The sequence below is a fragment of the Notamacropus eugenii genome, chromosome 3, assembly GCF_028372415.1.
Source record: "Notamacropus eugenii isolate mMacEug1 chromosome 3, mMacEug1.pri_v2, whole genome shotgun sequence".
Classification (NCBI taxonomy): domain Eukaryota; kingdom Metazoa; phylum Chordata; class Mammalia; order Diprotodontia; family Macropodidae; genus Notamacropus; species Notamacropus eugenii.
Window position 1 is genome coordinate 89,834,244 of NC_092874.1, and position 72,089 is coordinate 89,906,332.

Here is a 72,089-nt window from a genome sequence, read left to right on the forward strand (position 1 = left end):
GACCGACCCCTGGGGCACACAGCAGGATTAGTTAAACTGTGGAAATGGCCCAGAGAAACACCCGCTGCTCTGAGCGCATTGAACTCCGCCCCAGTATCGAATCTCTCACCCGGGATCTCAGAACTAGCGGTTTGTGGCTGCTTTGTTATCATTTTTTCTGTTCAAGGTTGAGTGTAGAAAGAAAGAAAGTAGGAAGTCATCCTCCTAGGCTTTGGGAGAGTCAACATTCACTCTGATCCTGGAAAGTCCTACAAAGCACTTCCTCCCCAAACCCCCCACCCCAGTTCACCCATATGTCCACCCCGCAGTAAGAGAGGCTGGAAAAAATAAACCCAACTCTGATTAAACGCTTGCAAACCAGTGCTGGTCTGGGAAATGGTTGGGTTCCATGGCCGCTAGAGAGCTGCCTAGGAGAGAGAGAAATTGGGAGAAACAGGGAGGGAGGAGGAAACAGAGAAGAAAAAGAGGAGAAAGTGGGAATGGCGGAGATGAGAAGAGAAAGAGCAGGGGGAGGTCGCCATTTTGCCAAGGCCTTAATTAGGCCAATTACACGAAGAGAATTGACCAGGTGGAACACCCTGGCACTAATGAAACAGCCTGCTCACAAGGCGCCTTGGAGAGGAAGGAGTGGGTCCATCAGGTACCGCATGCAGGTTAAGGGGGACATAACTTGCAGCTCCCGCAACCTCGCCTTTCCTCCGTTTATCTCCTCCTCTCCCTTACACACATACGCACTCCCACACGCGCGGGGTGTGCACGTACACACACACACACACACACACACACACACACACACACACACAAGTTCTAGAGCCAAAGGAAGTGTCAGGGCCCTGCGTCGGTGGGGGAGGATCAAGCAGGGACGCTCACCACTACACCCCTCACTCCTCTTCTCCCCCCTTTTCTTCCTCAGCTGCAGTACTGTACATCCCCTCGCTCTGCCCCAATTCCCCTCTGTGGCGGAAGATGGAAGTTGGCTTTTGTTCGGTCGGGGTCAGACAGAGCCGTTTTGTTGGATAAAGCTTTAACGCTTTGTGAACACGCAGAAAAAGCTCAGTGCTGGGCCCTCTGACAATCCCTATTGTCTCCAGGCTCAGTCGGGCTGGTTGGGTCTGAAAGCGCCAAGTTCATGACATTTCAAAGAGAAATGATACTAGGGTATGGATCTCCGAGCCCTCCCCACTCCCACATTGAAGGAATGGGTGTGAAATAAAAATAAAATGCCAAGCTATCAGTATTTGACTCCACCATCTAACCGCATCACCCACCAATCTCGCCCCTCCTTTTTTAAAAGCTAGGCATTGGTATTAGGGCCTATGGTTTGGGGATACCAGGTTTTTATGAAATCAAAGACAATCTGAGACAAAATCACTAAAGACTGGATGTTGGAAGGTTAAAATGTGAAAGGACGACTTGTATAAGCATTGCTAACCTTCCTGGGAAATGGTATCTCAGTTAGAGATATCATCAGCACCCCCTTCCCTGCCTCACCCTATTCTGAAAAGAAAAGTTGTCCCCAAAAGGTCTTTAAATAGCAGCTGAGTTTATTTTTCAAAGAGCTGGAGTTATTTTTCCTTTTATTGTTTTCATTATTCTAGTATACATATATACACATAAAATATTTTAGATATTATTTTCACAGTCGCAGGAAGCAAAGGAGATTTCATTTTGAGCATTGAATTTGTTGAATGTGCCTTTGCAAAAACAAATAACCCAGGAGAAGGAATGGAATCAGGAAATTGAATGTGTTTTTGTCTCCAGTGAAGTTTCCCTTGAGTGATTTCATTTGGTTCCTGTCTAGCCTTGCGGGCTGTATAACTCAGAAGACCTCCAGCATGGACCATCAGTGGCCCCGGAACGGTTCTCCAGCTCTGTCCTCTCTCTCTACCTAGTCGACAAGGAAAGAAAGGGGTGAGGAAGGAGAAACTCCTCATAATGCATTTGTCATGTAAAACGTCTGCCAGAAGAACAAAATATGTCATTTCACAGTCATTATAATGCATGGAGAAAATAGGATTAGGCCAAAATATCAGCAAGGTAAGTCAGATTAACGGGGAGGTTAAATACATTTTGGCATTTTTTTTCAGTTTAAAAAAAAATTCTTTCCACTTTCTTGTGCTATTTATTCATCTATCTATCTGTTTATTTATTTTAAAGAAGTTGTTTATTGTGCCCCAGAGGTGAATGATGAGCGATAGGAGTCTGGGTGGAATTCGAAACGTATAACCTTGCAAAACGACTTTTAGCCTTGTAACATGTGATACACCAGAAAAGATGAAGGGGGGAGTGGGGGAGAGGGAGGGAAGATGCCTTTTTAGCAGGCCTTTGTAAACTCCTCTTGCCCCCTGGTGTTCCCTTGATGTAAGGACAGCTCAGATGCTCTGGCAAAGTCCACACTTTTTTGTCTCATTTTTAGTATTTCCTAAACCAAGACCATTTCGCCTCACATTGAGCTAAAGGAGACCCTTCTCATTCAAGTCAATTTGTTATTGTTGTTTAATGAACAATGCCAGATTGGTTTTTCAGACTTTAAAATTAGAGCCGCCAAATCCTTATACTAAACTGAAGGCAAGGAGGTGTAGGCTCAAATGGAACAAGGATGTTTATTAAGGGCTCTGTGTTTTTTCTATTGTCCTTGCTTACCTCTTTACCCATCCAGACTAATTCAATTGAGCAAATCTAATTACTCATCATGAAGTCATGTAGATTTTTCTGGGACTTTTAAGTTATTTATTTGTTAGGCAAAAACAGTTTGTGTGTAACTAGTTAATTAAAGATTAATGTGTGTGTGTGTGTGTGTGTGTGTGTGTGTGTGTGTGTGTGGACAGCAGCTCTGATTCAGGCACCCAGACCAGAATGTAAGTGGTCTGGGATAAAGGGAGGAAAACTGTATTTGCAGACTATGATACAGAGCCAAAACCAGCACCAAAACCTTGGGCTGAAGGCGATACCCAGGATCCAGAATGAAATGATGGATTCTGTGGGGTTCTCCACTAAATGAAAAGAAAGCCTTCTTTGACAAGAGCCCCTACTGAGAGTCACAGGAAGACTAATAATGACAAGTATAAATATTATGATTTTGGTGGTGGTTGGAGGTATTGAGTGAGAGAAGGAAAGACTTTGCTTGGGCTGTCTGTTTCATTCTCTTCACACAGAGAAATGGCAGGCTCCCAGGTTGGATTATCACGTGCGACAGGTGTCCCCAAAAGACCCTGGGTCAAAACTTCCTAAAAAGAGCAGCCCGAAGCATTTCTGGAAGGGCTTCAGTAAAGAGTTGTTTTTTTACACAAGAAGTGAAAGCACAGATTGTTTGGTCTGGCCTCTTTTCGACCCTACCTTATTTAATTGTCCTGTAGGAACACATGTGTGTGTGTGCGTGTGTGTGTATGTGTGTGTGTGTGTGTGTGTGTGTGTGTGTGTGTACTTAAGTGAACTCAAACGCATGGGGCTTTTCCTCTTGGGGGTGGACTTTTTGAAGAGTAAACTCTTTTGACTACAATCAACATCCAAGAAAGAAAAGTTCTATTGTTTTCTTTTTCTTTTTTTTTAAATTTTTTTGCCTAACAAGGCCAGTAGTTATTTCTTTTGCTTTCTCCTTCTTATGGTTTCCTTTCATGCCCAAATGTAGGTATATATGTATACATGCTTCTACATGTTTTTGTATAACCTGGAAGTAGTCTAGCTATAGATACACATTTGGAGGCACCGTATCTTTTGATTTCATTTTGAAAACTTGACTTTTCTCAAACTCTTGACTCATGTCCTTGAAAAAAATCAATAGAACATTGCTAAGGAGCCTAATAACATGTACTTACTACTTTCATTTTAAAGAAGTGTGAGCCATCCAACACTTGGTTTGAACAAGGTTGGAAAATATGTGCGTGTGTGTGTATGGTCATATATATATACACATATGTATGTGTTCATACATATATACACATATCTCCTTTATATATACATATTCCACATATATACATACTTGTATATGGATGCAGATATTTTAAATGACAATGGGAATTCCTGAAATCTTCAGGAGAACCCAAGTCTTTCTGGTCCACTTCCACTCACTATTTGGATATCTGTTTCTTGTAGTTAAAATAACAAAAACTTGAGGAGTTTCATTTCATATTAAACATTTGCTCTCTGTCTGCAAGTTCAATACTGTTTGTGATCTGTTAGATTTTCTCAGCTTTCTTGTTGTCGGTTTTGGGGACGCTTCCTGGGAGCACTAGCTGAATACAGTGTCTAACAGATCCTAGTCTGACACGCTGAATATCTTCTACCTGGCACATCATTCTGTTTACCTGGGTCCAGGGCCTTTAGTTCGGCCTGTGGGGGAAGGGTGACAGCCAAAAGCTTCGAAGCCAGTGGATTTTTGAAAAATAATAGAGGAGGCGAGAGCAGTCCAGACATGCACTCAACATGTGTATTTTACTGTACCTACACATGAACGTATCTAGGTTTATGCGTACTTATGTCATGCCTGTATGTTGTTGTATATAGCCGATCATATGAACTGATATTATTCCCTTTATTAATATGCGAAATATTGATTTTTAGACTATTAGCCAGAAGTAAGCAGTGTGTACGGAGAGAAGCAGCCCACAGATTGTCTCAGGGAACAGAGAGACATTGAGTGCACACATCCTTCTCCCCAGTTTATACTGGGAAAACCTAGTGTTTCTGTTTATACTCCTCACTTAATCCCACCTCTTGCAATGCTTGGAGACCCAACCCTAGGCTCTGCATTTTGGGGTTCCTTTGCTCTGCTTTTTTACCCCATCCTCCCAAAACCTAAATTTCCTAAAGAAAGCTCAGACAGGGATCTGTTCCACCTGAGGCCTGTTGGTTCCTTTTTTGTTGCTCTAGAGCTGAATTGGTGGCCAAGGAAGCAGCACCATTGACTCTGCCAGGGAGAGAGAAATAGACACCCCAAGACTCTGAGGTTGAATTGTCCTGGGTCTAAGCCAGGGCTGGGGGGAGGGGGCAGGGAAGGAAACATCTCGAGAATGATTTTAGCAGATGCTCGGTATGCCCAGACCTGCCCTTTTTCCCAGTCAGTTGGAACACAAAACACCGTGGAATACAAGGTTTGAGACTCTCAGGACTACGGAGATCATACATTGGGGGAGAGGCATGGAATCCCTGCTTTCTGGTTTTAAAATGATTTCAGGCAAAGGCCTAGTTAGGCAGGCTTTAGGAGAAAAGTAAGGGGACATCTGGTCCAGTGCCATTCCCTCATACCAAGACCTCATTTAACATTGATCTCAGGGAAAAGCCAGTCTGGCACTTTCCTGATCCTGTCTCTCCATCCCACCCTAGTATCCATCCTCACTGGAAGCGTTTTGGAAAAAAACTCAGCTCCTATGCTAACAATAAGTGGCAAACACTCAGACCATAGGTAGCAGTTGCCGAAATGCCAGAAATGTTCGCTTTTTGTAGTTCTGTGGTGACTTGGTGAAGGGTTAGTTCTAGTGTATGATAGAATTACTAGAAGTTATTAATTTAATGAGAAAGCGTAGAGGGTGTGTTTGTGTGTGTTGTATGTACATTTATGTTTAACCCACCTATACATGCAAATATATCTGTCAAGTTCAGGGCCACCAACTACAGAGGAGAAATTGGATAATTCTTAAAAATGAACCAGACTTGGAAGAATGGGGACAAAAAAGTCTTGTTTTCCAATAAGGTGGTAAAAAAAAAAGGCATTTCTGTTCCCCCTGCAACTTCGTTAAAAACAGAGTATAACAAAAGAAAACAAAATTTAGACTACCACCATAACTCTTCATCAACAGTCTTTTGTTTGGCATTTTAAAGTCAGCTTTGAAATAATTTAGACCCCATTCTAGACAGTTATACAGTATATACCCCAATGTCTGTCCTCTGTGGATACGCCCACGCAGTTTACTTATACATGAATATATTCAAACTTATTTTTGAACTACATTAAACCCATTTTATTTGGCTAGTAAAGATTGTGTTTAATTCATTGAATATGCATTGTAAAAGTTTAGCAGCCATCGAAAGCCTGGTGTCCAAATTGGGAAGTTAAATATTTGTTTTTAATTTTCTGGCTCAAAAATTTTAACTAACAGAAATTATTCTTCCCGTCCTAATGTGCTTGCATAAATGGGTTTGTTATTAGGACCTTCCAGCTAAAACAACATTTGCCTCCTGTCCTGACACATTATGTTTGGAAACCCAAACCCGAGGAGAAATTTTAAATAGATTGTGTTTTTAAAAATGAAAAGCATTTCAGCTTACAGAAGGTGGCAAGGAAAAATGCCCCAAATGTGGCACATTTAATTAAGAATCTAGGTGATAGACACATTTAAGCACAAGATTACATATTTGTAAGAAGGGATGTTCCCGAGAGCTTGTTTAATGGAAGGTATTCACATTTAATGTGAGACATTTGTGTGTGTGTGTGTGTGTGTGTGTGTGTGTGTGTGTGTGATGAGGAAAGACTAAGGAAATAATGTGGAGATTCTCAAGGGATACCTGAGAAATGTGAGGACTTTGTACCATGCTTTACCTGTTTCTTACATTACGCAACCTCTCCTTTTCTTCCTTAAAATATAACTGTCATAGGCAACAATTTATTTTCAATAGCATATGAATAATTGAAGGTACACAAAAAATGTACTCTTCCCATCACACAAAACAAAAGCCACTCAAACAATAATTAGTGAAGGAACTGTGGAAAGGTGCTTCTTTAAGGAGCAGCCTAGTCAGGTAAATGGAAACATCATAAAGAATGTAGAACAATATAGCAGCTTCCAGTGTGAACCTTAGGCTTGTATGAACTGGCCGTAGAATAAAGAACCTAATTTGTGTAACTTTAGACCATTAGACACTGTTTTGATTCGTTATGATGAAGGGACAAAGATCTAATCACTTGGGGGAAAAGACCATGATGGTAGTAATAATTATTAACCGTGCTTATGGTGATGTGCCCCTGATTTCCGTCCTTTTCAACTGCCTTTATATTTTAATGAGTTAAAAGATGACTTTCTTTTGTATTCGTAATGAGTGTCACTCTTTAACTTCAACTGGCATCCTCCAATTGAAATTGACTTAGCAGGTGTCGGATGAACCTGAAGATGAGGGGATACAAGGACTCTACAATGGTAGACTTCAAAAACAGGAACACAAAATTTCCTTTCTGCACTCTTTTGGACTCACCTAAGTCAACCTCCTCTCCCCAAATTGAAAACACCTATAATAGACTCATCCTTCCATGTCTCTTTCAGTTCAAAGGTTTAAATTGGCCTCTCTATCGACAACACATTCTTTGTGTCCTACGTGCCACATGCAAAGAGAAGGATAAGTTTTTATTGGTCAGAGATAACCACGAACTATAGTTCCTACATCCTGATTCTCTATATGTTTTGATTATGTTCTCCCTACCCATGTAAAAATAAATTATAAGAGTGAAGGGAGAGAGAGGAAGGATTCATAGCACTGCAAGTTCTGACTGATTACACAAAAGAAATGGTGGTGAGGAGAAGGAGGTGGTTTCTAATGAGTAGGACATTCCCATCACCAAACCGAGGTGCTTAGGAGGTCATGCAAGTTATTAGTTCAGGCAACTTTGTTTTCAATGTCATTTCAAAACTATCATCAGAAGCTCCACTGGCTACATTTTTTCACCCTATTCTTCCCTCTGTCTTCAGGAATTTAGAAAGGGAAAAACCAGACTCTATTTTATTACCGTCTGATTTTTTTCTAGGTTTTAGTTGCCTTAATCTCCCTCCCTCCCCAATTTTAGGGCTATATTGTGTCAACATTTCTACATCCTGGGGATTTTGATGTTTATTTTTCACTCTTTTCCTGCCTTGGCCTAGGATGCATGATGAGAGAGGGAAATAAAGGGAGTATACCCCCCCCCCACATTTATCTAATATTTTATCTTTTAAAGATTGCAGAGAGCCAGTTTGAAATATTAGCCTTCCATTTCGTTCACCATCCCTGATTTTAAAGTGACCTTTTATTTTTTTTTTTTTAATACTGTTTGGGAAATTGATGTGGGATTTGGCTGAACCGAGATGAATTTGCTGCCAACACGTGGACGATCCAGTGTAGGTGTCTGGTGTGTGACAATCCCGTGTGCGAGTACGTTTCTGGTGTAACTGATTTCTCCATCCACATACAATCAATCCTCAACTGCTCTGTGCAAAATGGAGTGGAATGGGTGGGTTTTAAAGGAAGGATGGGAAGGCAGAAGTGTGAGTCAAAAGCATAGGGTCGGGAAGGAAGAAAGACAAATTAGGATCTTTACCAGCATCCAACTTTCCCACCTTGCCTAAGTGACCTTTAAAAATCTCACCGTCTTCTTTCCTCCCTGTAGCTTGAAAGGAGGGAAACAATATCGATTAGGGACCTCTTTCCGGTTTTACAATACCGTATTCCACTGAGCAAAATGAACCATTAGTGGAGGCTATTGATCGAACACCGTGCTGAATTGCCTCTCCCCATTCACATGTCCCCACGTAATGAATTCGTCGATTTAAAAACATTACGAGGAATATTGAAGATTGACTGGCAGAGGAAGTGACACTTGACCTCCGAATTCTGCACCCCAGAGGGTCCAGCCGGCGGATTTCAAAATAACAGTCCCTGCCCATTCTGCAGCGAGGAGATAGCCTGGCCCGGGGAGTGGGCAGTGGGTCCCGTTCCTCGTGTCCTCGGCTCTGTAGCTTTCTCTGCCCTCCTGCTTTTTCTTTCTATTTCCTTCTCGATCTCCATCGCCCTTGCCTTTCTCCCCCTTGCCGCATCCTTTCCTTGGTTTCCCCTTGCCTTTTCCTTCTATCTCTTATCTCTTTTTTCTCTCTCCCTTCCCTGTCCCCCTCCCCCTTCTCTCCTAGTCTCTCCCTCTTTCTTCGACACCTTCTTTCCAGTCGCGTTTCAATCAAACTCACTGGAACGGTAAAAGGCAGTAGCCAATGACAAGAAACAGTATCAGCGACAAGCGGGAGAACAAGACATAACACATCTCCCCCCACCCCCAGTCAGACGCTTTTGACTCGTGGAAGCCCAGCGCCGACACACCGGCTGTTCTGAAAGAAAGCTAGTTAGTTTTCAGTCCCAGCGACTGTCTGTCTCCCCGACATCCCCATCCCCGCCACCACTAAGGGTTCTAGCCCAGAGGTTGTTTATCTTCGCTCTCGGGTTCAGTGCTGGCAAACGTAAATAAACTGGTTGAATTCCCCTTGAGAGTGGGCTGTTTGTTGGTTTGGGGGTCTTGTTTTTTAGACCAAAAAAAGAAGGTACAAGCTCCAGCTGTCTGGGTCCTTTCGGGGTTACAGACCCAGGCACACTAGAGAGAGGAGGTTAAGTCTAGGAAATTTCTAGATTGAAGGGGGTGGGGTTGGGAAGAGATGGTAGTGAAAAAGAGAGGGGAAAGGGCGTATTGTTGTCTTTTTATGCCGCGATTATCCAGCCAGTAGATTTACAGAGCGACTTTAGAAGGAGGAAGAAAAGGGAAAAAAGAAAGGGAGGGAGGAAAAGACAGAGAGAGAGAGAGAGAGAGAGAGAGAGAGAGAGAGAGAGAAGGAGAGAGAGAGAGTCTGCCCATTTCCTCATTCTGCTGTCTCCCAGTCAGTCCACTTAAAACTCCATCAATGCCCCTGGTGGCCTTGGCTAGGCCCGATGACTGCCTCAGACACCTCCAGACATTGAGCCCGGAGTTCAGGCTCCCTGCAGCTTTCCTTCGTTCCTCAGTGAGTTGGGGGCTCAGTAGTTGGGAGGCCCCAGGGTAAGACGGAGACGGGAGCGAATTTAGGGCACAAGGATGCATTAACATAAAATAATAGGGCTTCCAAATTTGGCTGTTTAATTTCAAAGCCAGGGAGGCTGTATGACAGGCTGAGAGGTGAGTGAAAACTCTCCCAATCCCTTCCCCCCTCGATTAATTTTCGTGATCACCTCACGACGGCGAGGCTGACCCTGGAAGAGGGCTCAGTTCGAAAATCCGCATTTCCCTTTTGTTCAGTCTATTAGCTGTAATTTAACATAAAATGCCTATTAGAATCGCGGGTGCCTCGACAACAGTTTCGCCTTGTTTTGCCACCAACTAACAGGATTATCCAACAAGGGCGAGATTTCAAATTAACCATAAAAATTACAATTTGAAATTCATTTAGCTGCCCATTTACTACATTAAAAAAACTTACATAGATGGCTGTATATTCAGAAGATTGAAAACAACCAGGAAAAACATAATCAAGTTTGCATAATACTAGAACCTTTTCTTACACTTTCAGGTAGATTTGCCAAGGGAGGGGCTCCCGAATTTTGTTTCATAAGCGTAAACTTTAGAGACTCACGTACGAAGGATTGTTATTTTTACTAATATTATAATGGTTCCCTACAGCTGGTAGCAGAATTTGCAACGTCTCTTCCTGGACTGTCTTGAAGGAGTTGCCTTTGGCCAGGGGGCCACTTATAGAAAACTTAAAATAGAGAAAAAGGTATCCAACACCTCAGGTGTGCGCAGCTCTATGAACCCGAATTCTTTGCTCAGGAGAAATTCTTTACTCGCTGGGAGAATTCTTTACTCTTGGAGAGGAGGGAGCTAGCAAGGAGGAGGAAAGACAAGGGACCCCTTTCTTTTGCGAAAAGGATTTAGAAACTGACAAAGGTAACTTGTCCCAAATCCAAGTAAGTAAACCTCTCGGTTGTTCGGAACCTATACTTGAAAGGAATAGCAAGGAGACTCATTTCGTAATTAATTCGCATGTGGAAACATTCAGACTGAAGATGTGTTTTGTTTGGCTAATGACTGAGAATAATTTACAGGTTATGTGTTAGGTGAAGATTTTCTTGTCCCTTAAAAAGTTGACCCTAGCTTGGTTACTCCTCAAGTTTCTCAGTGGTTGAAGTCATCAAGAAAATGGAAGATTTGTCCAGAGAAGTAGGTCTGGCTTTTATCAGGCGAGAAGAAATGTTTCCAAACCGTCAGGAGGAACCTAAAACGGTCGGCCAGCAAAGTGGTTATAGCATGAGGGTGTGGAGAAACCCATAATTCCACTAGCAAAAGTGCCCTCATGGTGAAAGTGGCCATTTACACACCCAGCTGCAACCGCGCCCATTTTCTTTCGGTGCCTTTAGATTTTGTTTCTTAATCGTATTATATTTGGGGATGAACGCTAATTTCATGACCCTTCTCTGGCCCATGCACCTGGTTGTCCGTGTTCGTTCACAGAGCTGGTGTAAGCGAGAGGGTTGATTTGCCTCAACTTAGCCTGCCACTGAAGGAGGAGAGTTGTAGCTGCCCTCGGCTACTTAAAGTCAAGCCTCAAAGCTAAGGCCCTAACGCAAATTGGTTACTTACACAGAAGTGAGATGGAAGGTAGATTCTTCTCTGTTTCACTTGGGGGAAATTGCGTGGCTACAGTAATAATATACATTTTACTCAACATTAAGCAGTTGTTTGTTAAACGCCTTCTGTGCGCAGATCACTGTACTAGACTCGGGGAGGGTGCGTAAGCAGGCGATTGTAGGTGTTACAAAGTTTGACAAGATCCTTGCCCTCATGGAGTTTATAATCTAGCAGGGGAGAATACTCCAACATAATACCGACTACATATTACGTAATAACTGCCTCTGACATTTGCAAAGCAACATTTTTATACCACTTTCGGACTTCAGAAAGGCTTCTCTTAGTAACATTCCTTCGACATAGGTAACAAGTAAGAACCTCCTCTCCATTTTACAGACAAAGACACTTAGACTGAGAAGTGGACTGATTTTCCCATTGTCAAACACCTAGGAAATGTAGACAAATAGCACGGTCCATTGGCAGTCAATGGCTGAGCCAACCCTAGGGAAGTCTGCTCCCCCAATCCAAGTCCTCTAGATCCTGTCTCGGTTCAGCAATCTATTTAACAACACCCACAAACCAGGACCAAGAAGTGGTGTAGGAACCAGGAAAAAGGGGGAATTTCGTTGCTACTTAGAACTAATGGGGGCTAACATAAAGATCAAAAGCCCGGGATCGTAGGTGAGAAGAAATTGAATTTGAACCTAAACTTAGCCTGGGAGAGTACCTTAAGAAGGACATGACTGAAGGCAATTGGCCCAGAGTCGGGGACTGAGACAAGGATTGAGACAGTGCCATTAGACCCGCTTTTGTGAGATCAAATAGGGCATTCAATTGGTTCCCTTGTTTCCTTAGGTGAAAGGAACTGAGAATCTCTTCAGAACTCCTTGCAAAATTGTGGGTCTATTTTTCCAGACTCACTAAGTGCCAAAAATCAGATTTTCACTGGTCTACGAACATAGATATAGTGACAGATTATATAATTGTGATTTTAAATGATTGTTACTTGTGTAGAGCAATCCATATTTATAAATCAGGTACTAACACATGTGATCACATATAAATACGTATCGTCCCAAGCAAATCACAGTCTCACACACTTAGAACCCTCAAAGGTTAACACAGTCCAACCTCTATTTTGGAATATGAGAAAACAGAAGCCCAGAGAGGTGAGATGATTTTATAAGTATTTCGGGATTAAAGCCCACATCTTTCTCCTTCCAGGTCCAAGTTGAGAAGATCAAATGAGCCTAAGAACTATTCTCCGGACACACGTTACACAGCCACAGAAAATGGGGTTTAAGAAGGAAACGGGTGGGGCAGGAAGGAAAAAGAGCATTAGAAAGGAGTTTTGCTAAATGAAAACTCTAGCCTTGGGCTTTCTAGCGCATTTGCAGTTTCCTCCCTCCAGTCACGTTCCTGCTTCGCTACACGGACTGTATCCCTCCAGGGTAGGCGCACCTCTTCTTATGGGGCCGCTTTTCTCGGTGATGCTCCACACCGGAGAAAAGTCCCGAGCCTCCAGCCTTGCAGAGGCGGTAGGGGAGCTGAGGGACCTGGGAGAGGTGTAGAATGAACCCGGCAGACTTTTGAGAACCGAGTTGAGCTCTCTCAGGTGATTAGCATAAGGCCGCAAGCTCAACCTCCTTTCAGCTCTTCTTGTCGTACTAGGAATATTGATGCTAGAAAGAGGTGGAGTTGGATTTTGGGGAGGTGAGCGGATTAATTACGGCCCAGATCTCCAGCCTTTGGTCTTCCCAAATTCCCGACGAGGTGCCCCAAGTGCCGTCCTGAAGCAGCCTGAGTGCTGCCACCCGCCCCCCCCTTCTTCTGGGCACACAGTGTTTGCTCTTTCTTCCCGAATGGCATAAGGCCCACCTCCGGCTCATCCACCACTTCTTCCTGGGTTTATTGTCCCAAGAGCCCGGCGTACTGGGAAGACCCGGCATCTCGACCCTTCTGAAGCATCAGCTAGGACATCCCAACCGGAATGCCATGTACAACTGGGCTGATTCTCACTGGGAAAAGCGGGTAGGGCGGTATCCTGGGGGTGCGGGTGAGGGGGAAAGGGAGAACTAATATGAAATTGTATTTTCTTTTCCCTCTGCTTCCCTTTATCAACGTGTGACACACTCAGAAAGGAAACACAAAAGAGAGTTCTTTAAACTATCCGCCAATAAGAGGGCGATCAGATTAGGGGCATTATATTTCCCTTGCCTTCTCTTCAGCTCGACTTGTTATGATACAGTTCCCAGGTGCAGGGAGCAGTTGAAGTGCCTTTGTGAGGTTTCACAAAGAATGGAGAACAGAAAACTCAAAAACAGGAGGATCATCAGTCTTATTCAGCCATACTATCTCCACAATCTTCCTCTACTATCTCTGTAACTTATTAGCTTGGTTGATTGGAGCATGGAACCTAAGAACCCAAGAGGTCAGGCTTAGAGGTTTGATGGGAGGGTGGCTGCCAAGGCTGGTTAGCTATGTTCAGTGGGATGCCCACTGACCCCGGCCTCCATCCCCAATCTGAAAACAATTGGTTATGAGAAAGAGTATAATGTGTGGTGGAGAGTACTAGCTTTGGAACATTTACTCCAGATGCTCCCACACTTGATAGCTGTGTGCCCATGAAAGAGTAATTTCCCTCTCTGAACCTATTCCTCAACAGCAAGATTCGAATAATCTATGCACAGCATACATCACAGAACTGTTGTGTGAAAAGTGTTCTGTAAAACCTAAATACAAATGTGAATTGTTATTGTCCTGGTTTGGGGACCTTAGAGATCTAGTCAAACCCACTCCTTTAACCCTCAAGGAAACTGAGGCTGAAGGAGATTAAGTGACTCACCCAATCACTCAGGTAATTAGTATCAGAACTGGGATCTGAACCCAATTTCAGTGACTCCAAATCCAGTTCCTTCCCCCCCACCCCCTTTTAAACTATCTGGTGCTTCCTTCCTGGAAAGGTCACCAGGACATTGTAAATCTGTAAAATGATTGGGTTGGACTAGATTATCTCCAAAGTCCCTTTCAGCTCTAAATCCTATTAGTCTATGAGCTGGGGTCCCATAGTGACCACGTTGGAGTAGGGGGAGAGGAGTATATGGGATCAATAACATGTCTTCTTAATGTAGAAGGACTAGACTAGAAAGATGAACAAGACAGAAACAGGGGAATAGTTATAGTACAGAGACTAGTTCAAGTGACTGGAGTTGTGGTTTGTTTGTTTTTTCAGTATTCCTTAGGTTTTTATATTCAAGACAGAAAAAGGAGTTGGCTTGAATAGATCTTTAAGGGCCCCTCCAGTTACAAATCCTAAGACAATTAACAACTCATATTTATATTTAGGGTTTGACAACATTTTCTCATTAGTTAGGGGAGCTAGACTAGGAATATGGAAAATTGATCTCTAGTCCAATTTCAGACTAGAAATGTTTGGTGACCTTGGACAAGTCATTTATTTTTAAAAATGAGGAAATTGAGGCCCAGAGAGGCTAGTGACCTGCCCTATGCACCTTTTTGCATTCTTTTGTGCATCTAATGAAAGAAAGAATGCAGAAGAACTTGCACTCTAAACATTTATTTTTGCAGCCAAAGTTATTACAATATATATTCTGTTTTCTCTGTTTCTTATTGTTCCAACAGAACAACTTTTTAAGGATTAAATACAAATGTGTCTTCTCACAAGTGCTTATTACTTTTTTTCTTTCCCTCCACCCCAGTTTAGTACTGTTGGCCACATACTGTTGGGTAGAGATGTTGAAATAATCAAAGGTCAGATGCTTCTTGGGGAAAATCCACACAGTCCTGCACTGAGATTATTTCTGTGGGCAAATGATATCGTTCTGATGAGAAGATTTGGAAACCTCATCCAGTGATTCAGTCCCTCAATAAATCTTTAGAATCATAGAATTTTAGAGCTGGAGCAGACCTCAGAGATCACACACACTGTTATTTTACTGGGGACTAAATTGAGGCCAAAGAGGTTAAATGATTTGCTTCAGACCCCTCCCAGCTTGTTAACAGTAGAACTGAGACTTTCTGCAGAACTGTATAGCAGAAAGAGTGCTGGATTTGGTGTTCAAAGACCCTGGGTTCAAATCCCAGCTCTGCTCTTTCTGACCTTGGGCATATCATTCTCTGTGTCTGTTTCCTTGGGCTAGGGGAAACTCTGAAGGGCCTTCCAACTAGATGTCTATGATTCTAAAACTCAAGTTTATCAACTCTTGCTTCTGGGCTCTTTTTACCACACCACTGTGTCTCCAAGTAACCACTGTGTTCTCAGCACCATGAGGAATACAGAGCATAATATCTGGATCGATCTTTAAGAAGTTCACAATCATAAAAAGAATTATAAATAGACATCCCTAGGTTATTGCTAGGATAGGAGTAAGTTTTTGCCTATGATCAATCTGGGTTTTTCTCAGGAAAATTTGCAATGCTGGTACAGCCTCACTGCTCAGGAACTCAGCTATCCAGAAATTTCATCCATGTGGAACATAGCCAAGAATCAGGAAGTTAGAAGAAAAATACCCTCTGATTAGCAAAAATGATACAATAATGTTAATATAGTTCACTCATAGGAAACCCCATCAGATCTTAATTCAAAGCCTAGTTACTTTTAATTTAACATAATTCTAATTCATTTAGTAATCTTGTTTCTTAGGAGCTTATAGAGGCAGTCACACTGAGAGCAATGAGAAATGACAGTAAAGGACACATCAGAAGAAAAAAATAGAAAATTTGAAAAATGTGTCTGTGGTCATTTAGTGCAACGGCAAATAGTGTATATGTATACATATGTGTTGTGTACATGTACTTGCATGTGTGTACATATATATATATTCAAAAGTCCCTAAGGGTGTCACTCTACTATGGTATACTCAGTACAAAAATGATAATCATTATGAAGAGGTTATCATTATCACAATCAAGTTTAAAATTTTTCAATTTAAAATGATTTAAATGAGCAAAGTTTTTATGCCTAAAGGACTAATAGGTCACTTAATGGTTTGTGGGTCTCAGTTTCCTAATTTGTAAAAAGGATTCTATCTCTAAAGATCAGCTCTAAATCCTATATCAAATCCTGAGTAAAGTAATGAGTGCAAAAAGAATGTGTGTGTGTGTGTGTGTGTGTGTGTGTGTGTGTATCAGACATGTTGTTTACAAGATCTCTAAGTGAGATCCATGGAGTCTAACCTGTATCTCTGGTAGTTGTAAGACCTTGGTAGCAAAGAAGGAAAAGAAGAAGAGAAAGAAAATTGTGTATATGGCAGGGAAAAGAGGGAATAGAAATGGTAGAGGAGTGAGGGAAGAAGAGGGAAAGGATTTAAGAATGAGAGAAGAGAAAGAGGGAGGAAATGTGCTTAAGAGACAAAGGATAACACCAATAATTGTCTCATATCCGTGCCATTGACTATACCTGTGACATATTCTAGGTGCTTTGTAGTTGCTTCATTGTTAATATGCATTGCTGGTGGGTTCAGAAAAACATATGGTATACATTTCTAATACCTCCCATACCTTTCTAATAAGGCTCTGTTGTAATCAGATCAATGAATCAGGTTATTTCCTTTTTACAGTTTGTGCAAAGTTTCCCAAAATGGTATGTAAAAGATTTGTAATTGCTTGACTAAATTTTGCTCAGGGAACCTAATTACAGATTTGAAAGGGTCATATGATCTCCTCCTCCTCTTCTTCTTCCTCCTCCTTCTCCTTTTCCTCCTCCTCCTCCTCCTCCTCCTCCTCCTCCTCCTCCTCCTCCTTCTTCTTCTTCTTCTTCTTCTTCTTCTTCTCCTTCTTCTTCTCCTCCTCCTCCTCCTCTCCCTCATTCCCCCCTTCTAAGACAGGTATTAGTCTCTCATTATACTAATCTATCCATTTCTCAAATAATTCAATTCATTCCTTCTCCACTTCCTAGACCTGTGTAGTAGAAGGGGTCCTGGGTTTAAATTCAAACTCAAACACTTCTTAAATGTTTGACCATGCATGGTCATCACTAAACTTCTCTGTGCCTTAGTTTCTTCATCAGAAAAATGGGAGATAATGATACACTACTATTGTGTGTGCAAGGGTATGAAGAGTCAAGAGATGGAGATTGTTATAACTTTATAAATCTGATACAAAAATGAGTTATTCCTCTCTCTTCTTACTACCTGTACTAGTTATTTTGCAATTCAACTTAATTCAACAAATAGATATTTGGTTTCAAAAGAGGAGTTCAGTGGCACAGTAGATAGAATGCTGGACATGGAGTCAGGAAGACTTGAGTTCAAATCCAGCCTCTAACACTTAGTAGCTGTGTGATCATAGACAAATCACTTAACCTATCTGCCTCAGTTTCTTCATTTGTAGGATTATAGTGAAGCTCAAGTGAGAGAATATTTGTAAAGTGCTTTGCAGACCTTAAAGAGCTATATAAATGCTAGCTATTATTGTCGTCATCATCTTCATAACTATCATTATTATTTTTATCACAGCATTGGGATATGGAGATAAGATCCAAAATAGTCCTTGATCTTAAGGAACTTATTCTATTCTATTTATATTATTGGGTAAGAATACATATTTATTTTTTAAAATTTAATTAATTTATTTGTTTTCAGTTTTCAACAATCACTCCCATAAGTTTTAAATTTTCTTCCTTTCTTCCCCCCTCCCTCCTTGAGATTGCATGCAATCTTGTAGGGGTTCTACAAAGAATATATATGTATATCTCTTATTCCTTCCCTCCTTGTCCCCTGGCTGGATTGTAAACTCCTAGAAGATAATGATCTTGCTTTATATAGTGTCTTTTAGAATTTCCCCTATTACAAGTGCTTTGTACATGAAAGGAAATCAAGAACATGTTGAATGAATGTGAGAAAAATGCTACTGCTTTTCTTGAGTGAAGAAGCTTTGCTTTAACATCTCTGGCTTTTTAAGTGCATCCTCATTACCTTTTTCCCATCCTACTGTGGAGGATCATGGGCCTACAAAGAAGATAGCCAGCTCTCTTTTCTCTACTGCAGCCTGAATAGTGGTAAAAGATCTAGATTTGGAGTCAGAGAACCTGAGTTCAAATTCTGACCCTGCCCCTTACTCCATATCCTTGAGAAGTCATCTCACTTCTGTGGGCTTCAGTTTCCTCACCTGTTAAATGATGGAACTGGAGTAGATGACCTCTAAGGGCTCTTCCCTTCCAGTGTTAGGTCTAGGAACCTATAAAGAGAGGAATGAAGTCACCAACCTTTCTCACACTGTGGGGTGTATCTTAATGTCCTAGAAACTTTAATGACCTGTGTTAGCAGTGGAAGGAATCTTAGATGAAGAAGGTGGAATAACACTCAAATGCAATGAATTGTCTATTACTTGGAACTATAAGGATAGGAATTACATGAATTTTCCCTATGTATTTATTGGAATTGCTGATAAATTCTAAAATGGACCCTCTGGTGAAGGTGGTGATTAACCGTGCCATGACACCAAAGGGGTAGGGCAGGAAAAAATCAAGATCCAGGCTAATCCACTAACTGGTGTGAGGATGGAGCTGAGCCCCCTAACAGTCCAGCATTGACTTAATTAGTCCCTGGTTATGAACACTGTGTAAGCTAATTACAAAGCAGACTAAAACCCATAGCACATTTCTCCCTTGCCTGTAAAGCTCCGCTATTCTCTTCTCCTGATCCCCCATGAGCCTGTTGAGAAGAAAACCAGTTTGACCATTTCCTGTGGAGCACACTAATCAGCATTATAAATGCAAAACAAACCCCCTGCTAGGGAAAGAGGGTTCTATAGGATGACCTTTTGGGTTTCTTTTTGCTCCATAACCTATGATGCTCTTAAGCATCCTACCCTCCTATAATCCTTAGGGCAGGGAAGAGATCTTTTGCAACTCAGTAGATCAACTCTCTGTCTGTCTGCAAGAGACAAATGAATTTCTCTTTACAGAAAAATCCATTTGTTGGCCAGTCAGTGCAAATGACTAAATCGTTCTGGAACACTGTTTTCTCAACTGTAAAAATGAATATGCTTTAAAGGATGATCTTTAAGGTTCATTTCAGCTCCAACAATGAGCTAACAGAAAATTAAAATGGGCCTGGCCTCTTAGAATCACATATTAAGCATTTTCTTGTAGTATTGTCTAGCTGACAATGTACAATCTAATTTAAAATGCTGAAACCTGCAAATGAAACTATCCAGTGGCCTCACAGATGAATCAGTCAAATATCAGATCCGCCAAATGCTTGTCAGGACACTCCTTCCCTCTGTAACTTTTTGTTATATTTATGTCAGTGACCAGAGATCACCTATGCTTAAGGGGAAGAGGCAACTATTCCACAATAGAGCCCTATTAAATCCAATCTGGTCCATTTCTGTGGTGTGAAGACCTAAGATGGAATGTTCATGCTGAAGCTTCAGGGGTGATTGTTAAAATTCTTCTTTCTAGAGATCAGGGCTAAATAACACTGAACTAAAAGAAGATCAGGTCTGTGAAAGCATTTTGAAAAAATATAAAATACTATACAGAATACAAAGTATAATGCAGAAGGAAAAGTATATAAGGAAGAATCAGTTGCCAAAGCTATAACTGATGTGTGACAACTAGGGTTTTCTGCCAGATGCCAAAATTAGGAGGGAACAAAATATTTACAGTCCTTTAGAGGCTAGAAATAATTAAACAAAGCAAGAAAAATTACATAAATAGGAAAGGGATGGCTTACTTCTCCCCTCAGCAGCTGCACTCTAAGTGAGTTCCTATCTGGCCAAGTTCCACCTTAATTCTTCCTCTCCCTCCCAAACCCCTCTCCTTAGTGGTCCCCCCAAAAGTAGCATTGATCCATCCCAGGGACACCACTTTACATCAACTGATGTTGTCTTAGGAAGTTGATTTCAAGATATTTTGTGCCACATTCTCCTGGTTGAAAAATTGGGGAACCATTTGACTCATGTAGGTTTTTTTAAATTGTTTGAAAAATTGACATTAATTATCTGGATAATTTAGGCACCTCTGTCTCTTGTCTGTCTGTCCATCTCTCACTGTCTCTTTTCTTCTCTCTCTCCCTCCCTCCCACTCCCTTACTTTCTCCTTAATGGAAAAAAAGAAAAGAAAAAAATAACATATTTGTTACAAATATTTATAACCAAGAGTTCCCACCCTAGGCAAGTCCAGAAAATATATGACTCATTCTGCCTGAACCCATCACTTCTTTTGGAAGAGATGAGTAGGATGCTTCATCATCAGCCCTCTGGAACTGAAATCTTGGAGACCTTTCAGATCAAAAGAGAATGTAATCAGATAATAAGGAGGGAACCACTTTTAAGGTTTAAAATAGGCAGCAAGGAGGTCTTTTCCATTTCATGTTTGGCCACTTGTCAACTTTTCTGGGGCTGATTTCCTGAAAGTATATTCCTATGTATTCATGCAAGACATTCTCTGCCCATTTTTGAGTTTTATTGGATTCTAGTTCAAGGGTGGGGAACCTACAACCTTGAGGCCACATGTGGCCTTCTAAGTCCTTAAGTATGCTCCTTTAACTGAATCCAAACTTCACAGATCAAATCCCCTTAATAAAAGAATTTGTTCTGTAAAACTTGGATTCAGTCAAAAGTTCACAGCCAAGGACCCAGAAAGCCACATGTGGCCTTGAGGCCAGATTCCCCATCCCTGTTCTAGTCCATGCCCCCAGTTCAGACCTCTCTTCTCAGTATTTTCCCATCCCATGTTTTTTTTTGCTTTAGGCATAGGAGAGGAGCTTCCTAAGCAGAGATTCAATTGTATTTCATCATTCCAGTGACAGGAGTCTGGTGATAGGAACTGTAAATGAGAAAGGATGGAACAGACTTTACAAGCCCCTTGAAACTCTAAACCCTGTGATTCCATGACACCAGCAGCTGGGCAGATGGTAAACTAGTAAGCTTGCAATTAGCTGGCCTAATAGAAGAGAATGGTGGCCCACATCATCAAGGGCATTTCATGGTAAAAACAAAAACAAACAAAAAACCCTTCACCTCAATGAGAGTCAGCCTTATCCTCATGGAACTTTTCATTTAATAATGCTGATACCAGCAATGGAAACAGCCAGTTGCCTAATAGATAAAATGGTAACTTCTAGCCAAGTCAAGGTGAAGGGGGAGTTACAAAAAGGAACAATGAAGAGGTGCTAAAGACAAACTTCACTTCCTTTCTGCTTTTGCCACAGGCCAGTCCTGGCCCCCACTTACGGTTGGGAAGCTCTGTTATATATGAAGCTGTATTAAGCCCATAATAGAACACACTCAGCCCTCATAGTGTCTCCTCTCTGCATTGACCTCCAGGCTTCTCCATGTGCTGTCTCAATGCCTGAGGATGGAAGGCTAGGAACCATTCAAACTACTGACTTTCTGATCAAACCATGTTTCCCCCCACTGTGTAGCCACTTGCTTAGTATACTGAATGGGAGGACCCCTGGTGACCTTGAAAGACTGAACATAGCTTTGAAAGGTGTCAAGCTTATAGTGATACATGGGGAGAATCTGGCTCCACATCTGTTTTGAAATATGTGGATGAAAGGTATTTCTGTCTCTATAATGACAACATAGGCCTTGAGATTAGGGGGAGAAAAGTAACTGAAATGGTAAATGTCAGTCTTTCCACTAGCTTTCACCATATCATCATACTATGCTTTGGGTTTTTCAACAAGGGAAAGAGAACAGAAACTGAGAGAGAGAGAGAGAGAGAGAGAGAGAGAGAGAGAGAGAGAGAGAGAGAGAGAGAGAGAGAGAGAGAGAAAGAAGTCACTTAACCTTGTTTCCCTCAGTTTCCTCATCTGTAAAATGGTCTAGAGAAGGAAATGGCAAGCCACTCCTGCATCTTTGCCACAAAAACCCCAAGTGGGGTCACAAGGAGTCAGACACAACTGAAAAACAACTGAAACATACGAAGCCATATAAATATAAATAGAATGATAAATGGCTAGACATAGATATATAAATAAATATACATGTATGCACACATATACATATGTATGTAGGGAACACATATAGACAAGGAATATCCATGGCTGGACCACTTATGACCTTTCTCAAGATCATACAGATAATAAATAACAGCTTGGATCCGAACTCACTTCTTCTGGTTGAAAAGTCAGAGATTAGTCCATTGCCACATGTTACTTCTAATGGTTCCCCTTTGACCATTTTAATCATTCTGTTGACCTGCTTGTGAGCTGACTGCTCACAGATTCCCTCTCTATCTCCCTTCCACTTTCTGTATTTGAAGTTGCCTTGGAAGAGTTAGCATAACATGAGATGGGAGTGAGGGAAGATGAAAGTGAAGACAAGAGGAGGAGAAAAAGGAGGGAAAGATGTGGATCTGATTCAAGAACAGCAGGGACCTGATAAGAAAGTTGACAAGTAGAGATAAAGCTGCCAAAAGAACAATTCTAATACTGTTTTCCTCCCTCCCCTTCCCCTTCTCAGATGTTTCTCCTTAGATCAGTTTCATCTTTTGGCATAGTTGACTAGCCCAAGTGGAGAAATTTAAGGAGGATTTTAAAACAGTTCTTATTGTTGGCTTTTCTGCCAAAGGTGAATTTTGCACCCAGAGGTGCCAAAAAAATCTCTTCTTAATCAGGCCTGGGAGGAGTTAAACACATTTGAGTGTTAGTAGTTCTTCATATCTTATTGTGAATGGGCTTTTAGATACCTTTCCGAGTGGCAGATAGCTTAGAACAGAGTGCTGGGAGAGAATGAATATTAAATGGTGGAGAATCCTGGAGGAAAAGTATTGGAGGATGGAACACTTGCCCTAGGGAAACTCAGAACTCTCTTACCGTGCTCTGAGAGTCCACGATTCCTTAAGATCTGAGAGTAGAGTCATAGGGGAAGGGGAAGGAGGTGAAAGAAGAAAACAGAAAGGAGTACTAAAAGCTAAACTTTTCAATTCAAAAACAATGTGTACTGATTTCTTAATCCCCTGAAATTAGTGGCCAAAATATCAGAAAATTTCTAGTGCATTCCATACCAGTCCAATCCAACAAGCATTTTATTATGTGCCTTCTACCATAAGGCAAGGATGACTCTTCCTTCACTTCTGTAGACAGTAGAGTAAGTTTGATTACTAGGAGCAAATAGGGTGAATTCCTTTTTAATCTTGCACCCAAAGTGGTTATCATGGTCACCAGCAGCACTGCAATATTTGAAAAGACTCTCTTCACTCCAGTTTCTTGTAGCTTCTCTGCACTTTTGCTAAATGGACTCCCTAGAATAATTTCAAGATTAGTGAGCCAGAGGTATGATAGGAGCATAACGGAATTGTGGACCATAACTCGAATAAGAGAAGTGAAGTAGCAGCAAAGGATAACACAGTTCAAAAGTCAAATTTTAAAATGCTGAAACATTTCTCTAGTTAGCTGGTTGGGTATGGCTGGCTGAGGCCCATGTCACAAAAGATAGAACTCCTAGGGCTATAAGCTAAGAAGAGGGGAGTCAATTCCTTATATGCAGAGAAGAAAGTATCACAGCTGAATACCAGTATATGATAGTAGAAAGCAACACCAGCAGCAGCTCATTAAAGCTGATGACCAATAGGGCCCCATGGAAAACAATGCAGTGACATTTTTAAGGAATATTTATGACTGCAGCAATGAAGACATTAGTTATCTTAGCCATATATGTTCTCTGGCTACATGTGTTCCTTACATATGTATCTGGCCCTATATGTTTCCAGACCATAAACATTCCCTACATATATGGACCTCCATATGTTTTGTCCAGTCATGTATGTTCTATGAGCTTCATGCTTGTATAGCCTTTCTGCAGGACAGTGAATCTCTATATGTTTAGGGAAATATTTATTGCCATGTATCTAGGGAAAACCTTTATTGTCACTTATTTTGTTTTGTTGTTTAATTAAGCATTTTTTTTTGTACTTTGGATCTTTGCCCTTTGGTTAGCCTGGTAAACGTAGGGCTCTATTTCTATTAGGTCTCACAAGTTAAGATTTTGGTGAATGCTCACTCACTGGATGCCTCAAACCTGAGTGGTTTTCAGGAGGACCATGTGTGAGGGGATTCCTGGTGTCACACAAGTTCTCAGAAATACGCCTGTGTAAACCTTTCTCTATAAATATTTCCTTTCTGTAAATGAGACTAACCCTATGATGGATTAGGTGCTCCCATCCCAAATATTAACTCCATTATTGTAGCTTCACCCCAGTATAACACCCCAGTATTATAGGTTTGTTCTTTTGTGACTTGAAAGTGATTCCTCTCCAAGAATCCTCATCTAAAATACAAATATCCTTGAGAAGTCCTGTATTATCAGTCTAGGTATCAGTACAGAATAACAGTCACTCAAGGACCAGAATGAAGGGACTAAGAGAGAAATGCAGATGAATAGAGAGATGAGAATACTAAAGATTAATTTCACAATTTTGCCCAGAGATGACTCTATCTATAGCTTGTCAATCTTTGTTCTACATTAAAGCCAGGCTTTGAATCAAATAGATGGAAGAGTAGGGTTGCAAGTCAGAAGTGAAATACACTATAGCTATTATCTTGTTCTTCTTACTGATTTTTCCAAGCCTACCGTCCTCTCATCCCAACTACTTTCTAACCACAGGCATAGAAGAGTGTTGGCAAAGGTGGTGGTGGCACTGCCATGATCAATAATACTATGGATCCACTCTTCTATACTTTGCCATCCACCAATCAGTCAATAAGTATTTATTGAGTACCTACTTAATATGTCAGGGTTTCAGGGAGCTGGTGTCTTGGCAGTTTAGATTTGAGATTAGAATGAAACTAGAATTTACTGATCAGCAAAAGAAAATCTGCTTAGCCATAGTAAGAGAAGGATTCAGCAAGGATATGACACTGAGTTGATTCAGTTGAGTGCAACTTGTGTTTGTCCTTCATTCTCAAAGAAGACCAAGACATCAAGATGATGGCATGACTTACAGTTGACTTTGATTTGAGTGAGGCAAGACTGTGCAAGGTCACCAACCTCACTTTCTTCTCCTGAATCATCTGGGTCCAGTGGCCTGATATTCATCAGGATGATTGGAGATGGCCCAGGGTGCAATGTGAGACCCTGGCCCTTTCAGGCTAAGGTCTTATCACATTCTCACTTTGAGTGACATACATGCATTCAATGAATAGGCTTCTTTAAGTTACTGGTCTACTGATCAAGCATCAGGAAAGAGCTGTAGTTCCTCATGAATTTTGGTACTTAGATTATCCCTCTCAGATTGATGCTTTTAGTGATGATAAAGTAGGCCATCTACTCAATTCTTAGTAATTGAATGAGTGTTGCCTCAGACAAACTGAAACCTGGGAAAGACCTTATTTAGAAAGTTCAAAGACATCCTGTGTCATTGCCAGTCATTTGGACTTTTATCTTACACTGGACTCTGATGATTCTGGAGAAGTAAGATTGACCCCTTAGTACAACTCTGTCTCACTTAAATCCAATCCACAAACAAGTCAAGACCTTACCTTTATGATGTCATCCTCCTTGAGAATGAAGCCTCACCATCATCATTATCACCATCATCAACAACCACTCAGACTACCTGGAATTTTCATCAACTACTGGAACTTTCAGTCCAATGAGTCAATTAAACCTTCAAGACCATTTCAGTATTACCTTTTAGGGAAAAGAACTAGTCCAACCCACATGAGGGGTTATTCTGGAAGATATTCTTCCTACTATAGTCAGGCACCATCTTAGGAATTCTAGGTGCTAGAAATAAAAAGACAAAAATGCAACAACCTCTGCCCACAAGGCTACAGTCTATCAAGGGGGACAAGTACATATATTCTGTTTGTCTCTTGGACCAGACTTTTGATTTCATTGAGAGGCAATCTACTGTAATTCAGTCAGAAAGACCTGGGTCTAATTCCTACTTGTGACACCTATTGACCATGTGACCTTTGGCAAATCAATGAACTTCTCAGTGCCTCAGACAACTCTGTAAGAGTATAAATTACAGAGGAAGGTGCCCATCTGTCCTGACAGGTATTTCCTATATTGTTGAAATCACATACTTAAGTAGATAAAAACATTTAAGGATTTTTGGGGGGTAGGGAGTGTAATAGCATCTGAGAGGAGTGGGTCATTAAAAGTTTCATGTAAAAGGTAGTAGTTGAGTTGAACTTTGAAGGAAAAGGAGGAGGTAAAGAGGAATACATTGCCAGCATGGGAGAGAGTCGGTGCAAAAGTAGGGAGATTGTGTCTAGAGAAGACAGTAAGTTAGTCTGGCTGTGTCAAAGAGTTCATGAAGAGGGATAATGTATAAAAAGACTACAAAGGGTAGGTGGGGACAAGTTGTAAAGGGCTTTAAATGCCAAACAAGGCAATTTGTATTTAATAACAGAGGTTAAAGGGAGCCACCAGAGTTTATTGACGGGGGGAGTGGTTTGGTCAGACTCTTGCTTAAGGAAAATCATTTTTGGAAGTTGTGGGTTAGATGATTGAAGATGGTACAGACTTGAGACTGGAAGATTAATTTGGGGGCTATTCCAATAGGTGAGAGGTGATGAGGACCTGAACTGAAATTGGACCAGTATAAATAGAGAGAAGATTCTGGTTAATGGTTGTTCTTCATCTTCAAAGAGGACCAAAATAAAATCACCATATAAATTTCAGCGTGTCCTACTGTGGCTGGTCAGACCAATACGAGCTCGGAATGCTCTACCACAGGTTGGGCACAGATAGTCTGTGTGAATATTTGGGGTGGATATCCCAAATTTGCACATCTTGCGTTTACTTTGTGCTGTCTCAATTCTGCTTTGCTCAAAGAGCACAGTGCCTTTTGTTATGTAGGCATGCCATACTGACAGGTCCTGTGCCAATGTCTCCCATGTTGCACAGTCAAATCCAAAGTTCTTGAGAGAGACTTGAGAGTGGCTTTGTATCGTTTCTTCTGGCCACCATGTGATCACTTGCCTCATGCAAGTTCTCCATAAAATAGTCTTTTTGGCAAACATACATTTGGCATTTGAACAACGTGACCAGCCCATCAGAGTTGCGCTCTCTGAAGCACAGTTTGAATACTTGGCAGTTCAGCTCGAGCAAGGACTTCAGTGTCTGGTACCTTATCCTGCCAGGTGATCCTCAGAACCTTTCCAGGACAGTTCAAATGGAAACGATTCAGTTTCCTGTCATGGTACAGGTAGACTGTCCATGTTTCACAGGCATACAACAATGAGGTCAGCACAATGGCTCTATAGACTTTCAATTTGGTAGTCAGTCTAATGCCTCTTCTCTCCCAAACTTTTCTTCAGAGTCTCACAAACACTGAGCTAGCTCTGGCAATGCATGCATCAACCTAATTGTCAACATGCACATCCCTGGAAAGTACACTACCAAGGTAAGTGTATCCATAGCATTCAAAACTTCTCTATTTGTTGTAACCAATGGTTCCATGTATGGATGGCGTGGTGGTGGCTGATGGAGCACCTGTGTTTTTTTGGTGTTAATTATTAGGCCAAAATTAGCACAGGCAGCAGAGAATTGATCCATACTTTGTTGCATCTCAGCTTCAGAGGCTGCACTGAGTGGACAATACTCTGCAAACAGAAAATCATGCACCAACACTCCTTTCACTTTGGTCTTGGTTTGTAGCCTTTTCAAATTGAAGAACTTATCATCAATATGGTAGTTGACCTTGATGCTGTGTTCATCTTCATTGAAAGCATTTGTCAACATGGCTGAAAACATCATGCTAAAAAGCATGGGAGCAAGCACACAGTTCTGTTTCCCTCCATTGGTGACTGGGAAGGCACGAGAGCTTTGTTATTATCCAGAACCCGGGCAAACATAGCATCATGACATTGACATACAATATTGATGAACTTTTCTGGGCAACCAAATTTTGACATAATTTTCCATTAGACCTTACAACTAACAGTGTCAAAGGCCTTGGTCAGATCCACAAACGTTGTGTACAGACCTCTGTTCTGCTCCTGGCCTTTCTCCAGGCAGCAAACACCATATGGACTGTTCCTCAGCCCTTTCTGAAACCACACTGGCTCTCATATATATGACCATCTTCCAGGTGAAGGATCAGCCTATTAAGGAGAACTCTAGTAAGAATTTTGCCAGCAATGACTAAGAGAGAGATCCCCCTGTGATTGTCACAGGACAATCTATTCCCTTTACCCTTATAAAGGTGGACAATGGAGGCATCCTTGAACTCCTGGGGGATAACCTCCTTTTGCCATAATAATCTGGAAAATTTCAGTCAGCTTTTGTATGAGCAATGGTCCCCCTACCTTGTAAATCTCAGCTGGAATAGAATCAGGACTAGTTGCTTTGCCACATGAAAGGAGCCTAATGGCTTTCAAAATCTCTTCTTCAGTTGGAAGTTCAGCTAAGGAGGGATTGATTTCAACCTGAGGTAAACGGTCAATGGCCTCAGCATTGATTGATGATGGTCTGTTGAAAATACCGTGGAAGTGTTCAGCCCATCTCTCTAGGATCATGGCCTTATCACTAATCAATGTGACTCCATCAGCACTGAGTAGTTGTGATGCACCATAGGTTTTTGATCCATAAATAGCTTTCAGGGAATCATAAAAGCACTTTGGACTGTTACTATCAGCATAAAACTGAATTTCATCTGCCAAAGGACACCAAAAGGTGGAGAGAGTGGACACCAAAGGTGGAAAGAGTCCCAAAAAGGACTTGGCAGCCATCACACCAAAGGTACTGGCACTGGTCCTCCCTGAACACACCCTACACCCCAGAGAGAAGATTCTAGAGATGTTGGGGAGGTAGAATTGACAAGATCTAGCAACTGACCAAAATCCTGGGAATCCTGGAGTATGGGAGAGTGAGAAGAAGATGACTCTGAGGTTGGAAACCTAGGTGACGGAAAGTATTGTGGTGCTATAGAATCAGGAAGACCCGAGTTTGAATTCTGCCTCAGACATTTGTTAGCTGTGTGACCTTGGACAAATCACTTAAACTCTCAAAGCTTTAGCTTCCTCATCTGTAAAATGGGAATAATAATAACACCTATCTCATAGGGCTGTTGTGAGGATCAAATGAGTTAACACACATATGAAAATCATTTTGCAACTATTAAAGTGCTATATATAAGTGATAATTACTAATACTAGGGAAATTTAGAAGAGTGATAGGTTTTGAAGAAAAGTCACTAATGCTATTAGGGGCATGCTGAGTTTGAAAGGCCTACTGAGACATTCATTTGGAAACATCTAATAGGCAGTTGATGAAAAAGAATTAGTATTCAGGAGAGAAAATAGGGCTAGTTATAGGTTATCTCCCCCAATAGAATGCTTGAGAGTAGGAACTTTTTCATTTGTGTCTTTGTCTCTCCAGTACCCAACTCAGTGCCAATACATGGTAGTAGCTTAGTAAATATTTGCCAGTAAGTCAATTGGTACATAGATTTGGATGTCCTCTGCATAGAGATGATAATTAAGCCCATGAGAACTGATGAGATCACTGGGAGAGTGTAAAGGGGGAAGAGCCTTGGGGTACACCAGTAATTAAAGCATGTGATTTGCATGATGAACCCTCAAAGAAGACAGAGAAAGGGTAGTAGTAGAGATAGAATGAGAATCAAATGAGCAGTGTCACAAAGTCCCAGAGAGGAGACAATATATCAGAAGAGAATTTGATCAACAATGTTGAATACCATGAAAAGGTCAAGGAGAATGAGGATTCAGAAAAGGTCAGCAGATTTGACCTTTAAGAGGTCATTGGTAATTTTGGAGAGAGGGGTTTCAGCTGAATATTGTTAAGAGCCTGATTGTGAAAGTTTGAGAAGTATGTGAGAGGACGGGGAGTGGAAGCAATAAATATAGACACTCCTTTAGGGGTTTGGAGCTGAAAGAAGAGAAGTAGGATAATAGCGAAGGTCCAACAATGGGCTTTCTTTCAGGATGGGGGGAAACCATGGACATGATTGTAGTGAGTAAGGGGAGGAACCAGTAGCTAGAATGGCAGTTGGATGGTAATGGTGGCAGTCTGCCAGAGGACAAAGAAAGGAGTAGGATCAAGGGTATTGATAGATGTAGAGGGTTTGGTTTTAGCAAGAAGGGCCACTTTTTCATCAGTCTAGAGTAAAGGAGAAGAGAGTGGGCTTTGAGATTTGGAGAAGAGAGGAACAGAAATGTTACCCAGAATGGCTTGTACGGAAAGTCTGAGGCAAAGATCTCAGTAGAAAGGAGGTGGAAGGGGGTCAAGGAGAGAAGGGAAGGTTTGGAATAGTTGCTGTAGGGAGAGTGATAGAAATGCAACAGTGGGATAAGTAAAAGCTTTCATCTGTTGCATCTAGAGCCCAGCTGAGAGTAGATAAGATACATCCCTAGTGGACCTAGGCAGTGCCCTTGTATGTCTTCCTCTAGCTTGATTCAGAAGCACAAGAGGGATCAAGGAGGTAAGTGGTAGAACTTACCTAGGACTGGGATCTTGTATGTGCTCTGTTCTGTAACTTCAGACCATTATGAAAAGAATCAATGAATACTTTCCCTCCTGGATGAAGACTGAGAAAGTTGCTTCCCTCCACATTCAAAATCGGTGGTTATTGCCAAACAGGGCTGACAACATGACTGTCATGTCCTGGCTAAGTCTGGCAGACATTTGATTAACTGCAATTTCCAGAACAGGAAGGATGCACATTTTTACCTTGCGTTTCCATCCATAAGCTACTCAGGGCAGAGATAAACAGCTTTGGAGAGAATTTTCTTTTCTTTTCTTTTCTTCTCTTTTCTTTTCTTTTCTTTTCTTTTTTTTAAATGGTAGCTTGATTTTGCTGCTTTGACAGATTCTTCCTGCAAGGGAGTCCATACTTGGATGGCATCACAGTACAAAGTCACCTCCTGGTGGAAGTCTCCCCAGTGAGCTCATTGTGGTTCATGCTTCAGCTATGGTAGGTCAGTTACTTACTCGTTCCATTGGATTTTGCAAGTCATTGAGATGATTGGTGCCTGGAGCAGGTTTTTGTTAGTGCCCCCTGAGGCTCAGGAGAGCCCTTGCAGCCTAAAAAATTGAGTAGAGACAAATTAAATGATAATATCACACCTGCTCTGATCAGTAATTTTAGACTTTAATGAAAAAACAATGAACTACTTACCCTTCTTGATGAGCAGGCTGCTTTCCCTACTCCATTTGAAGTCTATTGCTGCTTCTGCCGAGGTTAAAAATTAAAAGCCAGTAATGCCCCCATAAGACAAAGAGCTTCCCCAAGAAAGAAAAGAGGCAATTAACAACAGATCATTTTCTGACATGGTTTTGCCTTATCTCATTGGCAGTGACTTTGGGGAAGTTTCTTTACCTTAAATCCTACCAGCCCCTTGTTCTGGAATATCCTTTTTATAGAATTATACATTTAGGGACCCACTCATTTTACAGATGAGGAAACTGAGATAGAGAAGTTAAAGAACATACACAAAGCTGATAAATGCCTGAGGCAGGATTTGAATTCAGATTCAATGCTCTACCCACTGTTCCACCTAGCTGCCTCCCACAGATTTTCTTCAGTCAACAGAACATTTTGAAAGTTTTTGTGGTCTGGAATAAAATATAAAGGAGAAGCATCACAGGGTAATGTAGTGCATAGATGAGTAATGTTGGAGTCAGTGACATCTAGGTTGGGATCTGACTGACACATATTGGCTATGTGAACCTGGGTAAATCATTTTATTTCAGTCAGTTGTTTTTCCTTAGTGGGAACATTTTTCACACTGATAGTTCCCTGTCCCTGGATCACAGATCCAGGTTCATTCATTCTCTCCCCCTCTCCCCGTCTCCCTCCTCCCTCCTCCCTCCCTCCCTCCCTCTCTCTCTCTCTCTCTCTCTCTCTGTCTCTCTGTCTCTCTGTCTCTCTCTCTCTGTCTCTGTCTCTCTCTCTCTCTCTCTCTCTCTCTCTCTCTCTCTCTCTCTCTCTCTCTCTCTCTCTCTCTCTCTCTCTCTCTCTCTCTCTCTCTCTCTCCACACACACAGTCAATTAATGGTAGAACCACCCGACAAAATGCCGCAATTTCTATTTCCTTGTTCTTCTTGCTTTTCCACGTTATCTCACCCATGTAGTCTCTGAATTTCAGGAGCTCCAATGGAGCTGTGTTCAGTTTCAGAATGGGAGAAACCTAAAACCTCTGACCTCTCGATAAATATTTTTTTTTTAGGTACAGGCCTATGATTGATTTCATGATATGGGGAACTTCTGGAGAGAAAACCTCTTCTTTTGCTCCAGATGGGTAAATTTGTTTCTGAAAGAGCCTCCATTAGATCATGAGCTCCTAGAGGATAGGAATTGTTTTTGCTTTTCTTTGTATCCCTGCCCTTAGCATAGTGCCTGATGGGTAATAGGGACTTCAATACATGTTGACTTGCTCTTCAATTTATCATGATAAATAACTGCAGGGGACTGGAGGAGGAACTAAGGTTATGGTTATGAGATTTTTTTTCCCAAGCTCACCTAGCCAGTGTGTGTCAGAGGTGGGGCTTCCAGACCCGGTCTTCCTAAGGCTAAGGCTGCTTCTTTTATCCTGTTCCCAAGTACCACTTGACCTAATGCCCTTACATGTAAGAAAACTGAGGGCCAGGAGGAGTGACTTACCCAAAGTCACAAAGTCAGTAAGTGGCAGAGCCAAGAGAAGAATCTAAGTCTTCTGATTTCACATTATCAGCTCTTTCTAATCCATTCTTCCTTTCCAGCTACAAGGCAGGAACTCTGACTAATACATATTTTGTGTTGCCTCGAAATCATCATTGGGTAGATAGTAGATAAGAAATAGACACTTACTGATTAATTTTCTTGGAAGCAGACAGTGATTTTAGTCTCTCATGAGTCAAAAAGGGCAACCAAAATCACAAACTGGATACAAATTGTTGATTATAACAATATTTCTTGTTCTTGTTTGTTAACCTTGCTCAGTTTATCTACAAAGAAGGAATTAAGTACTTAACTGTATTATGTGCCAAGTGCTTTATAAATATTCTCATTTAATCCTCGCAATAATCCTCGAAGGTTTTTTGTTCAGTCATTTTTCAGTCGTGTCCAACTTTTTCATGACCCCATTTGAGGTTTTCTTGACAAAGATACTGGAGTGGATTGCCATTTCCTTCTCCAGCTCATTTTACAGATGAGGAAACTGAGGCAAACGGGTGAAGTGACTTGCCCAGGGTCATGTCGGACATTAGATTTGAACTCCAAGAAGATTCATCTTCCTGACTAGGGACCCACTCTCTGCACTGTACCCCCTAGCTGGCCTAATCCTGGGAGGTAAATGTTGTTATTATCTCCATCTTGCAGGTAAAGTGACTTGCCCAGGGTCACACAGCTTGTAAGTGTCTGCAGCTGTATTTGAATCTGGGTTTTCCTCGGTCCAGGTTCAGTACTCTATCCATAGAGCTACCCAACTACCTCTATAACCACTTGTACTTAAAGAGGGGCTAATTTCCAGCAATGAATAACAATGGGCACATTTCATTAATGAGTGTCCGCTATCATCCCTTCTATTTTGAACTTTGAACTATTTGTTTGGATGCCTCCCTTGGAGTCTTTAGTGCCTGGCAGTAAATGATAATGTATTTGGATTTCTTTTTAAGTAACTTTACATTTACACAACTACAACCCCCAGCAGGTAGCCTCAGTCAATATTTTCACATGCCTAACATTTGAAATAAAGACCCAGGCCTTTCTTTGGATAACAAATGATTGTCTTCACAATAGAATTACAAATGGAGTCTTAAATAATGGATGTTTTAATTGTTCTCTCTCCAGAGTAATCTTGGGGAGACAGAATACCCTAAAGCATACAGGTAAAGAGTTGGCTAGGGAAATCAAAAGGGAGAACTGGACACATTATTTCCAGTTTATTTAAGACAAACCTGTATGTGTTCCTTCCCATCTTTCCCCAATAGAGAACTACCTGCTGTATCTTTTGTTCCATCCCACTTCAGGGAATTTATCAATGATAACTGTGCTGTGCTGTGGAATATTATAACTTTTATTATTATACCTTTCCCTTTCCCCAAATCTCTACCCCTATACCTCCTCCCCCCACCAAAAAGAAAAAATGTTCAGCTACCTAGAGACAAGAAAAGTACCCTGACTAGAGTTTACCCCTATGCACGTTTCTGTTTTGATCAATCCAAATCTTACCTGTTCTTTGAAGTCCAGATCAAAGTCCTCTTCCTCCTTGAAGCTTTCTTTGCTGAATTTTATGGTCCCTGAGTCTAGCCACCACATTTTACAGGTGAGAAAACTGAGGTCCAGAGAGGTTATATGACTTGCCCAGGGTCACATAGCTAGTAAGTGACAGAGATGGGATTTTAACTCAGGTTTTCCCAACTTCAACTCTGGTACTCTTATCTAATAGGGACCTTGATGCCTCTACCCATTGATTACCTCTTTAGTGACTCCAGCCAGCACAGATTTCTTCCTTTTCTAAGTTCCTGTAGCACCGAGCAGCCATACCAAGTCATTCAGTATTGTCTTCTCGTTTGAGTTGTTAGGGTCTTGTCTTTTGAATCAAACTCTAACTTCTACCATGGCCTTTACTTCTTCTTCATCCACTATAGCACCCTGTACAGGATGAGTGCTTCACAAAAACCTGCTGACTAACTTAGCTGACCTTTCCAGACAGACTCCCCTTTGCTTAGGACAGGTAGGGAAAACTGAAGCCTCTCCCACTGGTACCCCCCATCCCTCACCCTTAACCTCCCATGGGTTCATGAATGTTAAGTCAGCCTTCCTGAGGCTCTCTAGCTAAATGGAAAGAGCCATGACTTTGAAGTCCTAAACTTTTTATTGGATCAGAGTCCAAATCCTGTGTAGGCGACCTCCTAGCTGTGTGACCTTAGGTAAGTCACTGCTTGTCTCTGAATCTCAGTATGTAAAATGGTGGGGGAAGTGGGTGGGGGTAAACTGGGTGACCTATAAAGTTCCTTCTAGCTCTAGACATATCCCTTTCCAGCAGAATAAATGTGGGGATAACTATGGTTGAAACAAAAGTGGGCATCTGCCATGTTGCTTCTGGCATCTGCCATGTGTTTGTCTAGGAGACAGAAACCCAGCTTGCAAGGTGTCACTGTTACCAGGACAAAGAACCCTTAGTGATTGAGACAGAATATTCCCAATATTCAGTGGAGTCAGTTTTAACTTTTTCCACATCTGACTCCTCCCCTTTCTGTCCTATATCTGGACCTATGTCTTTGCAGTGCCCAGTGATGTGCATAGGGCTTCTCAAGTTCTCTGGGATGTGCTGAGAGGAGGAGAAAGTTGATGAGACAACTTATAACTCCCTTGTCCTTTGTAAGCATTTTTAGCCTGATCTTTGCTTTTTACGTTTTTCTGGAGCTGAGTCAACACTTAGGAAGGTCCTTGATATATACTCTCCTGAACATGAAAATTTACAGGGCCGTATGACTTGAGAGGAGAATGCCAGGAGAGAAGGCAAGTTCAAATCTCACTAAAACCAAGTGTAGTTACACTGTGAGGAGAGTATCTTACCTTCCACTTACTCTGGATCCCCAGAGTAAGGCGACTATATCCTGTGATGCTTCTAGGGGTAACCCTGAGGAATTGGGCGTGAGTGGGAAAAGGCTCTATTGTTATAGCTCTAAAGCCCTTACTTACCCCTGTGCTTCTCAGCAAGATTATCAATTGAGAATCAATTTAGTCAGCAAGGCTTTTAAAGAACTTCTAGAAAAGGGGGTAATTACTAAAATAGCCACTAGGTGGCATTGTAGATAGAGCGCTGGTCCTGGAGTCAGAAAGACCTGAGTTCAAATGTGACCTTAGAAACTAGATATGTGACCCTGGGCAAGTCACTTAACCCTATTTGCCTCAGTTTCATCATTGGTAAAATGAGCTGGGGAAGAAAATGACAAACCACTCCAGTATCTTTGCCAAGAAAACCCCAAATGGGGTCACACAAGAGTCAGACACAACTGAAATGACTCAACAACAACCGACATAATCCAGTAAGAATAGTTATTATAAAATATCTCTCCACCAAAGTCTGTGACACACTGTCCCACCAGTAAAAGTGAGCTTAAACTTAGAGAATATAAGTGGCAACTGGGAGACTCCCAGCTCCTGGTCAGTGGAAACCTTTTTCTTCCTTTTCTGGGGAGTGAAAAGAAGGTCCCTTTAAGCATGGTGTAGTTTCTTTTCTAGGCCCTTTGTAAAATTGTGAATCCGGATCCAATCTGCCTTTGGCTCTGGATACAGACCCTGTCATCAGAAACTAGTGTCCTAAGAGATGGGGGGAAGATGGGAAGTCCAGAATCTTCTGGACCCTTCAAAACTCATATCATTCTCCTTCAGCCAAGGTCAGGAAGAGAGGGGGGAGAGAGAAGACCAAGGTCAAGGGCATGACCAAATTTCTCTCCTCCTCCTCTTCCTCTTCTCCTCCTCATCTTCTTCCTCCTCAGACTCTTCAAAGGATTTAGCTGGAACTCTCTTCTCTCAAGTCTGAAGATTTGCCATACTCTCCAATGTTTTGGTTTCTTAATGGTCCTCACTTTCACAGATGACCACCCCTGGGGCATGACTAAATTTACAAAGTCAATTTTAACACTTTTCCTGCCAAGTTCACTCCAAATTCACCCAAAGACTTTTCGCACTTAATCTAAGGTCTTTGACTGGTTGGTTGATTGAAACTTGTTCTTGCCTTCCTAAGATATTAGAGCATCCAATCACATATTTAAAATGAGGTTATGTTTCTTGATTGATTTACATAGTCAATTCATTCTAATACAGGAAAATTTTACCTTCTGTAACATTACAGATCCATCATCAAGCATTTATTAAGTGCATACTATGTGCTAAATACTATGCTCAATGTTTACAGTATAATGTTTACAATTTACAATGTTTACAGTATAGTGTTTACAGTTTACAATGTTTACAGTTTAAATTAACACATACTATAGTACTAAACACTATGCTCAATGTATCAGTATGATGTTTACAGCGTACAATGTTTACAGTATAATGCTTACAGTTTAAGCTAGCACATGCTATAGTACTAAACACTATGCTCAGTCCTAGAGATAGATACAAGCAGAACAGAATCTGCCTTCAAAGAGCTTCTGTTCTATTTGGGGAAGATTGCGTTATATCAAGATCTCTTGTCCCAATTCTAGTAAATGCAGAATAATACACCATAGCTACAAAATCATTTTGGAAGATAGAGCATTTAGCAGCTGAGGTGGGGTGCGAAAAGGCAGCAAAGGGCTTGAGCTGCCTCTTGTACCAAAGGAAACAGAATAAGAAGTGATGTACAAGCAGACTTCAGAAAATCCTGGAAAGACTTATATGAACTGATGCTGAATGAAGTGAGCAGAGCAAGGAGAACATTATACACAGAAACAGCCACAGTGTTCAATGACTGATTTTGAAAGACTTAGCCCAGCAATGCAAGGACCTAAAACAATTCCAAAGGACTCATGATGGTAAATGCCAGCTATGTCCAGACAAAGAACTATGGAGTATGAATGCAAAGCGGAGCATACTATTTTCTTTTTTGTTTATTTTCTTTCTCATGGTCTCTCGCATTCATTATTATTCTTCTATGCAACATGACCAATGTGAAAATATGTTTAATAGGAATGTGTATGTAGAGCCTTTATCAAATTCCATGCCATCTGTGGGGGGGAGAGGGGAGGAATGGGGAGAAAATTTAAAACTTATGTGACATTCACTTTGTAAAACTAAAAATAAATAAATTTTAAAAATTAAAAAGAAAGGGAAACAAAATGATTTGTATCAGATAGAACTGTCCTAAGGAAACAGTGTGATATAGGGGAAACAAAACTGGACCTGTAGACAGGATACTTGGGTTCAAATCTTACTTCAGACATTTGCTGTGAATGTCATCTAGGTGTGCAGGGACGGCTAAATTAAGGACCAAGTAAGGATTGGCAGGTTGGAAAATAAGTCAATGAAAGACCCTTTGATGTAACTACAAATGGAGACCCTTAGTAAAAGAAATATTTGTACATAATTGAAAGAAATATATTTTGAAACCTTTGCTTGATAAGATTGCCTCTGTCCCCTTATGAATCCACTAACATAGTAAGAGGGGTATCTGCTGCCTGGGGCCCTGTCATATATAGTGTTTGAGATAAGGCGCTCTGTAAGGCCCATGGAGACACAGATATCAGGTTTCTAATTTGATAAGTATAAACAAACTGTAAGGCACTAATCACAGCAAATTTGAATTCCTGAGATGCCCCAAAGTAAAGATCAAAAGTAGGAGAGGAATCAGCATCTCAGAGAAACAGGATCTAAGAACCAGCATGGAGGAGATAGATTGTCCATGTTGAATTGTATCCTGCGTTGTGTAGACATGTGATTAAATACTCAGGAGATATCTTCCCTGGAGAACTGAAACAAGAATCTTTGAGACAACCTCAAACAGGTATGCCTCACCTCCATCAGGACTGGCTAGCTGTAGACTGTATCTTGGTGGGGGCAGCTAGTGAATAGAATGCCGAACCTGAAATAAGGAAAACTAATCTTCATGAATTCAAATCTGGCTTCACACATAGCTGTGTGACCTTTGGCAAGTCACTTCACCCTGTTGGCCTCAGTTTCCTCATCTGTAAAATAAGCTGGAGAAAGGAATGGCAAACCACTCCAGTATCTCTGCCAAGAAAACCCAAAATGGGGTGTGGAAAATGGGAACACGACTGAAGAATGACTTAACATCCACAACAAGGACATATATGGCTGTTGTGTTATCCATTATTTAGAGAGTACAGCAACTCACTTCTGTTGTCCATCTCTGAGATGGAAGGGGCTGATCATGGCACTCACCTTTGCAGAGCCCAATGTAATGCTTGTCTATTGCCTGAGTGCTATGAACCAGTCCTTCTATACCTCAGCACCCAAGGGTAACTCATATAACCCCAAAGAACCTCAATTTCCTCACCTGTAGAATGTAAAATACTCACCTTACAGGAATATTTGGGGGAGATCACTTTGAAAATTTAGTGTCATATTAGTGTTCTTCCTTGATGCCTCCTAGGGCTATGAAGCTAACCTGGGGATCTAGAATGAGAAATTACAGTTCTCCACTTTATTTTCAAGTCTGCATGTTTCTTCCTAAGCCAGTGTTGGCAAGGGACTGTCCAACTTAATTCAAAATCATGGAATTATAAAGCTACAATACTAACATTTCCATAGCACCAATAAGTGTTATATAAAACAAAACACTTTACAAATTTTATCTCATTTGATTCTCACAACAGTCCTAGGGGTAGACATTATTATTGTCCCGATTTGATAGAGGAAAAAATGGAGGCAAACAGGATTAAGTGTTTTACCCAGGGTCACAAAGCTAGTAAATGTCTGAGGCTGGATTTGAACTCAGATCATCCTGATTCCTGGTCCAGTGCTCTATTCACTGAATCTCCTAATTGCCATAGATATTATCCAATGCCTTCCTCTCCAAGGTTACCTAGAATTTGTTTTATATGTGTTTTGTATACACAGACGTATGTGTACATATGTATGCGTGTATACGCATACATACATATACACACATATTCTCTTCCTCTTTGAGTCTGGAATCAGGAAGACCCCAGTTCAAATAGCCTCAGACACTTACTAGCTGGGTGATCCTGAACAAATCATTTACTCTCTGTTTGTCTCAGTTTTTTCAACTATAAACTGGGTAGAACAATAGCACCTACCTCTCAGGGAGGATCAAATAAGATAATACTTGTACAGCACTTAGCACCATGCCTGGCACATCATGGGCATTAAATCAAGACGTGTTCTCTTCCCTGCCCCACCTCTTTCCCTAAGGGAAAGGATTGTTTTGATTTTGTCTTCATAGTTTCCAGAGCCTAGCCCAGTGCCTGCCCCATAGTGGATCCTTAATGAGTGCTTGCTTGCTTGACTAACTTACAGATGAAGAAATTGGTCTAGATTGCAGAAATGACTTGCTCAAGGTCAAAGAGTTAATAAATGGTTGAGCCAAGAGAGGTTAGAAGACAAAATGGACTACAGCACTCTGCCCAGGCAAGTTATTTCAGACTCTGTGAAACTCAACATTTTGTTTCTCCCAGTCCTGGAACCTTCAGCCTGTCACAGATCATGTCTCTTTCCCTGTTTTTCCAGTTATGTGATCTTTTGGTACCAATGCATATGGTAGCATCACATGGTAGAAAGAACACTGGATTTGGGATCAGAGGACTTGATACTAAATCTATCTTTGTGATCTTCCCAGAGTGAATTCCTCCCTGAGTCTCAGTTTCTTCATCTATAAAATGATGTGGTTGAACAAAATGATTCTCAAAGTACCTTCTATTTTTACAATCTAGGATCTACATTATAGGGTGCCTCTCTGCCCCTCTACCTATAGACCTTCTCTGCTCAGTACCTCGAGGAACCAAACCTTTGACTCCACATGATTAATCCAGTGCCTATGGCCCTCTCTCTGAGGGAAGGAACCAGACCCTCTGGCTTTAGTGTTTCTGATGTTAGAGGACTTTCAGCTCAAGAAGTTTCAGGTGGCATCATGGGAGATCTTTAGGTTGTAGAAGATATTACTTGGCCTTATTCTGGAGCATGACTGGAAGGAGCATTGCAATCCCACACAGGCAAACAGTAGGTAGAAATCATCAATTAAATATCTATGGTTTGATGGTCAGGTTTTACCAAGTGCTTCTTTAGGATGGGAGAATCTCATCTCCTGGCAGGTGAGGAGATTATACAAGGGACCTTCTGCTAGATACTCCTTGCCACATGTAAGTAGAGGCATCTTTTTATATAGTAGTGTGTTGTAACCATTGTTGAGCAGTGATTCCTGGCAAAGTAAACAAAATTTGTCTCTGATGCCCTCCCATCTCATATGTTGCCAGGTCCCCATGGCTACCCAGGGTCCCCCCATAACCCAGCAAGAACTTTCCAGAAGACATCTGCCCTTCCTAGATAATAGCATTCCATTCTCCAGTGCTGGATTTCTTAAATTTTTTGAGTGTCATGGACCCCTTTGGCAAGATGGTGATGCCAATGGAGCCCTTCTCAGAATGATGTTTGGAAGTAATGGAAGGAAATGCTAAATTTTAGTTAGAGGTTAGTTAAAATTAAGATACATATTTTTTCCATCCAAGTTCATAGAAGCCCTGACATGACCTCAAGGGAACTGTGGACCTCAAACCCTCTATAGACATTTATTGAAATTTCCAAAGACATGAAGTTGAGGTTGAATCTCAGAATTTCAGAATTGAAAGGGAATTTGATCTGGTCCAATTCATTCCTGAACAGAAATCCCTTCTTCAACATAGCTCCAAAGTGGTCATCCAGCCTTCTTGGGAAGGCTTCTAGTGAAAGAAATCCACTGCTTGCTGAGGCAGCCTATTTCCCTTGAGAGATTCAATTGTTGAGCAGCTTTTCTTTTTATTAAGTCCTGTTATATCTCTCTGTAATGTCCTCTTAATGCTCCCAGTTCTGCCCCCTGGGGCTAATTAGAACACATTTAATTTGTCTTTCATCACTCAAACGCTTGAAGTTGGCTATCATGCTTTCTCTTCTCCAGGAGGAATTTTCCCAATTTCTTCAGCTGATCCTCACGTGTCATGGAACAACCAGAACTAAATATGACTCACCAGATGGGAAGACAGGACAGAAAAAGGCTATCACCACCTCCTTATTCTTAGATACTGTGCCTTTCTTAATGCAGACTAACATAGCACCATCTTTTTTTGATGACCAATTCACATTACTATCTTGTATTGAGCTTGGATCTCTCTGTCTCTGTCTCTCTCTCTTTCTCTGTGTCTCTCTCTGTCTCTCTATCTCTCTCACTCACTTTCTCCCTCTCCCTTTCTCCTCCCTCCTCCCTCCATCCATTTTTCCATCTAGCTATCTATTCATCTTAATGAACTTTTGTTCAGTTGTCCCATTCTCCATCACCTTAATGCTTACAAGGTTGACTTTCTGAATGCAAAGTGTTAGCATTTACACTTATCTCTTTTTTTAAAAAAAATAATTAATTTATTTGTTTTCAGTTTTCAATAATCACTTCCATATGTTTTAAATTTTCTCCCCCTCCTCCTTCCCTCCCTCTCCAAGATGACTCACAATCTTATATGGGTTCTACACATACATTCTTATTAAACACATTTTCACATTAGTCATGGTGCATAGAATTTCTGAATTAAAATTAATGAGAAAAACCATGAGAAAAACCAAACCAAACCAAAACATAACCCAAGAGAAAATAGTCTGCTTCATTCTGTATTCTGATTCCATAGTTCTTTCTCTGAATGTGGATGGTATTTTGCCTCAAGAGTTCTTTGGGAATGTTTTAGGTTGTTGCATTGTTGTGAAGGGTGTAGTCTATCAGAAACAGTCCTCACACACTGTGCTCATTACTGTACATAATGTTCTCCTGGTTCTGCTCATTTCACTCAGCATCAGTTCATATAAGTCTTTCCAGGCTTTTCTGAAGTCCACCTGTTTGTCATTTCTTATAGTGCAATAGTATTCCAAGACATTCATATACCACAACTTGTTCAGCCAATCCTCAGTTGATGGGCATTCCATCAATTTCCAGTTCTTGGCCACCACAAAAAGAGTTGCTATAAATATTTTTGTACATATTGGACCTTTTCCCATTTTTATGATCTCTTTGGGATACAGCCCTAGAAGTGATATTGCTAGGTCAAAGGATATGCACATATTTATAGCCCTTTGGGCATAGTTCCAAATTGCTCTCCAGAATGGTTGGATCAGTTCACACCTCCACCAGCAGTGGATTAGTGTTCCAGCTCTCCCACATCTTCTCCAACATTTGTCATCTTCTTATTTTGTCATGTTAGACAAGCTGATATGTGTGATATGCTCCCTCAGAGTTGTTTTGATTTGCATCTCTCTAATCAATAGTGATTTAGAACATTTTTTCATATGACTATAGAAAGCTTTAATTTCTTCCTCTTAAAACTACCTGTTCATATCCTTTACCCTTATTTGTATTAAATTTCATCTTATGTCATTTACAGCCTATTAAAACCTTGTTCGATCCTAGCTCTGTCACCTAACATTTTATCCTTCTGAGTTTTGGATCACCTGCAAATTCAATAGACAAACTATACCTTTATCCAGGTCAGGACGTTAAATTTGAAGTCAGAGGTATTGATTTTGACTCAGTTGAGTTTGGCCTGGCTGCAATTTATTACATCTGTGACCTTGAATCATTTAACCTCTCTGAACGCTCCATTTTCTCATTTGGAAAATGAAGGGATTTGAATAGATTACCTCTGAGGTCACTTCCAGCTATGATTATTTGATCCCCATTTTTCCTAGGACTCTGTATGCACTTATAGGAGATCATGTCCTAGACTTAGAGGAAGGAGAGAAAATGTACTTTCTTGCTTGCCATAGCTTTTGAGTAAACATCCCTTTGTAAAAGCTAATAGTTGATGTTAATTGGTTCATTGATATTAAGAAATATCAACTGATCAATTGATATTGAGGGAAACACACTGAATGAAGGCTTGTGAGTAGTAGAAATACCCAAACAAGCAAATCACTCATTTAATGGCCATGGCAGGAAGACAAATACCCACAGCCGATTACCGCAAAATTCCCTGTTCTGGAAACAAGATCCTCAGATCTTGGTTGCTCTTGTTAGGAGTACCATGGATTCCCCTGGAGACCTGCTTTGTAGGAGAGTAGGTGTGGTTGTGGGGCTGAGAACATTATCATGGACCCCTCAGCCTGTCCTCAATCCTCCCCATTCGCCCTCTAGTTGTGCTTAGAACTTCCCTTCCCAGACAAATCAGTTATACCCATTGTGAGTGACTATAGGCTTCATGCCAGGAATAGCTGACATTAGTCCACTCTGAAGAGACCCTGTAAGTATCTCTTGGAGCCTCCTTGGATACAGAGGGCAAAAGCTATTATAGCGACAAGCCAGGAATAGCAATTCCTAATCTAAAGGGGGAATGAAATCGAGTCTTCATCATCTTCAACAACTATCGAGAATTGTCCTGGTAGTTTATATGCAGAAAGTTTCCTCCAGCCTGCAATAGATTTTTTTTCTCCTAATGTTATTTTCCAGATGTTTTCCTCCACGAAGGTTGTGGAAGAGGGAGGGGAGGGAAGTGCATTTACTTCATTAGTGTTCCTGCTATCATTTTTTACTTATGTAAAAATTCATTTTGGCAGAGGCTGCAGCATCTGTTACATTTTTACCTGGGCCTCAAGGGCAAAGGTTCTTACCTTTCCAGTCTCAAATTATTGTGCATAAGTATTTTCTTTGCCTTTCTGGGCTTCAACAGCAGGCAAAGGCATCTGGGAATTAACGGGTGGCTCTGCTTTTTTCACCAGGTCAACAGACGGCTCTCTCAGACTCGCAATGGATTTGGCAGCTGGGAGACACCTGAAGGCAGTTGTGTCCGCTAGGGTCTGGACTCTACTTTGCATCACATGTGACTCCTTGTGTATCCACATGTGCATATACACAAATACACACACACATACACACACACACAACCTTGCAGCAATCTCATGTCCACCAAGGATCCCATTTCATTGAATTCCTGACAGTCCAGCCTCCAAAGTCAGGGTTTTGAGCTAGGAATTCTCTTTCCCTGTGGAGCAGCTCTTTTAATTGGGGCCATATTTGGATGTGGGAAGTGTCAGCAATTTTCTTTCTGAGAATTCAGGCCTCCCTGGAAATCCCACAGTCTGTAATATCTGTTGGTTTCCAACATGAGTGTGAGTTTTTCTGGTTTGATTTTTTTTTTTTAATCAGCAGATTTGAAGGTGGCCTGGGAAAGAATTCATCCATGATAATATGGCAATCTCTATTGCATAATTAACTTGACCTTCTGGTGACAAACTCAGATCATTTAATTTTCAAAACTTCCAGTTTTAGGGGCACAGAAAAACAAATTTGAATCCCAGATTCTTGCTACCTAGATGAGTAATTCACTACCTGGAATTTTCTCATATGTTAAAATAGAATTTCTTTGGGGGAAAGGAGAATATTAATCCTAGTGTTTTGTTACACCACAAGAAATCCCATTTCAGTTTGGGCAGGGATAAGGAGGAGCTATAATGTAAAGATTCATAGGCAAGGAATTGCCTCAAGTCTTTAATTGGAGGTAGGAGAAAAGAGAGAGAAAGAAGGATGGTAATAAAAGGAAGGAAGATGAGAGAGCAAAAAAGGGGAGGGATGAAAGAAGGCAGAGGAAAGGTAAGAAAGAAATAAGAGGAGAAAAAAGAAAAAGGAAAAGGAAAGGTGAGAAAGAAAGGAAAGGAAAAGGAGAGAAAGAAAAGTAAGAAAGAAGATAGAAGGAAGGTAAAAAAGAAATGAGGGGAGAGAAAGGAAGATAGAAGGTGAGGAAGACAGCAGAGAAGAAGGAAAGAAGAGATTAGAATGGAGAGGAAGGAAAGGGGAAAAAAAGAAAGCAAAGAAGAGGAAAGGAAAAAGAAAAGATGCACAAATGTTCTAATAGCCAGCAGGGGGCGCCGACACCGTATAATCAAAGTTAGGACACTAAACTGTATAACAAAAAACAATTAAATTGATATAAAAAGCTGGGCAGTTACTACCTTCTTTCCCACAGCCTAAGCTTCTGGGGGTAATTTCAAGGAGGTAATGTTTGTGAGCATGAGATTCTAGAAGAACCTGTGGCCAAGGAGCCCATCTGCCTTGTTTTGTGGCTTCCACAAAATGGAAGTGTTGGATCAAAATGGAAAGCGGTTTCTCTCTGCCAAAGTGGTTAGGAAGCCTTTCTTGTTGCTAAACCATATCTAGGTCACCAGGAGGCAGTTTTGGGGATGTTTGAAAAACATTCCAGGGAAATTCACTATTCTACCTGGAGAAAGATAGGAGAAACTTCAAATAGTAGAGCAAAAAAGCCTTGCTGGAAACCATAACCAGAATACTCAGCCAGGGAACCTGCTGAATGACACCAAATCAGCTCACAAAGTAATTGAAATAGCTCAGCTGGGAGAACATTAGTCGGCCAGCCTGGTTTGATCCCGGGTTTGGGCAATTGGTGTTTGGCGGCAGCATGGCATGATTCCAGTGCCAGATTGGGAGTGAGAGGAATCGGTTTCAAGTCTCACATCAGCTACTTAGTATTTGTGTGACTGCACACAAATTCCGTAACCTTTCTCAGTCTTAGTTTCATCAGTCAAATGAGAGGATTGGCCTATCTTATTAATGACCCTTCTACCTCTAAATCTCTAATCCCATAAATCTCAATTAGTTAATTAATTAGAAGACCCATTACTTTTAAATTGAGTGTTCATTTTCTTTTACTCCCGGTTCTCTTTCCTCACCTCAGTGAATAACTGTGTTATTTAAGGAAGTTTAGAAGGCAAAATCTATGGGAGACCTGATTATTGACAAAGGATTTGAAGAGCCATCATGTAGAAGAATCACTAGTGTTAGGTTCAAGTTCTCAAATGTGTCCTTAGGATGATGGGAGTCTCAGAACATGTAGACATATCAGAAATACACATGAAGTTTTCTTTGAAACGTTTCATCATAGTCTCATCCCTTAGCACTGAGGCCTGGACATTTTGGGACAAAAACAAGACACACAAGACTTTGAGGGAAGAGGCAGACAAATACGCAATCTTCCTCAAGTGGACTGGGGAGAAGATATGCAAGCATGCCCATTCCCTTCCTTAGAAAGCTGGGATGAGACAGCTTCCAGCTCAAGACTGAGAGTATCATCCAGGTTTAACTCTTACTCTGTGAACATTCCAAACCTCCTAAAGAAACAAAAGTCAGGAATGCTGCTTAAATCTTTGAGCACTAGTAACTGCCCCTTATTTTCTTTGAATATCTAACTGTACTCATGATGGTAACACAGTGCTATGAGTTGCTTGGCTCTGTCTTTTATTTTAGTGCTGACTCAACCACAGGTCTCAGTTTTTTCATCCTTGACTGTTGCTAACCACTTTTATAAGAACACAATTGACATCATATTTCCTTCTAACTCAACTTCCTTCCCATACTATTCAGCCATCTCTGAAAAGAAATAGGAGATTTGGCTTATTAACAATAGACTTGATAGGCAAGGTCATGAAGTTAATTCCTTGATTTCCTTGCTTCTGTGGGCACAATCTACAACTGGTTAACTCTAGAAGTTGTTGTAGTTTAGTTGATTAATTGTATCCCACTCTTTGTGAGTCCATTTGTGGTTTTCTTGGCAAAGATACTGTAGTGGTTTGACATTTCCTTCTACAGCTCATGTTACAGAAGAGGAATTGAAGTGAAGGATTAAGTGATTTGCCCTGGGTCACACAGCTAGTAAGTATCTGTGACTGAATTTGAATTTAGGAAGATGAATCTTTTTGAGTCCAAGCCCAATACTCTATCCACTGTGCCACCTAGCTTTGAAGCTCAAGAGGATCCATTGTACTCCAGAGATAAGCAAAAATCACAAATCAGGGCTTTGATGATTATTTTTTCAATTGTTCAGACTCAAGAAAGTGATAGGAAAAATGCAAATTAAACTTTAAAATGTCAGGGGTACATTTTTTCTTGGGAGAGCCAGTTGTTAAACATTTACTGCAATAGCTTATTGCTGATTAGCTACTTCCCATACTTCACACAACTCATAACCTCACAGGCACCTCCATTTAGAGCTGGAAGTGACCTCAAAAGCCACCTAGTCCACTTTCATTCTAGAAATAAGGAACCTGAAGTTTCAGAAGGTTAAGTGATTTGCCTAAGGTCTCATAGCTAGTAGGTGAGAAACCTAAGATCGAACTTGTATCCTCTGTCTTCAAATCTAGCACTCCTTCCCGTGCATTACATTTTCTGAGACTAAATTATGTAATTTGATATTCTATGCTCGGAACTCTCCTTCCTATGATTATCTCTTGTCCCCCTTCTCTTAACGGGATGCATTAGTAATAATGACCATTTCAATTATGTTCTATTTCCCATTTGTACTGTCAGGGTCTTAAGGCAGCTAGGTGGTGCAGTGGATAGAGCACCCAGTGCAGGAGTCAGGAGGACCTGAGTTCAAATCTCACCTCAGACACTTGACACTCACTAGCTATGTGACCTTGGACAAGTTACTTAACCTCAATTGCCTCATCCTGGGTCATCTCCAGTCATCCTGATGAATATCTGGTCACTGGATTCAGATGGCTCTGGAGAAGAGGTGAGGCTGGTGACCTGCACAGCCCTCCCTCACTCAAAGCAAAGTCAAGTGCAAGTCATATCATCATTTCTCTGATGGCATGGTCTTCTTTGGCAACAAAGGACAAACACACATAAGTTCTCTCCTACCTTACTTAGGCCATGGTACTAATTACTCTACAGTAAAATGCTAAAAATTATTTTGGTAGTTACAAGGAGACAGATTTGTATCAATATTAATTTTTCCAATACTCATAACTAATACATAATACAAAATTATGCAGGAGCAGTTTCTGTTGTGTACCCATGCTTTCTGAGCCAAGCCCCCATTTCACCGCCAAGATCTGCCAAGTAGACTGGAAATCTTAAAGCCTCTATTGCCTCTGTCTGTGGTTCAAATGAGCTGGTTGCCCTTGTGAACTAATCTGAAGCAAAGAAGACTTCCCACAACTTGGGCCAGTTTTTCTACCTATTGTCTGAACTTCGACAAAGTCTCCATAATCTTTAGCTTTCAGAAAATCTTGGAAGTTGGGAAGGTTTCAGCCTCTCTCACTAATAGTGGAAAGACATCAAAATATAGTGGAAAGAGCACTGGGTTAGGAATCAGAGACTTTGCATCACATGAAGATGGAATCACAGAATTTGAGATTGGAAGGGTCCTCAGCAATCATCTAATCCAACCCACTCACAAAAGGAATAACCATCCAACCATCCAACAAGTGAACTAGGTACTGCTTGAAGATTTCCAAGGGCTGAGAACCCACTCCCTGTTCAGGCAACCCATTTTACTTTCGAACAGATCAAATCATTTAGAAGTTCTTTTTATCAAGCCTAAATGTGACTCTGAAACGTGCACTGATTGTTTCTGATTCTGCCTACTGGAGCCCAGCAGAACAAATCCAATCCTTCTGCCATATGGCAGGCTTTCAGATACCTTCACTTGGTTGTTGTATGCTTTGCCATTATTTTCTTTTCCAGGCTAAACTGTCCCCATATGACATGGTTATGTTATGTTAAGGCTCTTCAGTATCCTTGTTGGCCTTCTATAGACACTCGCCAGCTTTTCAATGTTGTTCTTAAACCACGTGCCCAGAACAAAACACAATACCCTAGATGAGGTCAGATGAGGCTAGAGTACACTGGGTATCTCTCACCTCACTAATCCTGGAAACCATGCATGTCTCCATTAATGCCCCCAAATCACATTAGCATTTTTGTCTGACAAATCACCGTGCTGACTCATATTGAGCTGTCAGTCCATTAAAAACCTAGCCTACTTGGATGCTTTTCAGAAGAACTACTTCTCCCTATGCCTTACCCACCTCTTATATGTAAGGAAGTTGATTTTTTGTACTCACTAAAGTGCTAAAAATTATATTTGTAGTTACAAAGAGACAGATTTGAATCAATATCAATTTTTGCAAAACTTTATATTTGTCCCTGTTGAATTTCATCTTATTAGATTCAGTCCACTGCTCTGGCAGTTCAAAATGCTTGGGGGTCCTGACTTCGTCACCCATTATGTTAGTTACATGTCATCTACAAATTTGATGAACACAACATCCAAGGCTTTATCCAGGCTGTTGATAAAAATAGGATGAGTTCGATCCCAGCTCTGTTATTTCCTGTGTGACCTTAAGCAAGTCATTGGCACTTCCCTGGGTCTTTATTTCCTTACATGTAAAAGGAGGAGGTTAGGCTAAATATTTCCAAATATCCTATGATCCTTTCTTCTGGAGTCTAGGTTTTTTAAAAATGTCCCTTCATTTTTTTTCATTTTTTCATTTATTTTTAAAAATTTAATTAATTTATTTGTTTTCAGTTTTCAGCAATCACTTCAATAAGTTTTAAATTTTCTGCTCCTTCCTCCCTGCTCCTTCTCTGAGACAACATGCAATGTTATAAGGGCTCTACACATACATTCTTATTAAACATATTTTCACATTGGTCATGTTGCATAGAAGAATTAAAATGAATGGGAGAAACCATGGGAAAAACCAAAACAAAACAAAAGATAACAAAAGAGAAAACAGTCTGCTTCATTCTGTGTTCCAATTCCATACTTCTTTCTCTGAATGTAGATGGCATTTTGCATCAAGAATCCTTTGGAAATGTTTTAGGTCCCTGCATTACTGTGAAGGGCCAAGTCTATTAGAAACAGTCCTCTTACACTGTGGCTATTACTGTGCAGTGTTCTCCTGGTTCTGCTCATTTCACTCAGCATCAGTTCATATAAGTCTTTCCAGGCTTTTCTGGTCTGCCTGTTTGTCATTTCTTATAGCATAATAGTATTCCATTACATCCATATACCACAACTTGTTCAGTCATTCCTCAACTGATAGGCATCCCCTTATGGAATTTGTTTTTTTTTAAATAACAGTTCAGATAATATATTAAGGTTGCAGGGTCCCCGCTAAAGGATTTTCTTGGCTCCAAAGAAGTGTCCAAGGAAAGTATGAATGAGTATTGTTAGAAGCATTATAAATGGAAATTCTCACCCTCTGTGAAGTGTTCGGTCAATGTCATGGAAGTTTGCTTCCAACTCCGAGTGTCTGTGATTCCTACTTAAATGTTCTTTGTGCTTTGCAATGAGTTTCCATATTTCTTTTTTCAATAAGCCCTCATATCAATACTGTAAGATTGGATGGGTATTACTATCTTCATTTTACAGGTAAGGAAACTGAGGTTCATAGAGGTTAAATACTTACCATCACTAGCCAATGGTAGAGGAGTGACTGGTAGGACATTTTTCATCATATCATAATTTGGGATTGTTTTCCTGGAAGGTGGTAAGAGAGAGAGAGAGAGAGATTTCTAGAAAAGATGATAGACAGATATGGCTGCAGTCACTTTGTCTTCCAGAATATCTTATTTCCTTTTCCTAAATACATATGTTCCCAGGAAAAAGAGCCTTCCAGAACTCCAGAAAGTTGATCAGCCTTACTAATTTGATGAGTCCCCTAATCACCTTTATGAGGTTATAGCATGAGTCATTATTTGAAAGACTCTAAGGTGCCCTTCCAAATGGAGAGTCTGAGGCACAGAACTGACAGTTGGTTACTAGGAGTTAGCAATGTTGTCTGAGATGATTGAGTGGGATTCAGAAGGATTCCTGAGTTGTCCCTCTCTGTGGTCTATAAAAGTGAGATCATGACACACCAGCTTAGTCTCTTTTAGACCTTTTTTTTTGCCTTCCCCATTCACTAAAGTGACCAACATGCAGTGTTGCAGTTCTGGGAAAGCAAAGTCCATGCTCAGGCATAGTCTTTCCCCAGAAATGTGTATAGGAGTGTGGAAAGAAGTGTAGGAGAATTGCATGTGCTTACATGCAGCCCAAGAGGAACCTGAGAGGGTTTTCCCAGAACAAGAGATAAAAGGAGCCAGGGCCCTGAGAAATTTCCAGCAGTATTAGATGTGTGCTTGTCCACTTAGGCTAAGAGGAGGTATGCCAGTTATGAAGATTGCCTCATGGGGGACCTCAAGTTTGAGAGTTCAGGGAATAAAACCTTCTGGGGTCGGGGTGAGGGTTTCCTGATATTGTATCCAGCTTGGAGAGCAAAGTCATTGAGTTATTTACAAAATAAAAATGAATTTACAATAAATTTCCTGAAAAAAGAAAGAACTTGTGGTGCTGTCAAAGGGTTCAATATCAGAAACTGATATGATTTATAGTGGAAATGACATTAAAGAAGGGATATTACCATCTGCTTTACCATTGACCCCTAAAGACCATTGAAATTTTTTCATCTGACTTGCATCTGAAAGCCTCCTCATATGTTATTTACCCCTATTAGAATACAAACTCTTTGACAGCCTTATTTTTCTATCTGTATCCCTAGCACTTAGAACAGTGCTTTACACGAAGTAAATGCTTAATAAATTCTTTCTTGCTTCCTTCCCTCTCTTTCCCTTCCCTCTTTTCTTCCTTTCCTTCTTTCCCTTATTCATTCTTTTCCTCCTTCTCTCTTTCTTTCCTTCTTTCTCTCCTTCCTTTACTCCCTCTGTCCCTACTTTCTTCCCCTCCTTTTCCTCCCTCCCTTCTTCCTTTCCTTCCCTTCTTCCTTCCATATAATTCTTTTCTAAAAATTTATTTATTTTGTTTTCAACATTCATTTCCAGAAAATTTTGAGTTCCAGATTTTCTCCCCATCTCTCCCCTCCCCCCACCCCAAAACGCCGAGCATTCTAATTACCCCTATCACCAATCTGCCCTCCCTTCTAACATCCCTTCCTTCCCTTATCCCCAGCTTCTCTTTTGTCCTGTAGGGCAAGATAAATGTCTATATCCTATTACCTGTATTTATTATATCCCAGTTGTATGCAAGAACAATATTCAATAGTTGTTCCTAAAACTTTAAGTTCCAACTTCTCTTCCTTCTTCCCTCCCCACCCATCCCCATTGGGAAGGCAAGCAATTCAATATAGGCCATATATGTGTAGTTTTGCAAATGACTTCCATAATAGTCATGTTGTGTAAGACTGTCTATATTTCCCTCCATCCTATCCTGCACCTCATTTCTTCTATTCTCTCTTTTGACCTTGTCTCTCCTCAAGAGTGTTGACTTCCAATTGCTCCCTCCTCCCATTGCCCTCCCTTCCATCATCCCCCCACCCTGCTTATCCCCTTCTCCCCCACTTTCCTGTATTGTAAGACAGGTTTTCATACCAAAATGTGTGTGCATTTGATTCCTTCCTTGAGTCAAATGTGATGAGAGTAAGCTTCACATTTTCTTTCTCACCTCCCCCTTTTTCCCTTCATTGAAAAGTCTTTTTCTTGCCTCTTTTATGAGAGATAATTTGCTCCCTTCCATTTCTCCCTTTCTCCTCCCAATATATTCCTCTCTCACCTCTTAATTTTATTTTTTTAGATATGATCCATTCCTATTCAACTCACCCTGTGATCTTTGTCTCTCTCTCTCTCTCTCTCTCTCTCTCTCTCTCTCTCTCTCTCTCTCTCTCTCTCTCTCTCTGTGTGTGTGTGTGTGTGTGTGTGTGTGCAATCCCACCAACTACCCAGATACTGAAAAATTTTCAAGAGTTACAAATATTGTCTTTCCATGTAGGAATGTAAACAGTTCAACTTTAGTAAGCCCCTTATGATTTCTCTTTCCTGTTTACCTTTTCATGCTTCTCTTCATTCCTGTGTTTGAAAGTCAAATTTTTTTTTCAGCTCTGGTCTTTTCATCAAGAATGCTTGAAAGTCCTCTATTTCATTGAAAGACCATTTTTCCCCTGAAGTTTTGCTGGGTAGGTGATTCTTGGTTTTAGTCCTAGTTCCTTTGACTTCTGGAATATCCTATTCCATTCCCTTCAATCCCTTAATGTAGAGGGTGCTAGATCTTGTGTTATCCTGATTGTATTTCCACAATACTTGAATTGTTTCTTTCTAGCTGCTTGCAATATTTTCACCTTGACCTGGTAACTCTGGAATTTAGCTACAATGTTCCTAGGAGTTTCTCTTTTTGGATCTCTTTCAGGAGGTGATTGGTGGATTCTTTCAATATTTATTTTGCCCTCTGGTTCTAGTATATCAGGGCAGTTTTTCTTGATAATTTCACGAAAGATCATGAATAGGCCCTTTTTTTGGTCATGGCTTTCAGGTAGTCCCAGAATTTTTACATTGTCTCTCCTGGATCTATTTTCCAGGTCAGTTGTTTTTCCCATGAGATATTTCACATTATCTTGCATTTTTTCATTTTTTTGGTTTTGTTTTGTGATTTCTTGGTTTCACATAAAGTTATTAGCTTCCATCTGTTCCATTCTAATTTTTAAAGAACTATTTTCTTCAGTGAGCTTTTGAATCTCCTTTTCCATTTGGCTGATTCTGCTTTTTAAAGCATTCTTCTTCTCATTGACTTTTTGAACCTCTTTTGCCAATTGAGTTAGCTTTTTTTTAAAGGTGTTATTTTCTTCAGCATTTTTTTGGGTCTCCTTTAGCCAAGTTGTTGACCTGCTTTTCACAATTTTCTTGCATCTCTCTCATTTCTCTTCCCAATTTTTCCTCCCCCTCTCTTACCTGATTTTCAAAATTCTTTTTGAGCTCTTCAATGGCCTGAGCCCATTGAATATTTATTTTGGATGTTTGGGATACAGAAGCCTTGACTTTTATATCTTTCCCTGATGGTAAGCATTGTTCTTCCTTATCCAAAAGGATGGTAGAAGATATCTGTTCACCAAGAAAGTAACTTTCTATAGTCTTATTTTTTTCCCTTTTTTGGGCATTTTCCCAACCAGTTACTTGACTTTTGGGTCTTTTGTTGAGTAGGGTATACTCTGGGGATCTGTAAGATCTCAGTTCCTCCAAGGTGGCACAGTCAAGCGTATCCACTGGTCTGGGAGCAACTAGAAACTTTTGTGCCCAGAATCTTTGAATAATAGAGTTTCCTCTGCACAGCTACCTTGCTCCAGTTCCACCAAGCCAGCACTAGAGTCTGAGATTCAGATAAGCTGCTCAATTCCCCCAGGGGCTTTTGGTGGGGGCAGGGCTACCTTACAGGGCTGAGGTAAAGATCAGCTGCTCAGTTTCCCCAGGGGCTTTATGACCCAACAATGGATACCAGGCTGCTGTGGGAGCTACTGCCATCTGATGTGGCCTCTGTCGCCACTGCCTGAGGCCAGAGCTATGGGAAGAAACTGCTCCCTTCTCAGCCAGCTGAAAAAACCCTCTCACTGACCTTTGGGGACTGTGGGTTGAGGGATCTGCAAACTGCTGCTACTGTCGCTGGGGATTCTACCCCCAAGGCCTGCTCGAATCCTCCTCCTGGAGCCATCTGCCAAGGCTGGGCTGGGCTCCGTTCCACGTCCAGTGCAACAGACCTTTCCTGTTGGCCTTTCAGGTCACCCTGGGCTGGAAATCTCCTCCACTCTGTTGTTCTGTGGCTTCTGCTGCTCTAGAATTTGTTGAGAGTCTTTCTTCACAGGTATTTTATGGGCTGTGAGGGAATAGCTAGTGCATGGGCGTCTTTCTACTCTGCCATCTTGGCTCCCAATCCTTCTATATAGTTCTTGCTAATTCAGCAACCCCTAGAGTGTTTGCCTTCTGGGAGGAATCCAAACCACAATGTTACACTATAGGTCTGGAAAATATTGTATAGGGTCCTGTGGGAGGGTTAGGGAACTACCAGAATGTCAAAAGGATGCCCCAATGGCAATCCCAAGTTTAGCTCCTTTCTGAGGGGAGCTGGTAGGCAATTTGAGTGTTTCACATATTTCTGTATCTGTTTATGGGCTTCTGTGAGTCCTTTGTATATTTTGCATATTCTATGGGGTTAAATAAAGACTGTTCTATCTACATGTGTTATTACTTTGAATGCTTACATGGGAGTCCTCAAATTAGGGAAAACTGAGAGATCAGGTACTGATTGGTAAAGGCTCCCTACCTCTAGCCAATCCCAGCTACTCACCCTTGCTTTATCACCACTTTCCTACCATGCCCATACTATTCTACATCTCCCTCTTCTGCTCCTTGCTCTAGGAACAATGATCAGGTCAACAGTCTCATTGTTTTCAGAAAGTGAATGTCAATTAGATGCCCTATGGTTGACCATCTCTGTGACTTCATGCTTCCCTGGCCACTACTCCCCTATGAGAATTGTCTCCCCCTTTTTGAGTGTAAGTTCCCTGAGTGCAGAGAATATCCCTGTTTTTATTTGTGTCCTTAGTGCTTAGCATGCAGTAAACATATAACCAATGGTGTGTGGGGTGGTGGGAGGTTTAACTGTTATTGTCTCACACCTGGACAGTTGCAATAACCTGATGGTTACTCTCTGTTCCTCAAGTCTCTCCTCACTCCAGTCCATTCTCCACTCAGCTGCCAACATGAGCTTCCTCAGGTGCTGGGGTCATCTCCTGCCACCTTGTATCAGTAAGTACCCCAAGCACACAGTGGGGCCTACTATCACAGGTTCTTAAATCTGCATTTATAACAGGAAAGGCAACTTGAGGGGTCAACAATCACTTTAATCAGTTCAAACAAATGCTTCCATACATGCCTTTTTTATCTTTTATGTTCCCAAAGTTACTAAGCCTTCCATCTATTCAACAAACAATCTTCTTATCTTTATCAAAAGCAAGAGACAGGGCTCTACTGCCTGAATCAGAGCAATGTTTCTATACAATTTCCATATATGCCTGGATAGGGAGTGCCTTTACATCTGAGCAGTCAGGTGCCTGACCATACGGCCACTCAGAGTCTCGACCAGGTAATCACAAGATCCTTCTTATAAGCAAACCCCCAAAGTAAAATATTAACCTCCAAGTATATATAATGAAGACTTGGATTCTGATTGGTTCAGAGTCAGCAGGCATGAAACTCACATGATTCAGCACAGCTGTGAACCATCAGGGCTCAAAGGAGACTGAATCCTCAGGTGCTCACAATCTAACCTGAGCCTGAAAACAACTCCAAACAAACAAATGTTACTTTCCTTGCTGTTGCACACCCCTACTCAATATGCTCCAGTGTCTCCCTGGCTCCCTATTACCTTCAGGATCAAATAGAAAATGCTAATTTGACATTTAAAGCCCTTCACAGTGGCCCCTACCTTCCTTTCCAGTTTTCTTACACTCTGCTTCCCTCCACATACTCTATGACTCAGTGACACTGGCCTCCTTCCTGTTCCTTAAACAAAACACTCCATCTCCTTACTCTGATCATTTTCATTGACTGATCAATCACCCATCCCTGAAATGCTCCATCTCACAATTTCTACCTTCTGACTGCCTTGGATTTCCTGTCTACCTTCAAATCTCACATTCTGCAAGGAACCTTTTCTGATTCCCCTCCACTCTATATGGTCTTGCCTTTGAGGTTTTCTCCTGTTTACTCTCTCTATATCTCATATATGTATAATAGTTTGCATGTTGTTTCTCCTATTAAAATGTGAGCTCCTCGGAGGTAGGGATTATTTTGTCCTTCTTCATATCTCTAGTGTTTAGCACATAGAAAGCACTTAGTAAATGCTTGCTGACTTGAATTTTTTTTGTACTTTTTTCATTCATTAATTCATAAACCAAATACCACCATATTTAAAACACTTCCTGTAGTAACTATAGATGAGGGAAATGATTATAAGAAAAAAAAACGATCCTTATCATCATAGGGAGCGGTCAGCCTCTAGGACTAGACCCAGTCTATATGAGCTTCCAATATTTTTTGGAGAGGTGCATGAGGTACCATGTTTATGGCCAGTGAAAGGGTTAAATCATGCAAACTAGTGTTGTTTATATAGGAAGGAGGTCACCTATATATTATGGTGTGAGACGTACCACTGCCAGGGTCATGTGTTTACTAACACAGCCATGTCCCTAGAAGAAAGAGAAAGACCCAGAAGGTCACTGAATGACAAAGAAATTTTCTCGTCCAACCTCATTTGATTGTGGCCGAAACTGTGATGTCTAGCTGTTGATGACCTTACGAGACAACCCAAGCCTGAAGGCTGCTTGCAACACAACCTAATATACAATACTTTTCTAGAGCATACACAATGCCCAAACACACAGGCAAGGAACCAGATTTGCCAGAGTTATACTGCCTTGCCATAAAATAGATCTTACCTTGATCTCTTGACCTCCTTCCTTCCAAAACAACCAAATGATAGTCACAGTGCACAGGGTAGTTTTATGACTAGAAATTTAGAGGCCAAGGCTCTCTCTGATTTTATCTACTGCCATAAATAATAGTGCCTTAGAATAGGAAAGAAGCTGATTTCCTCATTAGGATTTTAATCCTAATGCCACTGCCTTCCTGTATGCCCAACTCAACAATCCTTCCCCAGATGTGGTAAAAAGCTAAAAGGAAAGTAAAGAAAGAAAACCTAAGGTCTGCCTCTCCAAAACTATCTCCCCTTTGCCACTCTTCCATTGCCCTTAAGATTCCTGACATTAGACTTACTCTGGGTTAAGGCAGGGAAGGCCCCTCTGAAAACACTCATTACTGTAAAGAGAGGGGAGGGGAGGGGAGAAGAAGATGTGTCTGTAGACCTTTCTACCAGATAAAAAGCTCTTGGCTTCATTCTTGAGCCCAGTCTGTCTTCCACTTCCATGTGTCTGTTACTCTTTTGTGTGAGGTCAACTTACTCAGAAAAGATCTGGATCTCCAGTGCCTCATAACAGAGACTATGCTCAGATATTGGACTCTTGGTCAGATACATTCTAGCCTTGTTAATTTACTTTGGTTGCCCAGAAAATAGTTATGAACAACAGGTTCAGATCAAGAACTGACAAGGTGGGTCAGCATTAAGTTATGGCGTGCTATTATAGAACTGAGTTGAAAGAGACCTCAGAGACCATCTCATGTACCCTCCTTATTTTATTATTGGGGAAACTGAGACCCAGGGAAATTAAGTGATTTGCTCAGTCACGCAGGTCATCAGCATCAAAGTTAGGATTTGAAGCTGGAACCTCTGATTCTGTAGTCATTGTTCTTTTTACTGCCCCTGGGCCTCTTATTTGGTCAGCTTAATAAAAGGTGTGGGCTGGCAAGTTCTTCACATTTATTGGTAATGGGAGGGATGGATAGAAAAGAGAGCAGAGAGGACCATTTAAAGCATCATGGAAGAAACAAGAGGAAGAGGGAGAGTAGAAATGAGGTGAGAAAATCAAGGAGAGAGAGGAGCAGAGAAAAAGGTGAGTAGGAAGGAAAAAAGGAAGGTTAAGAAAAAGGAAATAAAAGAGGTTTGAAATATGGGAAGAAAAGGACAGAAAGAAGAAAGGAGGGCATAAAGAATTAAGAGGACAATGAAGGAGGAACAGAGGAAACCAAGGAGGAATAAAGAGAATGTTTCAATGGAGAAAAGAAGAAGACTATGGAAAGAAAGAGAAGGTAGAGGGTGAGAAATGAAATGCAGAAAGAGGGATGGGGAAAAGGAAGAAGTATTAACAAGGGTAAAGAAGAATGAAAAAAGACATGAAGAAGGGAACAGGATGGAAGCTAAGAATGAAAGGAAGGAGGGAGAGAAAGAAGGAAGGAATATTGGGAAAAGGAAGTAGAGGAGGAAAAGTATGTCAAAGAGTAGCCCCTTTATGTGTTCAGATGCCTCCCTTGTTTTCTGGTTGGGAGTAAGGGTAAAAGGACCAGTGTTCAAAGTCACCTCTACCAGCCTGGGGAATCCTCTGGTAGGTGAGCAGGGGCAAAGAATGAAGGGTGGACTCTCAGCCTGTCCTCGGATGAGACAAGGTCTGTCTCTTCCCACAGAGGGAGGGAAGGAGGTTAGGAGATTAGGGCTGCCCTCCAGCAGCCCGAGGGCAACCATGACTGGCAGAACCTCATTCCACTCCCTCATTAACCTAGAGCCACTGACCTAATTTCCTGCAGCTGAGGTGACTGGCCCTTATGTCACACAGTCTGGTGCCTGTCTTGGGCTCCAAGGGTAGCAAGGAGAGAATGTAGCATGTCACCTGAGGCACCCAGGTGCTTGAAAATCCACCTATATGGCCCTGGGCTCTGACTCCCTGATTGCTATTAGGCTCATTTCAGCAAACCAATCCCATCCTGGAAGCCCAAGCAGCTTTAAGAATTTGAATGATGATGGGATTGTTATGGACTGATGCTGGTGCTAGGTTCTAGAAGGGCGATTAGAGGTCAAATTAGAATCATGGACTAATAGAGTGTTAGTTAGAGGCAACCCTGTGGTTCAGAGCACTGGACTTGAAATTAGGAAGACCTGAGTTCAAATTTAACCTTACTAGTTGTGTGACCCCTGTCTGCCTTAGTTTCCTCAATTGTAAAATAATAGCATCTACTACCTGTCCAGGGTGTTTGTGAAGATCAAATGAAATCATAATTGTAAAGTGCTTAGCAAGTGCCTGGTGTATAATAGGTGCTTAGTAAATGCTTATTCATTCCTTCCCCTCCCATCAGCAAGACCTGAGTTCAAATCTGCCCACAGACAGTTGCGAGCTGTGTGACCCTTGCCTCTATTTGCCTCGGTTTCCTCAATTGTAAAATGGGGATAGTAATAGCACCAACTTCCCAGGGTTGTTGTAAGGATCAAAAGTTGTTGTGTTTGTCCTTCGTTCTCCAAGAGGACCATGACATCAAGCTGATGACATGACTAGCAGTTGACTTTGATTTTAGTGAGAGAGGGCTGTGCAAGGTCACCAGCCTCACTTTCTTCTCCTGAGCCATCTGGGTCCAGCGGCCAGATATTCATCAGGAGGACTGGAGATGGTCCAGGATGCAATGGGAGACCCTGGTGATTTTAGGTTAAGGTCTTATCACATTTTCACTTTGAGTGAGATACACCCATTCAGTGAATAGGCTTTTTTGAATGTGCTCATCCTTCCTTGCCAAAGAAGACCATGCTGTCAGAAAAATGATGACATGACTTGCACTTGACTTTGTTTTGAGTGAGGGAGGGCTGTGCAGGTCACCAGCCTCACTTCTCCTCCAGAGCCATCTGAATCCAGTGACCAGATATTCATCAGGATGATTGGAGATGACTCAGGATGAGGCTATTGGGGTTAAGTGACTTGCCCAAGGTCACATAGCTAGTGAGTGTCAAGTGTCTGAGGTGAGATTTGAACTCAGGTCCTCCTGACTCCTGCACTGGTGCTCTATCCGCTGCACCACCTAGCTGCCCCCAAGGCTTTTTTGAGTAGTTATTCAAGGGATGGTTTAATCAAAAAAAAAAAAAATCAAACTGAGGGGAAACACTCAGGGTTCCTGGGTAAAAGAGACATAATTACTATTTAGTATTTAAATATTAAGGATTAAACGAGGTATTTATGAAGTACTTACTACAGTGCCTGGCTCACAGTAGGTGCTTAATAAATGCTGGTTTCCTTTCTTCTTTACATATAATTTAGTACAGGGGTTCTGAAGCTGGGGCTTGTAAAGTTGTGTGTGTTTTTTTAATATCTTGATTATATTTCAATATAATTGGTTTCCTTTGTAATTATGCATTTAAAAGGCTTCACCAGAATGTGGTTCTTGTTCAATGATACAAAAAAAGGTTAAAAACCTCTGATCCAGTCTAACTTCTTAACTTTATAGCTGAAGAAACTGAGGCCCAAGCAAGGTATTGGTGATTTGCCCAAGGTCACAAAACATAGAGGGGGATTTTTATTGCTAGATATTGCCTTCTGTGTGTATGTGTATTTTAATAATGTTGGTCAGTCAATAAGCACTTATCAAGTTCTTACTGGGCACAGGGCACTGTTCTAAACAATGGGCTTATGAAGAAAGGCAAAAGACAGTCTCTGCTTTCAAGGAGTTCATAGTGTAAAGGAGGAGATAACAGGCAAACAACTATGTCTGAACAAAATTATATGCAGGATCAAGAGGAAGTTATCAAGAGAGAGAAGGCACTGGAATTAAGAGGTATTGGGAAAGGTTTTGAGGAAAAGGTGGGCATTAGCTGGGATACGAGGGAAGCCAAGAAGCAGAGAGGACTAGGCAGAGCATTCCAAGTAGGGGGGAGAGCCAGAGAAAACATTCAGAAGAGGAGGGAGGAGTGTGGCCACCAATGCTCTGCTCCAATACAACTCCATTGTCTCATTGTGATATGAAGGTGACCTTGGATTTTCCTTTTCTTTTTTTTTAAGGTAATGTTGAGTACAGACTCTGGCAGGTCTGAAAAGCAAGAAAGGCTTTGGGGACAGAACTCTCTGCAGACCAGGTGTCTGTCATCTGAGGCCCAGCTCAGCTAAATTTGGAGCAGAACATGACCAGAAGGTTGGCCACCAGGTGATGAGTTTCTTTTTGGCCTGGGCAGCCTCTGTGGTTGTGAGAAGCAGCATGAGCTTGTAAAAGAAAAGTAGAAAAAAAACCACAACAAAGCCTGGACTTGGTATCAGGAGGTCTGTTTTTCAGTTTCAGTTTTGTCAGTGACCTTGTAGACCATTTAACCTCTAATGTCTACAATGAGGATGTTACTACTTGCATTGTTGGGAGTTGGGAAAGGAGCATACCCAATACTGAAAGAGTTTATCTATTTCTCCTTTAACCCATTTCATTATGTCAGCAATCTAGGAAACTTCCTTTTGCTGACAATATAGCAACAAGGAAGAAGAGTTATAAATCCTAGTTACAACTTTGTACCTCTAGTGAAGAAAAAATATACAAATATAAACTTTCATGATTGGTGGAATGAAAATTGCCCTGGATTTTGGAGTTCAATGGACTTTCATTCAGGTTATAAAAAGAGCACTTTGTACAGAAATGTGAACTGCTCTTATCTTTTTTTATTTTTAAAAATATTTTTAATTAAGTAATTTTTAACATTCTTTTCTTTTTCAGTTTTCAGTTCCAAATTCTCTTCCTCCCTTCGACTCCTTCCCCCACTTATTGAGAAGGCAATATGATATCAATTATACATGTGAAATCATGCAAAATATTTCCATATTAACTACATTTTTTAAAAAGCAAGAAAAATAAAGAGAGAAAATTATATTCCAAATTGCCCTCAGTTCATCAACTCTCTGGAATTGGATAGCATTTTATTCATTATGAGTCTTTTGGAAATGTCTTGTATCTTTGTATTGATCACAGCAGCCAAGTCTTTCACAGCTGATTGTCATTACAACATTACTATTGCAGTGCACAGTGACCTCCCACTTCTTCTTGCTTCACTTTGCATCAGTTTATATAGATCTTGCCACGTTTTTCTGAAACCACTCTGCTTGTCATTTCCTCCCACCCAACAGTATTCCATCACAATCATATGCCAAAACTTTTCAGCTATTCCCCAACTGATGAACATCCCTTTGATTTCCAATTCTATGTCACTACAAAAAGAGCTGCTATAAATATATACATACACATTTTATACATATATACATATATATTTTATACAAATAGTTCCTTTTTCTTTGATTTCTTTGGAATAGAGACCTAGTAGTGGTAGGGTCAAAGGGTATGCAAAGTATGTAGCCCTTTGAACACAGTTCCAAATTGTTTTTCAGAACTTTAACCTAGCCCCCTCCTCCACTGGCAGCTCATTAGTGTACCTATTTTCCCCTTATCCCCTCCATCATTTGTCATTTCTGATAGTTGTGAGGTAGTATCTCAGCATTGTTTGAATTTGCATTCCTTTAATCAATAGTGATTTAGAACATTTTTTTCATATGACTACAGATAGCTTTGATTTCTTCTTCTGAAAACTGCCTGTTTATATCCTTTGGGTATTTATCAATTGGGCAATGGCTCTTATTTTTTATACAAATTTAACTCAGTTCTATACTCAGTATATATTTGAGAAATGAGACCTTTACCAGAGAAATTTGCTGTAAATGTTTTTATATTACTTCATTATCTACTACATTAGCAAAATATAGTTTCTCTGATTATCCCTTTTAATTAGATCTATTTTTTGCTTTTGCTTTGTCTGAGATCATGATTACTTTCCTTGTCTTTTTTTTAGTTTAGTTGAAGCATATAGATTCTGCTCTAGCCCTTTATTTTAACTCTGTGTATGCCTTTCTGTTTCAAGTATGTCTCTCATAAACAACATGTTGCTGGATTCTAGTTTCTAATCTATTTTTGCAATTTGCTTCTACTTTATGGGAGAGCTTATCCCATTTACATTCACAGTTATATTTCCTAACTGTCACAAATTTCTCCTACCTGAAAATGTCTCACTCTGACCTATTGTTGACTCTGCTGCTCAAAAATTTGATTTGAGGCATTATTTTGAAGTTATTGGAGGGGAATGTTAAGAGAGTTCAGCTAAGCTGCCTCTAATGCGCCCTCTTGGCTCCCCTTTCCCAGTGCTAATAGCTTTAGCTTCCTTACTCTAGCAATACCACGTAATTGTCTAGTGAGATCACATACTTTTTGAAGTGGTTATGAAAATGTAAGGTATTAGAGGATACTAAAAATATTCATTGAAGTGAGGTGAATTAAACTGAATCACATATTACCTACTGAGGGGGGAGCAGCTGTAGGAGAGGTGTGGACGTAACAGGCCACATCTCAGAGCAGATCTGGGTATGGGAACCTCACAGGGAACTCTAGGCACTTAGGCTAGAAGCTGATGGCACCAGGTGTCAAGATTGGCACCCTAAAATGACAGAGGTGGGGCATAAAAGATCAATTTCATTTACTTCATAATTTTGCCTGGGGTCAGCCTTAATTTTCAGCATCAGACATGCCTGGCACATAGTAAATGCTTAACACATGCTTTTTCATTCATTCATAATGATTTAGGCAGAAATGACTAGTTTCAGACTTGACCCCAATTTGCCAACAATTAGCCAGTTTCAGCAACATGTATAGTCAAGTTGGACTTGGCTACAGAGACTCCTCCTTATCTGGCTACTTAGTTGGGTCAGATTGACAGAGGTGCTGCCAAGGTATTGCAAAATACACTAGCAAAAAAAAAGTCTTTAAAAAGGATCATATTTACAGGTCATATGGTCCCTCTCCCTCATTTCACAGATGAAGAAACAGACCCAGAGAGATTCAATGACCACAGCTGAAGGATGGGTAGTGACAAAGACAGAATTTGAATTTAAGCCCTCTAATTCCTAATCCAGTACCTTTTCTACTACACCATTGGCTCATAAATTGAGCCCTAAGAAGTGAGACTCATCTATCCCTTATGTTAGGGGAGTCCATATGTTCTCAAATTGACTTTCCAACCTAATGGGAGCTGAAGCAGAAAGAATAAGGCTCTAGACCTTATTGATGTCTCATTTTCTTGTATCTGTCACTGATTTAATTCAATTCAACCTGAGAAACATCTATGAAATATAAAACATAAGGATAAAAGTGGTTGCTTTTTACCCAGTTCATGATCTAAAGGTGCTCATAATTTAGTGATGATAAAATGGTCAGACAAATAACTATAATCCCAATTAAAATGTGAACGAGTACACAGAATAAGTCAAATCTTGGCTTGAGAGATTCTGGGAAAGAATAGCTCCATCTAGCCTCAAAGACTTCATGCAGAAGGTGGCACCTGTGCCAGACCTTGAAGAATGGGAAGGATTTCCACAGGTGAATATGTAGGAGGAGTCCATTTGAGACTCTTCAATAATGCAGAGAGCCGAGTAAGGGAAGGTAAGATCAGGGCTGTGATTAGAAAGCCTTCCTTTGATTTGGACACAGTCAACACAATTTAGTGATTTCCACCAGTTGGGCTCCGTGGTCTGAGAAGATGGGGAAAGTTAGCAAGGGCTAGGGACTAATGAGGTGGGAACAGCAGAAGGCAAGGGAATGCCTCATTGCAGCAGTTAGTTCTATAGCCAAGACTGCAACTGGGGCATCCTGAATCTGACCAGGAATGATGGACTTGGAGAATGGGGAGCGATGAAGGTTACTGAAGATTACTCATAGGTGAAGAGAAGGTTGAGGAAGAGCCAGGGTGTGGGAGTTTCCTGACCAGGAATAACCTATACTGATGAAATAACAGGTCTGTACTAAAAAGACCAAAATAACCTACCCTCTCTATACATACTTATTTCAGTGTGTGTGTATATATATATGCAGGCATGTGTATATATGTATATACATATGTACATATAAACATGCATATATATTCAGTATATAGTAAATACATATCAATATCAAAAGATTCATTATATCACTGGTATGGGTGACTTTCTACTGACTCTTTTTAAAAGATCTCCACCCTTTAGTAAACAATCTGCTCTGATGAAAAAACAAATCATTTTCTGATGGCCTACCAGGTGATCTACTTCTCTGAACTTAGCTGAAATGGGTTTGGGATGATAGACACACTTCACTAGACCTTTTTCCAAAGCCTTTTCAATGCAGTAGGACCTGCATCTGAGTCAGCATAACTTTTGAGATTCCAGAGTTCCCATCAGGCCATGATTAACTTTGCTGAGTAGGACGTTACCTGGCTTTAATGATACCCAAAGAAAATATCCTTGCTCAACTGAAACCTTGCATACTTGCTCAGCAAAGAACTGAAGACAAACTGGGTGCCCCTCAATTGGGAAATGGCTAAACTAGTTGTGGCGTATGCATGTAAAAGAGTATTTTTATACTATCAGAAATTATGAGTATGAGGGATTCAGAGAAACACAGGAAGATATGTCTGAATGGATGTGGAATGAAGTAAATATTGCCAGGAATACAATTTACAAAATGACTACAACAGTTTAACTGAGTACAATAATAAAATGAAGTTGATCACTTTTAAATGCAATAACCAGTCTTCACCCTAGAAAAGAGATGAGGGTTTGTACTTCTTTCCTTTTGGTGGAGAGGTGGGGGGTGGGGTCTTGGTATGGAATGCTGCATGTGCTGCGGTTCTAACAATTTTTTTTACCTTTATTACCAGGGAAGTGTTATTAGCTGAAGTACATAGAGGGAGTGGGAAGGGAGTAGCATATCCAGAAATGAATGTGATGCAAAAAGCAAAAGGTACCAATATATTTTTTAAAATGGAAAGTGGAACTTCCCCCCACCACTCACAAAATATAGGACCAGCCAAAAGAACAAATAAATGAAAATCAGTAAATTTATAGCTCTATCACTATATACTTCACCCCTGACCAAAGACCTGGGTTAGGTTCTAAATCCCACCACCACCAGATGATCCATTTCAAGATATTCAAGCTAAACATGAGAGTGAGGTTAGGGATTCAACAGAATGATATGAAAGAAGGCACCAGATGAAAAGATGAAGTGAGCAGATAATATTGCATGGAAATAGGTAGAAGAAAGTCAGATGGGACAAAATGCATGGTTCCTTCTTGCTCTTGGCTTTCCAGTTTTCAATAGGTACCAACAGAGGAAGGAACAAAACAGAACAAAACATTTCTTTTCTCTAAGTCCAAGAACCAAGAAGAATCCGTATCTTGAGAATTTTCTTCCATTTTTCCCTAATATTGCTTTTCCAACAAGCAATCCCCCATGGATGCATTCATAATATTATAGATTTAAAGCTAGATGATCTTGGAGACCATCAAGTCCACTCTCCCCTTTTTGCAGATGGGGAAACCAAGGCTCAGAAGAATGAAATGTCTTGACCAAGATCACCAAAGGTTATTAATAACAGAGTCAATATATAAACTCAGCAATTCAACACTCTTTTCACTCTACCACACTGTTAAAGTCATATAAGTTTCCTTGAAAGTTGTATCAACAGAAATAACTTTTTATCTGATTATTAGAATTAAGCAAGGCATAAAAGTGATATTTGTGTGTGAAAGATGTTTGCCATTGTCTCGGAGGATGTCTTTTCTGGATAATCACTGCCCTATACATTCACTCTTCACTTTGGCCTCTTACAGTTTTTAGCTTTCACTAAGGTTAAGCTTTGGTGCCTCTTCCAATGGTAAATCTTTGCTGATCCTTTTATTTCTTAGTATTCTCTCTCTCTCCTAAGACCACCTCTCCTATTTTCTTAGCTGTTTAAATGTTTTACACACACACCCCAGAGAATATAAGCTCTTTGGGGGCAGGCTTTTTTCTTATTTTTGTTTTTATGCCCATGGCATTTGTCATAGTGTTTTATATATAATAGGCACTTTTTTAAAAGCCCAACTGTGTAATTTAATTATGGTATTGAACTACTTGTGTAATTTAATTTAATGTCCAGCACAGATCCAAGATTGGAGAGGGCGTCATATAGATGGTAAAGTTCTCTTACTTGGCTGAAGTGTTGGCTGGTTACATCAAGCTCTTGAACATTTGAGACCCTCACAAAGGAGATCTGTGATCACCCTCAAACAGTTGGACCTAACTATTCACACAAGAAACTTTAAGTGGATGAAGAATATCTATGGTCCAGACCAGAATATGCAGATAGATGGGAACCCAATAGATCTCATTTCTGAGGTTAAATTGCATTTGGGAAGATGAACAGTAATTTTAAATGACCCCAAGCTGCTTTCTGAAATAAAGGCTCATATTTTTAAAAATATATTTTATTTTTTGACCAATTGCATGTTTAAACAAAAAGGCCAAACATTTTTTAAGTTTTGAATTTCAAATTCTATCCTTCTCATCCTCCCTTATCTCCTCCCTCCCTGGGAAAATAAGCAATCAGATATAGGTTTCATACATGTGAATCATATAAAACATTTCCAAATTAGTCATGTTGTACAAAAAGTCTCAAAAGAAAAAGAATGAAAGAAAGTGAAAAATAGCATGCTTCAGTCTGTATTCAAACAATATCCTTTCTTTCTCTGGAGGTGGATAGTATGCTTTATCATTAGTCCTTTGGGACTTTCTTGGATCATTGTATTGCTAAGTTATTCACAGTTCTTCATCAAACAATTTTGCTGTTATTGTATACAACATTGTCCTGGTTCTGTTTGCTTCACTTTGCATCAGTTCACGTAAGTCTGTCCAGGTTTTTCTGAAATCATCCTACTTGTATTTTCTTATAGCACAATAATATTCCATTACAATCACAGACCACAGCTTGCGTAGCTATTCCCCAATCGATGGGCATCCATTTAATTTCCAATTCTTAGCCACCATAAAAAGAGCTGTGATAAATATTTTTGTACAAATAGGTCCTTTCATCTTTTTTGATGTCGCCCAGCAGTGGTATTGCTAGATCAAAGAGTATGCACAGTTTTATACCTCTTTGGACATAGTCCCAAATTACTCTCCAGAATGTTTGGATCAGTTCACAACTCCACCAAAAGTGCATTAGTGTCCCCCCTTTTCACATATCCCCTCCATTATCCATCATTTACCTTTTTTGTTATATTAGAAAGACTCATATTTTTAACATCAGTACATTTTTAAAAATTATATATTATGTATAATTATCACATATATAAATATACATAGTATACACCTATTACATAGTTTTAAAAGTTATAAATATGTATATATATATTAATCAGCAAAATATTATTACTAACAATGAATTATACAAGACAAATGGGATAGAGGATAACATTGAGAGTTATATGACCCAAGAAAGAGGTAGGTCAGTCATGTAGTAAGAGGGAAAGATAATAGATGGACAATATGTGTGTTCCAGCGTATTAATGAAATGTCAAGAGGTCTACAGGAAAATCATCAGCACATGATGTGAATCCTTTATGGAGAATTTAGGGGAGGAGATGGATAATAGTATTATAGGATGAATGTATCTCTGCTGTGATCCACAACCTTAGAGGGATCATCTACTTTACTGAGATAGATCAGAAATCTGAGGAAACTTTGAAAAAAGTTGCTCCCATAAGCCAGATCCAAGGGCATACATGTCAAGGACCCTCTTACACCCAGGAATAGTGAGATATAGAAGAAATATTACCGTAAGGGGCTAAAAGTCATATATACAAACCAGTACAAAATTCTTTTGGAAAGAGGGAATATAAGGGCTGTATGAGTGATATTTATCTTAGCAAATAAATGTAAGGTTTGATGAGCAAGAAGAGAAAGAAAATCTCATATGGAGACAATGTGGATATAAATAAATTTGAACATTTGCATCTTGGCAAGAAGATGAGAAAGGTAAGAGAGAGGAGAGAGAGAGAGAGAGAGAGAGAGAGAGAGAGAGAGAGAGAGAGAGAGAGAGAGAGAGAGAGAGAGAGAAAAGGAGAAAGAAAGAGATGAAGAAAAAGGAACAGAGATAAAGATTTAAAAAAACATAAAGGAGAGAGAAAAGAAGAAGAAAAGGTAAAGAAAGGGGAAGTGTGAGAGTAGATGGAGAAAGAGAAGATGTTGAAATATAAAAAAATTTTAGTAATGTGGTTATGTAGCAACCTTAGGTTTGCAAAGGAGGAGACAAAGGTAAGGACAGTAAAGAACGTGATGTTAAGGAATAAAATACTCCACTGAGGGACATTTTCATCAGGTGGGACAGAAAGGCAGATTCCAGGACTGTCCCACTCAGCACAATACTGTGAACTCCTTGAAGCCTCACATTTCAGTCAAGAATAAACAGCAGTAGCATAGCCTGCCTGCCCCATCTGGACAGCCATCCCTTCAGGTGGAATGAATCTCCACTAAAGGGTCTCTGAATGCAGCACACTTATTTAAATATAGCTTGTGTCAAACAAAGCATGAAAGATGATAGATCCTCATCTTTCCTCCAACCCAACACCCTTATCACCATACCTACCTTTTACAAACAAGAGCCAAAAGGCCAAAATAAGCAATTCTGGCTTGTCTAAACAAGAAAAATGCCTAGTAGTATAATGAACTCAGACCCCAGAATAACATGCCAAAGAAAGATCAGTTTGTTATCTCCATAGCCGAGTTCTCTCAGGTAATGGTTCCTAGGGTATAGTACAGAGATTTCCTGGTTGGCCATGAAGATTCCCCATTCTTTCTAAGAGCTGACACCTGTCACCAGGCATATTTGCAATATGGCAGTAACTATGCTTTCACTTCTGGGGTGGAGGTATCTTATACTTTCCTCCATTGATGTCTTGTCAAATTTGGTACCCCAGTTTTCTCATCAGAGTCATTTTGTTCCCAGTGAGATTATTTTGTAGTGGTAAATTGACATGGGGACCATCTTTGGTGGGGATTTTTGTTCCCCACCAAAGTGAGCCACAAGAGAAGGGAATAGCAATTTACTCAATAAGTACTTATTAAGCATCAACTATGTACCTACCACCATCCTAGATGCTATAGAAGATACCAGAGTAGGATTAAATGTGATCCTGCCTCGAAGAGATATTATGCTCTAATCAGAAGACAAAATAAAATGAATGGTCACTATAAGACAATAATAATCAGGTGCTAAATTATGCATGACTACTTTTTAATTTGATAATTTAATTAAAACAATAAAAGTGTTGTAGGAGTCCTTAGAAAGTAAGATACCATTCCTTTTTCAGGTGCTGATGGCCAATTCAGTTATCAAGTCAATTTCATCTCTTATTTCTTCTAATCTAAATTTTGGGATGAAGTTATTTCTTACAGTTGCTCTCACACTGGTTACCAGTACAATGTTGAATTTTTAGTGGGGATTCTTTTCATGTAAAGATTGAAGAAGTTGACTGCTGAGGTCCCTCCCAACTCTGCACTTCTGGGTTTCTGTGATAAGGAAAGGCTTCGTGGAGATATGAGGTCGATCTTCAAGGATAGCTGGAATAGAATGTAATTTCCTTGTGGGCAGGTACTGTTTCGTTTTTGTCTTTGTATCTCCAACACACAGTACTGTGTCTGGCACATAACACATCCTTGCTAATAAGAGTTGTCTTCCTCTGGAATCTTTCCAGATTCCCAATGTCCTTCCCAAATTGTGGTTCTCAAAACTGAACAGAAATACTATAGAGCTGGTCTGCTACAGGGCAGAGCATGGTCAGACCCTGTCATTCATGGTGCTGTACCTCTCAAGTCAGCTGAAAGTGGCCTTAGTTTTTTTGACTGCCATATCATATATGCTGAGGCAGTTACATGGTGCAGTGGACAGAGCACTGAACCTCAAGTCAGAAAGGCCTGAATTCAAATCTGGCCTTAGACACTTATTTGCTGTGTGACCCTATATAAACCAATAGGTCCTGTAACCTAAGCAAGTCTCTTAACCCTGTTTACCTAGACAAGTCACTTAATCCTGTTTGCCTTGGTTTCCTCATCTGTAAAAGGAGCTAGAGAAAAAAATGGCAAAACCACTCCTATATCCTTGCCAAGAAAACTCCAAATGGTGTCATGAGGAGTCAGACATGACTGAAACAGTTGAACAACAAGTCATACATGGTTGCCTCAGACTAAACTTTGATTTAGTATGTTCTCTGACTCTAAATCCAGAGCTATTTTCACTCTAACACATCATTGAGAACATGTATGAGAAGAAAATGACATGGGCC

General features: G+C 40.6%; 1 long non-coding RNA gene across 1 annotated transcript; it reads left to right on the plus strand.

Moving 5' to 3' along the window:
- The first annotated feature begins 1,782 nt into the window (after positions 1-1,782).
- LOC140532948 (uncharacterized) lies at positions 1,783-55,716 on the plus strand. Its single transcript, XR_011976748.1, has 3 exons — positions 1,783-2,037; positions 27,568-27,653; positions 44,610-55,716. It is a non-coding gene; the product is annotated as an uncharacterized lncRNA (long non-coding RNA).
- Positions 55,717-72,089: the final 16,373 nt, after the last annotated feature.